The sequence below is a fragment of the Silurus meridionalis genome, chromosome 7 (genome assembly GCF_014805685.1).
Source record: "Silurus meridionalis isolate SWU-2019-XX chromosome 7, ASM1480568v1, whole genome shotgun sequence".
In the NCBI taxonomy this organism is placed as follows: Eukaryota; Metazoa; Chordata; class Actinopteri; order Siluriformes; family Siluridae; genus Silurus; species Silurus meridionalis.
The window spans coordinates 6,018,931-6,091,019 of record NC_060890.1 but is presented as its reverse complement, the minus strand read 5'-3'; the positions used below and the strand labels follow the sequence as shown (position 1 = coordinate 6,091,019).

Below are 72,089 nucleotides of genomic sequence, written 5' to 3'. Positions count from 1 at the left end.
CGGAGTGAGATCTCCCTCGCTGTGAATCAAAGGAACGATCTCCTGCATCCATGTCGTGCCTACAGAGAATTAAAAACCCTCGTGAGAACAATTAGAGCTCACACAAACATGACTAATTCTGTTGTACTAACACCTGCAGTGGCTATGGAAATCTCTCTGGGCATGACAAGCCCTGAGTTCTTCTGGAAACTCAAAGCTTCATCAATCTAATTGATTCCTTTTACTGCACGTCTCAAACTCAAGGCCCGCGGGCCACATCTGGCCCGATGTACAATTACATCTGGCCCACGAGATGATTTTATATAGATCTATTATTATTGTTATTGATGTCCTGGCGATATTAAGCACTGATAACACAAACTACAGATCCCATAATGCAGAGCTTCAGCGCCTTTTAAAACCGATGGGATTCGGAGTAGATGTTTACTGACACTGCCGGTAAACCCGTGTGTCTTCTTTGTGGAGCGAATGTGACTGTAAATAAGAGATTAAATCTAAGACGGAACTACGAGACAAAACATCAGAAGCTGAAAACCTGAATGCAGAGCAGAAGATACAGAAAGTAGAAGAGTTAAAGAAGAATCTGACATTTTAGCAGACGTTTTTCACCAGAGCAAAATCACAAAGTGAAGCTGGTGTGAAAGCAGAGGAGAAATCAGAGTCTCATCAGCCGGTTATTTACCGAGGGAGACTTTCTGAAGAGCTGCATGATGAAGCTGTGAGACGTCTGGTGTTTGACAGGAGATATTTTTATTGAAAGCAAAATATTTTAAGTTATTTAAAGTTTCAGATAATATTTTATAAAATGGCATAAGAGCAAAGAAATCTGATTGTTTTGATTTGTTGTTATTTTAACATTAACTTAAAAGCACAATTTTAATAGATTTTTTCAGGGGTTTTTTTTGCAGCATGTTCATATTTCTAACTTGTATAAATTTGACAGGAGATAAATATTTTAAGTTATTTAGAGTTTAAGTTGATTTAGTCTGGAATAATATTCCTGTCTGTTTATATTCATGTTTATATTAAAAAAACATTTAGTTTTAGTGTGTTCAATAAATGTTTATCCTGTTCGGCTTGCGACCGAAATAGGTTTCAAAGACTATGGAAGGCAATAACATGCAAATAAGAGTAGCATAACAAGTATTTTTGCTTATTTTTGAACGGGATTGCTTAATCCGAGGTTGAGGCAGAGCTTTAGGCTTCTGCGTTTTGGTTAAAAATATATAATTTAATAAAGATGTTCTGTCTATAGGAAGATACAGCTCTACCTCTGCCATGTTAATCTGTATTCTTTGTGACTCAGGACACATCTCGGTCTCTGTAGTGTATGAATGAATGTAGAGAACTCGCATGAGCAATGCGATATACAATATGCAGTATAAATAAATCATTTTTTACCGATGCAAATATGTTAAAACCTTTTATATCCATGCGTCACATTATTAACTTTTATGCTGATACACTCGAGGTCCAAAATTCACTTAATTTCAGTTCAGATTTCTTTTGTCTTGCATTTTTTATTTACAATTTACATTGCAATAAGTATACAAATATGTACAATACATCTTTTTTTCCCAGCAGTAGCAGCTTTGTGGTGCTGGGATTTAAACTTATAACCTTCCTATACAGAGTCCAATGCCTAAACCTGCAACTGCTGTGCAACTGCTGCAAAAAAAATAAGTTTGGGGACTAATCCATATATATATAATATAACACCATACACATGTTAGGATCTGAATTAATGCCTGTTTATCCTGTTGGATTCTGGGATGCTGCATTAAAAACTTATTTTTCTAGGATAAAATCATACTAAAAAGAAAATTACAAAGTGGATAAAAACCCTTACCAGATTTCGGAAAAGTGACGATCAGCACGTCGTCCTGCCGGAAAGTGAAATCTTCATAATATTTCAGACTCTCAGGAGGATGCAGCTGTTTGGGCACATAAACCCCTTTATACTCACAATATAAATCTGCTTCAGTCATTTCAGCAAAGGCAAAAGAGAGACTGCGTGCTGAGCTCCTTTCTTTTGCCTGTGCTTCCACATGAACTATGATCTTTGTACGCTTTGCAGCTCCCACCTGGGAGTATAAAAAAGAAAAAACAAGGAGTCAAATAGATTTGACACGGTTCCAGCAAGAGCCGACTCTTTCAGTGCAGTGAAAGAAGAGTGTCAGGATTTTCCGGTTTTGCGGCGAACTTCCGGTTCTGCGGCACGCCCTTCCGTGACGGCTCCTTCCGGTATTTAAGGACACACACGACTTTAACTCATGGCCAGAATATCTCACCAGCTTTCAAAGTCCCTGAGAATACTTTTGCCACCCTGCTTGCTCTGGATTCTGTACCTGTTCCTGTCCCTGTTCCCTGTCCCTGTACCTGTTCCGTGTACCTGTCTCTGTCCCTGTTCCCTGTACCTGTCTCTGTCCCTGTACCTGTTCCTGTTTTTTTTTTTTTGGACTTTGTTTTTGCCTTTGCTCTATTGCTCAGTTTGCTATTTCATTAAAGCCTGTTTTCTCCATCCCCCTGTCGTATCCTGCATTTGGGTCGTCCCATCCAGTCTCCACTCACCTGCTTTTCTGACAGAGAGAGACATCAGAGATCAGTTTCAGGTTTTCTAATGAAATCTGACTGCAGTTACTAAACTAAACTAAAACTTCGTCCCTGAAACTCTAATGGGAGACATGGAACCGGTCCTTATTTTTCTAAAGCTTTGCCAAATGACATTTTCTCTCTATTTTCCTTTTACTCCTAACATGGCCTATATACACACTGGTGATCAAAATTAGAGAACAATTTATAAACAATTGAACAATTCTGAAATAATGTCATCTTCACTGCTCAACAGTTGAAGGAGTTTTTGTCCTGTCTATACCATGCTACCAGAACACCTTTTCCACAAAATAACTAAGGCATTTAAAAAAAAAAACCAATATTTTGCAGAAAACACACTGATCAAAATTAGAGAACAGTTTCAGATACCTCCCAGTTATTGGTGTTAATCTGGTACCTGGTGCTAATTTCCTTGATTATCTGTCAACCCCTATTTAACTGGCAGCCTAACTTCCAGTTTCACTGACTCTGCAAGATGGTGGGCCGTTCTAAAGTGACTGAAAGCCTCCGGCAGCAGGTTGCCAGATGAAGGCCAAAGGGATGACCCTATCAGCCATAGCAAGACAAGTTGGTCGTTCCAAATCTGTGATTTCAAGAATATTGATTCTTTACAACATCACAAACTCATTCAAGTCCACCAAGAAGGCTGGTCGTCCACGGAAGACAAATACAAGAGAGGACAGGATACTGCATGAATCAATGTGTCATAACAGCTGTTTTGAGCTAGAATTCTCATATTGACGTAGGACCCCTGACAGGAACAAATGGCGATTTGGGAGGACGATGTTTTAGTCTGAGCTTTGACCTATTTGCTTTATTTGGCACTGTAGTATCTGCTCTAAATATCTTAGCATGTGCTAGATTTTCCATTATGCGTGCGCCTATACATAGCATGACATGGGGAAATGAGATGATGAGAGGGAGATTTCGGCCTCATATCAGCTTCATTTGCATTTTCAGCACTATGTAAGATGTAGTGTTGTCATGTCTGCATTCTTGCTCATTTGTTTTAGGGTGTTTTCACAACTAGTTCGTTTTAAAAGAACCAAACCCTGTTCACTTAAAGTGAACCAGAAAGTGATCTAAGCAAATGTGAACTCAGTCCCTTTCGTGTTCACAATAAAAAAGACTCAAAAGAGAACCCAGTTCTCTTTTTGGTCCTCTTCAGTATTGAAGTGATCTCAGACCCTTTCGTGTTCACACCTCAACCTCATAAGAACTCAGAACCCAGAATTGTGTGAAATTTTATCACGTGTGTTTATGTACTTCTGTCGTAGTTTTTTCACTTGTACGTGACATTGTGGTGCTGTTCTGTTGTAGCCCCTTTCCTTCAGTTTTTGAGAAAACAGAAGAAATACTTTTGTTTTTATGTATTGTGAATAGTTGGCGTTTAATGCCATCCTCTTTACAAATATTAATAAGTGCACAGCTCTCTTCATAAGACCACACGACCGCGACCTGCCATGTCAAAAGTTTTGTGTTTCAGCAGTGACGGAACACGGCTGCAGGTATGGCAAGCCTCCAGGGACATTTGGCGAAACGAAATGCAAAGCGGACCGGGACCACATTGCTTTCACATGTCACAAACAAATCGAACCACAAACGGACCCACAAACGAACCGTACTCAGACCACCTCCGGAGGTGGTCTGAGTACGGTTCGCTTCTGGGTCCTTTTAAGGGGTCTGAGATCACTTGGTTTGTTCACATATACACACTGAACCGCTCCGAGAGCGTTTGGAGGGCTCAAACGAACTAGGTGTGAAAACACCCTTAGTCTATTATTTGCCTTCAAATGCCTGCTGACGTGAGAGCAATTGACAGACATGCTGTTCCACCTTCAGGCCTTAAAGGCAAAACCTATTTTTGCAGAATCCTGCAGATGGCACTAGTGGACTTTTCTGCTGCAACAACAGGACAAGCAAAATACTGCCACCTACTGTCCATTACTCACTTTTATCCAATTCAGCTTTAATACATGATTCTTGTGACATGATTTCTTTTATGTAATAATGATTAAAAATAAAGAATTTTAAATCACTGTTTTGAACTCTTTACAATTTATTATTCAGCAGGAAAAATCCGAGCATGTACACTCTATAGACAAAAGTTTGTGGACACCTGACCATAGGATTAGTATGTGCTTTTTAAACATCCCGTCCCACATTTGGTCCCCATTTGCTGTTATAATAACCTCCACTAGATTTTGGAGTATGCTTGTGGAGATTTGTGCTCGTTCAGCTACAAGGATATTAGTAAACTCAGGTACTGATGTAGGTGAGGCGAGGAGGCCTGGGGTGCAGTCAGCATTACAATTCATTCCAAATGTGTTTGACGGGCATAAACCTGATTAAGTAAGCCATGTTCGATAGCAGCAGCTTGTCCCTGAGTCACACAATAAATCTGCAACCAGTTAACAGATGAAATATTCACATACATAATCCCTGTGATCTCCCAGATGAAGGTTAGTTTTAAAGTAACCAACAGTTTGCGAATGACTCATACTGTATATGACATAATAATAATATATAATAATATAATAATAAATATATAATATAATAATGCATCCTAATTCACTTGTTGAATGACAAACAAGTCATTTATAAGCAGATCATAACTGATGGCACCTTTATTTATAGCAGCTAGTTTCTAACTAATGAATTATTTGATTGTTAATCATAAATATAATAATATATTATGTGACAGGCAGTCATTCATGCAATACAAAATCATGATCTTTCTAAACAGCTACGTCAATTACAGTACGATATTGGTCAATCAAACATTTATTTATCAATCGCTGGACGTCTATTTAAGCTGAAATCAAACATTTAAGCATTTCAGCAATTATTAAATGATCAATTTGAAATCTTAGAGGGCACCAATCAGAGGTCACTTTTTGATGATGTCATCATGTAGAACTTTTCACAAAGTAAAGTATTTTAAAACTACAAAAATACAAAACACTTAAATATTGAATCAAAAATATGACACCATTTTCCCTCTCAAATTCAATTTACAAAATACTATTTAATATTTGAAATACGTGTATCATAAATCTGAATATAAATATGTGTGTGTGTGTGTGTGTGTGTGTGTGTGTGTGTGTGTGTGTGTGCGTGTGTGTAAAGTCAGGTACTGCTGTAGGGAGGTGAGGTGAGGAGGCCTGGGATGCAGTCAGTGTTCCAATTGCTGAGATGTCCAACTGCAGTGTGACTGGAATTCCCAAATTGTCAGACACACAATTGTGATTGTTAAATGAAATTTAAATTTTTATGCCTCAATACATTTAAAACTTCTGTTAATGGTTGAATTTATGCATCTAGAAATAATAATAAAAAATAAACTTGAGGAAAGTAGAAGCTCAGTGTTTTTTCTTACCACCAGGTGGCCACTGCTGGGCTCTTGAGCAAGGCCCCTCATTTGCACAGTTTTATAAATTTGACATCTGTCAGGCTTATGTTTGCCAAATGACAGAAACGTAAATGTAAATGAGTTACATTCAGGTTCAAACACATTCTGTAAGGGAGAATGGTTGTTATAAATAGTCTCTAGGTTGCGGGTGAATTCCCGCATCACACCCTCCAGCAACAGAAATGTTAATATTTCTTATGAGCTTCACTTATATTTTTTATAATACATATTTTTACTTGGGTTTTCAGACGGTTAGATGTTCTGTAAGTATATAAGGTTTATGTGAGGCATTTCAATCCGATAGCATGGCGTCAGTGATCAATTTCTCAAGCTAGACTACATTTCTGAGAATTGTGTGTAAGCAATTAGGAAAACGCTGTAATTTACTTAAAGGGGAAAAACAAAACAAACATCCTTTAATTACTCGGTGAATCTAATTGCTATCTACATAATTAGATAATTAGATACAATACTCCTACACTCTTGTTTCTGTGGTTCACGCTTCAGCATACGGACAGAAAAAAGGCAGATTTTCACTATTAGAACTATTTTGTTGTATAAATTATCATGAAGACAAATCCAATGATTTATAGAACTTGAAATAATAAATGTGCAGAGATGAAATCAGACGGATGTTGACAGGGATCAGACTCTCTGTCTGTCTCTCTCTCACACACACACACACACACACACACACACACACACACATAGGGTTTCTGAAGTGTAATAAATGAAGTGTGCTATTGTTATGTAAATTCTGGAGAGTAAAGCATGCACGGCTCGGCGGTGAGGTCCAGCTGGTCGCCGTGGGGTTTCATCCATCAGGTCAGTCAGCCTTGGCGGATCTGACCCTACTTTCACAATACCTCCTAACTAAGGGGCTGCATGAATTACGCCAATTTATGAAGATCTTCAGTGTGCGCATTAGCATCAGACTCTGAATAAGCGTCATTAGTGCCACATCTGGAATTTTATACACGGACAACGACTGCGTATACAGAATAAAGGCATCGAATGACAATATTAAAACAACCTCATCAATCAATCAAGTTTTTTATTCAGTTATTCAGCTTTTTATTTAGGCTTCTACTGCAACTCTATTGGCACCAACCATGAGGATACTATATCTAGAAGAAAATGTGATTAAACACTAATTAAATACATTCAACCATCACAATACTGTTCTATTATTAGGTTTTTAGTATAGAATAAGCACCCAAATGTGGTTAAGTAGCAGTCATGAAAATGGCAGGACAATGAAATGAATGACATTTTAATGTATGCTAAATTGTGTAATGAATCATTTTCCTTTAATCTCATCATCAGTCATCTCAGTCATCTGTCCTATTACTGAGAACAAAGAAACAGAAAAGTAAAAAAATGCATGACTTCTTCCCAGGATCTTTAGGACATTTGTGATGATGCAGGTTTTTGAAAATGTGGAGAAGCTTGAATGAAATGAAATACAGTTTATTGTACCCAAAGGAAATTTCTGTTAGACTCGATGTGTTCACATTAACAAAACCATTAGATCCATAAACAACAAAAAAACACAGAATAGTAAAAAAAAACAAAAACAATGTTAAATGGGTTCATAAAAAAATGCAGATAAGAAATGATGATGTTTATGATGATGATGTCGATGATGAAGGTTGCTTTACATTTGTCTTTTACATTTTACATGACATGCATACACTTTATAAACAAATGTATTGGGACGCCTGATTTGTCCAACCATATGCGTTCCTCCTCAAAATACTTATCGCAGAAATTGGAGGCACACAATGGTATAAAAATGGCTTCGGATACTTAGCATTAAATATTCTCAGCATGATAAATGAGCTCCATTCAGATCTGCTAAACATGGCTTGGAGTAAAAGATTGTGAGCTGCCTGCTATAGATCTCAACCCTAGTGAACACCTTTGGGATTATTTGGAGCGCTGACTGCACCCCAGGCCTCCTCACCTCACCTACATCAGTACCTGACTTTACTAACACCCTTGTTTGTGAATGGACACAAATCTCCACAAGCACACTTTGAAATCTAGTGGAACATCTTCACAGAAGATGGAGGTTTTTATAACAGAAAACCATGGGCACTATTTGTGGAACAAATATATATATATATATATATATATATATATATATATATATATATATATATATATATATATATATATATATTAATGCCATTGGCTTTCACATATACCAGCACTTGTATCAGTATTGCTATTGATATTGATGATATTGTCTTCAAAAGCACTTGGTATTGGATTAAAGCAATAATACGTCGTATCCCTCCTCCCTAGTATATGAGCTTTTGCTCTTCTCTCACACATACAATAAATACACCAATATGACCTTTAACAATGCTCAATGCTCTCTTCTTTAAAGATCCTTACATAGTATAAATTCATATAATCCTTAATATATAGACATTTTCAAAACTCAAACTGGTACCAAGTGCTTTTTCTCGAAGCTTTTTTGATATTCAGTCTGGTGGTCCCGGATAAATAGCCTCTTTAAAAAGTGCTGAGTAGATGATTGTGTGTGTTGCGAGTGATGGAGTTGGGAGGACAGGAATGACAAATGCGCAAACTACCACCCAGGGATGGAGTTTTATCACTGGCAGGGGTTGTGAGAATGTGAGCAGGTTTTTTTTTTTTTTTTTTAATATGTAAGCGCTATACTTATTGACAGTGCTGTGATTTACAGAAGTGATGCTGCATAAAGCCTAATGGTTGCTCTGCTCTGCTCTGGGAATGAAAGCATCCAATTTCAGCCCCTAAATCAAGTGCAGTGGGAGATTACACACCTGCCTGCATGTGCCATCGTGAAGATTGAAACATAGACAATGCTACATTGCTCTAAAACATTTGCAGTTATGAAAAATATTAATAAGCAGATGCTGATGTTGAAGTGTGATGAAAGATTTGTAACTTAATTATAAATCAATGTTATGGATTTCTGTTTCTTCAGTGTCATGTGATTCAATCTCTCACATATTAATAAATCGTGGCAGGACATTATGATATGTATTATGATAGGCCATTACTTTATTATATGTAAACTAACTCAATTTGTGGGAAAATGATTCTAATTAAATGAATTTTATTGATCAAAAAACTAAATAAATACTAATTTGGATCTTCTTATGATGTGTAATTTTTTATTTATAATTTTCTTTCTTTCTTTCTTTCTTTCTTTCTTTCTTTCTTTCTTTCTTTCTTTCTTTCTTTCTTTCTTTCTTTCTTTCTTTCTACCAATCATTTTCTTTCTTTCTTTCATTTTCTGCTGTTAAACCTTGGTTTTATGGAAATGTTCGTTCGTGTCCCTGTGTTTAATACTGCAATTGGTCGAAACGGCAATAAAATGTGATATAGAAATAAATAAATATAATAAAAATTCTTTAAAACCCCTGACATAAAAATGAAATTATGCTTATACACAGGAAACCACTAAAAAACAATAAAAACGGGTAAAAACTTAATTTTGGCCTTATAACATCTCGGTGTATTTCTCCACCAAAACACAAAACATGTCGAAAATGTAATCTGCATTATTCTGGTGTATCTCACACGAGAAACACAATGAGCCCTTGAAGAATTCATTTCCATTATGACAGCAGCTGCTGCGGTTCAACCCGCCGTTATTCTTGCACGTGTCATTAGACTTGTGTTAATGATCGTGCACTAATTACCGTGATTAATTGCCTTAATAAGCCGACATTAAGACCTCGATGACAGGCGGACTAATCGCTCCGTCCGGACAGAAATGATCTACCGCACATCGCCCCACAGAGCCTTAGAAATGATATGTTTCCTCATATGTGCCTTTCATATCAACTTCCAGACAATCAGACGGGTGAATTATGCACAGCTGAAATGCATTGTTTGGATTTTGGCCTCGTTATGAAAAAATATAAATAAGCAGACGCTGTCATTTTATCTATCTATCTATCTATCTATCTATCTATCTATCTATCTATCTATCTATCTATCTATCTATCTATCTATCTATCTATCTATCTATCTATCTATCTATCTATCTATCTATCTATCTATCTATCTATCTGTCTGTCTAGCTAGATAACTAGCTAGCTAGCTAGATAACTAGCTAACAAGTCACCCTGATACCATCTCCCATTTTTCCTCATCCTCACTATCTAATATTTTTCTCACTTTTCTTTCTTTCTATCATTTCTTTCTTTTTCCTTTCTCAAGCCATTATCAAAGAATATCATGATGAACTTTAGCTCGCTCATTTGCTGACAAATAATGTGTTGTATGACAAATAGTATCAAATGGTAAAAACTTTATATTCTACAATTTTTGTTAGGATTATCGATAGGGACTGTAATATTTTGGACATCAATTGATCTTAGTGTAATTAATGCACTATAGGCATAATAAAATAATATAGCTACAGTATCACTCTAATCTTTTCCTGAATATATTCTGTTATCAGACAGACTAAATGTCTGAACAGTCTTCCGGGTTTATTAAGTAAATACTGGAAAAAGCAGGATGAGGCAGAGGGAAATGTACTTATCTTTAAGAACAAATTACTTCAGGAAGAGATCCTTTGTAAATCCGCTGATCGCACAATAAAAGGGATTTGCTTTTATTTTTCACTCCATTAATCCAAGCCAGTATCCGATTGTGGTTATGGCAGGTCAGAGGAGGACAGCTGTATTGTATTGGACTGATGTGTGTGTGTGTGTGTGTGTGTGTGTGTGTGTGTGTGTGTGTGTGTGTGTGTGAGTTTTATAAATGTTGCCAGGCATATCTGGTAAAGAGCCATTCCAGATTTTACTCAGACCTAGATGGCATAATTTCTATTCTTTCTTTCTTTCTTTCTTTCTTTCTTTCTTTCTTTCTTTCTTTCTTTCTTTCTTTCTTTCTTGTCAATTATATTGCCATCATTTTTTAAATAATGATTTGGATCAGAGTTTTTTTGGAGCAAAGAACCCTAAATGGACTTTTTTAATCACCCAAAACTTCGTGTTTTCCCCCCAGATCTATAACCGATGATTATATTGTAGCACATTATCATTGATCTCAGTAACACTTAAGTATTAAATAAGTATGACAAGTTCAATCTTGCAAACTAGGCCATTATTTACAGTGATGCTCATTATTAATATGCAAGTAAATACACTATGGAATCTTTCTTTTATTGTTTTGTTTTTACTGAGTCAAAGTCAATTTTTTCTTTCATTTTTTGTTGAGGAAGTAGTGGAGGTAGAAGCTATCTGTCCATTTTTGTTGTTGAACTACTCAAAGCAGGGTGCCAGGATAACAAGACTAAAATAGCACATACACGTTTCATTTAAATGCTGCTTGATGGATTATGGGTAGTATCCCTTCCAAATCAGCCATTTTCAGAGGATTTTGGCCATAATAATTGTTACAAAAAAAATCGAACATTGAAAGAAATTTACGACTTTCTCTCATGACCCCTCAGACCTAAATCTGGAAGCAGATGCATTTATACTGTATTTTTTACATTTAGCAGACATGTTTATACAGAGCAAATTAATTTATTTTATTCAACTGAGCAGTTGTGGGTTAAGTGCCTTGCATAAAGGCCCAACAATGGCAACTTGGTGATGCTGGGATTTGACCACATGCTCCACACATGCTCCAAACATGCAACATGCCTACCACACACTTCAATCCAAAATCTACAAACCAAACCACCTATTACTTCCAAAAAATAGAAACAAAGACAAAAAAAAAGACAAAAATAAACACTAACACTAAAGTAATAAACCATGGACCAGAAACCCATAAACTGAAGCTAAGCATACAAACAATGTTATACAGTAGAAGGCAATGTGAGCAGTTCTTTAAATTTAATTTTTGATATGTTTTATTGGCCAGAATAAAAGCCAACTATCAGTCTAATGGAAATAATTGTAGCTGTAGATATAGATGTAGACAGGAACGCTAAGCAACAATACAGAAAGCATATTTCAAACAATATCGGACCATCTAGTCTCCACTACCTCAAATAGAGCAATGCTGAAAAATGATTCCACCAATGCAATACTGAGAAATGATAAGAGCAATCACGTTGCTGGAAGGTAATGATGGCACTTATATGAGGCAATTTTCTTCACACGACAAAACACAGAGCTACAGCCACAGACCTAACGGATCACAACCACTCGGCAGCGTCTCCCGAACCAGCGGAGCTCGGCAGCCGTTTCTCAGTGTGCTCAGGGTCGGGATGGGATTAGAATTCCACAATATTGACTTTGTGTAATTAGAGGGGGTCATTAGGTCTCTCGCTATTCAAGGCCTTAAAAAAAAAAGATTCTGCCACCGGAATGCCGGTGCGCTAGCGACTCATTCTCCCCATGCTGAAATTAAATCGGGGCTTTAATGTGAAAAGGGAGGTGTAGCTAATGAAACAGAAGGGGCTTGGGCACAGCCTGGGACTCGGAGTCAGCCAGCCTTATTCTGGCAAAATTAGACTCCTGGAAGACCTCACGGAAATGTTGGCTTGTTCGAGAAAAGCAAAGTGTTTTTGTGTATATCTCATTTTGGATTTATGGCATACAGTATAGAAATGACAGTAATCTTTTTATGGCTTTCTGACTGTACCATTAGCATATAAACATATATATATATATATATATATATATATATATATATATATATATATATATATATATATATATATATATATATATATTTGGTCTTCCAGCCTTCAGGGATATGTGGGGTGTGTGCCCGATGCTTCTACTGACCTCATGAAGAGTGATTGAGCTGCTGACCCTATGATGACCCTCTTATCTATGCTATCATCTGTGCTGGTAAAATAACTCAAACCCAGCCAAACCTGAAGGCCTTTTGACTCCATTTCTAGCACTAGGCTAGAAAGCCAGTCCCGCTTCTTTACTATAATTTGTATTTAAATAAATGCCTAAAAATTATATTTCCTTGCCTGTATACAATGATATATAATCATTCAGTTCCATATTAAATGTTTATTTTGCACATAAATCCAAGGCCTCTCTTCAGGAACAAGGAAGTAAAATTCAGGCTCTGAGTGTGTTTTTATTTTTTGCAAGATGCCACTAAGAATTTGTATTTTTTTTATTCTGTTGGTTATATGCTTACTGTGCTTCAGGAGAGGGGATGTGATTGAGTATGTGTACAAAGTGCAAGTAAAAAAAACCTTTACAGTCAAATCTAAAACAGGTTCTGCTATGCATTAATACAGAAAAATATTCAGCTCAATTCTGCTTTCAGTCTTACCAAAATAAACAGTACACTTCTTTTCGCTTCTGATCATCATCACTGCACCCCGCAACATTGTATATCTGCTATGAATGGACATTCGGTGCAACCCAGATGAGGATGGGTTTCCTCTTGAGTCTGGATCCTCTCAAGGTTTCTTCTTTATGCCATGTCGGGGAGTTTTTCCTTGCCACAGTTGCCACCGGCTCGCTCATCAGGGACAAACTTACTTATAAAGAACATATTAACTTTTATTTACCACATTTTCTGTGTAAAGCTGCTTTGAGACAATGTTCATTGTTAAAAGCACAATACAAATAAAAATTAATTGAATTGAAAAGATAAATAGAACAAATATACATTTTTATTTAAACCAATATAGAACAAATGCTAATTTTCTAATCATAAATTAGTTCCTATAAGTTTATTCCTCATTTTTACACAAGTGGTGACAGTGGCATAGAAAAGATACGATGAGGAAGAAACCTATAGAGGAACCAGGATTGAACCGAAACCAATTTTCATCTGGGTGACACCGAATATCCATTAATTACAGTTCCATCATTGTTGAGGTTATCAACTGTTCCCTGATTGACACTTGAATGCTAAACTATTAAATGGTTTTAAACCATTGCACCAAATACTTTGTATGCATTCTGTAATGGGATGGTGTTTGATATTTCTGGTACCATTGCAGCCAAGATGATAGATTTCTCAGGTCTACAGATTAGGACCTCAAGAACGAAAAACGTAAATATCATTAGACCAATCAACAATGCAGATCTCATTTCAACCCAAGATGGAGTCAAAAGCCGAAAACGCACAATGATGTGACTTCATTGCTCTATACCGATTTGTAATAAATGTATCGCTGTCTCTCTGAGGCTTCAGTAAAGCAACCAGTGCTGTCAGTATAAAGGGAAGGCCTCGTTGGCTTCGATTTATGACCCCAATATCCAGCGAGAAGGCAAACGCGAAGAGATGTATTAAGCTATTAAGAGTCCAATCTTCAGTTTAACGTTCAGTTCAATAAACACTTACGTCTATCTCCATGTGTGACAGCGTACTATATATGAAGCTGTTACAGACCAAAAGTGCCATTTGTTATAGCAAAATGTGCAAAGTCATCTTCAGTGCAAATGCATTCGTTTTCTGAATGTGCACTTGTTGTTGAATGCTTGTTAAAATTTTATTTGTCAGGTTTATGCAGGTTATAGATTATGTCTTTTTTTTTGTATGCAAGCTTCAGCAAGACTATATAGTAAGCTATGTACTTATCAGTTAGTTTACATGAAAACGTCCTCAAATCCACACTGGTATTTATTAGTGGAGATAAACCTAAACCTAAACTCCTCCGTACAAAACTCCAATTCCGTCCAAAGTTGCTTTATGGGGAACGTGTAGAAATGCATATGTTGTATATTGTATATCATTTTCACAATATGCGGTCTTAGTGTTGTCACCTCCCATCACCAGATCCCACCTATCATTCAGCTATTATCCATACATAAAATACATAACACACATGCACACAGAAAACTGTCCTCTCCTGCATTTATGAGAATAAAGACACCCATGATTGGTAAATATTTTTGTACTTGTCAATAAAAAAAAAAAGAGTATAATGTCCGATTTCGCTCTTTTGGTTCTTGACCATCGATGGTTGGGATTCAGATTTTTCCTTTGAAATAGGGTAAACACCTTTCTGTCATGCCACCCAGAAGTCAATGTTTTGTATATTTTTAAGCAAAATACTACTTGTAAAACTTTTCACATACATTATATGGACAAAAGTTTGTGGACACCTGATTGCTATGTTTAAGTATTGGTATTTTTCGAACATCCCATTCTGTATTTATTCCCAATTTACTGCTATAATAACCTCCAGCCTTCTGTAAAGATGTTCCACTACGTTTTAAAGTGCGCTCGTGGAGTTTGTAGGATGATTATAGGGTGAGGAGGCCTGGGGTGCAGTCAGCTTTCCAAAGCATCCCAAAGGTGTTTGGTAGTGTTGATGTTTGAGCTCTATAGATCTTGGGGCCATTAGCACACACTCCAAGCTATGTAAAGCATATTTTTATTGAGCTGACTTTGTGCATAGCTGCAGTGGTGTGCTGAAACAGGTTTGGGTCTCCTAGATGAAGTGAAGGAAACATTGTATACTACCACATCCAAAGACATTCTGTACACCTCTAAGTTTATGGTAAGAGTTTGGGGAAGAACCACATATGGCTGCAAAAGTCAGGTGTCCCAGTGCTTCTGTCTATTTAGTGAATAATAAATATGCAAAATAAAATTCTAAATGTCTGCTTGTAGACCATACATATATAATAATGTTAAATATGTAAAATAAAATAAAAAAGACATTATACAAGCGACATATGTTTTTATTTTAATTGCACTCTATACTAACCACCTTTTATATTTAGATTTGAGATTAAATTCAAAAGTCATTCAAATGGTAAAAATACGTTTTGTATGCAAAGATGGCGTGCCACAAAGAGCTCTCTGACAACACAAACATGACAGACGACCTCACATTCTTTTCAGGATTACTGATCCAGAACTTGTTATGGGTTGGAGCATGAAAAAAACATGATTCAGAAACAGGAGAACAAAAAGATCTTGAACGTGCCCTGGTCTTGCTTAAAGCCCTTAGAATACACTATTGCCTTTCACAAGACTCATGTAGGCTCCTGAAATACTAACAAAATAATCATAGTTACAGCATGAGATTGGGTATTGATCCAAATAAATTGAGAGAGTTCACACTGAAAAAAGATTGTGGAATTTGCAGGATTTGGCCATGATTCTATCATAAAGCAAAGTGATATAAAACATAACACATAAGGGGATGATCAAATAGCTGCTAGAGCTTTTATCAATAGTGTTTGGATAATGGGAAGACGTCAATGTCCATTAGGGTCAGACAGCATATGTCACAGCTCAGTCAGATGGTGCTTTAGTCTCAGAGGGAATATACCATCTACAGCTGGCCTGCACACACATGCTTATAGACTGGAGAAAGGGGTGGACAAGTCAGGGGTATAATGAAGGATGGGGGGGTGATGGTGTTAGCAGGAGTGATTTTAAGACCGAGCAAGGAATGTAATAAATGTACAACTAGGAGTATATCTTGGAAACGAGCACATATAAAAGAGGATGGACATGTTTTAATTAGTAATACAGGTGTCTTTATATGGAAAGAGATTAAACGAACTGAAATGGATAAGGTTAATGGATTTCTTTTCAGTTGTTCATACAGCATTAGGCAGACGACCTCATCCAGAGCTACTTGTATGTATCTCATTTTTTTTTTTTTTACAACTGAGCAGCTATGGGGTTACACGCTTTGCTCAGGGGCCCAGAAGTGGCAGCTTGTTGTGGCAGGGATTTGAACTTACACCCTTCAGATCCAAAGTCCAATGCCTTAACCATTAGCTTCCACCTCCCCAAAATGAAAGGATTGAATAAGTTGAACTCTCAAAAGATGTTTAATCAGCAGAGGTCGCAGTGCGAGGGGGTTCCTCGGCTTTCCATCGATCGAGGCGTGTTTATCTTCAACCGTGTGACCTGGAAGTTGATCACATCCATTAAAAACAAAGAGTCCATTGCCCCTGAGACAGTTTAGAGGAAAAGGGTCATCTGGTTATCTAAATCTATCTGGCCAGAGAACAAGGGCAGAGTAGCACCAATTAAACAAAAGTGACACCTGAATTGGCTTAAATTCCTTTTTTTTGCAGGAATGATCACTTTCACAATGCGAGATATCTACCACTACCACTTAGTTAATCCAACCTTGTAATGAACAGGATTGCATTGTCTTTTTCCACTGTGCTTTATCTCACTAGAGACCACTCGTACATTAGAAATAAGAAAGCTGGTGTTTCGGTTCCCTGATGGCACATCAAGATATTTTGATGGACTACTGCATAGCTGCTAATATTCCCTGACCAGCTCAGGCAATGGCATCATCTCCACTTTGTGGTCAGGGCTAGTGGGGTGTAAATGCACTTGACTCCTGATGAAGTCTGATGTTTGGTACTGCTCTCAGTCTTTTTTTGCTCTATCCTTAAATAGGTTTAATATTTCACCACAAACCAATATTTCCCCTTTTTTTTATTCTTCGCTAAAAGCTAGCGTAAGTGCAGGACCAATTCAGTGAGACGTCGACTCACAGAGACCGAGACTGGCTTGATCCAAGGAACGGGGGTGGACAAAGTACACAAACCAGGTATTTAAAATAGAGATACACTCAGTCAAATTAAAAGTACAAAAGTATTTGCTTTTAAATGTACTTAAGTATATAAAGTACTTATTATTATGGTTATGATGTTTCTATTATCACAAGATATTTGCTTAATCAACTCAGTTTATGTGAAAGACTCTAATGTTGCTCTCAGCACCCCGATCTATTAATGAAATGATAATAATGAGTCAAACACTGATTGATATCTATTGAAATTATCACAAACCAAATTATACCAGTTAAAAATAAAAATTTAACAAATTAGATCATGGTTGTTGTGAAGAGTTCGAGTCAGGAGTTTCTTCCATCATTTATTCCTCTCAAAATGTTCTGCTTGCTGTTGAACTGATGCTGAACTGTATGTTAAGTTTTTATCCTCATAATTAAAAAAGAAAGACTGCTTTCGCAAAAGAAAGTTGGGTGATAAGGAAGACATTTAACTTTGAAATGTAGTGAAGTTAAAATTAAAGTCTCACCAAATAGAAATGCTTTAATAAAGTATAGATACATAAAAAAACTACTTAAGTGCAGTAACAAATTTACTTTGTTACTGTCCACCACTGCCAATGAAGTAGATCTGATCTCTATTTTGCATTTTTGAACCTATAATAAACAATTTACCCGACCAACCATACATGTATTTCACCATAGGCATAATTTATTACCATAGGTATTCCACCAAAGACATAATAGGCCTAGTGATAGTGGTTAAAGTGTTGGACTTCTGATCAGAAGGTCATAAGTTCAAATCCCAGCACCACCAAACTTGGCCCTTGAGCAAGGCCCCTTTACCCTCAACTGCTCAAGTTGTATAAATTAGTTAATTATAAGTTTCTCTGGATAAAGGCGTCTGCCAAATGCCGTGAATGCGTTACTGCAGAATTACATATCGATACTTCCTTCTGTGTTCATTTAAAGGGCAACAGACACTTTATTCACCTCCTCAAGTCCTCAAGTCGATACACGAGACCTACTTGTGGAGTGTGATACCTAGAACTGCAATATAAAGCTGAAAGATTGCTTGAATGAACACGAGGACACAGAAAGTAGTTTCTTCGAACAGGATATTATCCGAATGGAAAACGAATACGAGCTCTTATCTCAAAACTCACTAATCCCAGGAACAAATGTAGGCAGATTTGTCTGGGATTAGCCACATGTTCCACCCCACGGTACCTCTGTAACCCCTTGCTAAAGTGATCCCTAATCCGCACAATTTACAGCGGCCTTATTAAACAGCGATACAAGATGTGCTCAAGCTCGATGGGAATCAGGTCGGCATTTCAGCAGGTAGTAATCTCTGTCTCGCTCTCACTGATCCGACCACATGAACTTGTTTTTTCGTTGCTAAACCCCTTTGGAGCGGTTAGATGGGATGAGAAAACACACTCGCACAAAGGGATTATGATAATTTATAGGACGCGTGTATGTGGAACTGCCTGTGAAGCCTCAAGTCTGAATTCTCATTAAAACCTTCCGGGTGCCTTTTGAGACAAGGTGTAACAGCAGGTTGATTTTTTAAGTGCGATTGTCTCTTCTGATCTGCGTTCGGGGGCTTTAATCGGGTGTACATAACTTAATTACATTTATGGAGAATGGAGATGTCATGTCATGTTGGCGGTACAGCTGATTAGCATCGCCCTAAACAATTAGCCCACCGTCTGGCAGTCATACAAGCAGCAGGAGTACAACACAAAGAACAGGGTCAGAACAAAAGCAATGCGCTTTGACCCGAGGAGCAGAAACAAACGTAGTGTTGCTACAGAAATGCAATAAAATCGATTCATTCACGTTTCCTTGAGCAACAGCTGCGAGAGTCAACTCTGTGTTGTGTTGACTAACCAATGGCTCCCAATTAGTAGTGTAAAGTATTTGTGCCTACTTTCTAGTAGCCAAAGATATAAGGAACTGTTCCTCTCGACTCAAATTTAAGTTATGATTCAACATCTGTGCTTTTTACTGCACTATATAATAAACAACACTTGAACATTACCAATAACATTTTGCATTTCTGTTGAAGATGTCATTAAGGCACATCTGCTGCGTGGGAGTGACTTTTTTTCCCTCATGTCCAGTATAAAAAGAGCGAAAATATTTTCCAAAAACTTTAAGAACCAGCTTCTGTTGAAGTTAAATCAAAATATTGCTCCTCTCTGGATTAAAAGCTGCATCAAATAACAGCCAGTTCTAAATATTTGATTGAACTTTATTGAAGATTATTCACTAAATTTTTTTTGTGCATTGAATATCATGATTCTTCTACTTTGTGACATGATGCTGTCTTTGAATTTGTTAACTGAAGATACCTTTTTGAAAGATTGTTTTTCTACTTCCTCTTTTTTTTCACCGACTTAGTGAACTTTGCTTCATTCTGGCATGTTGACGAGGCTGTTGTGTTGATGGTTATGCGGGTATTGAGGTGTACAATTTGATTTGAATGTTGAAATAAAACCTCAGAAATCAATAGTTTTTTTTGGCTTTTCACTTACATGTGTTGTGGAGGGCCAAGGACTGGAGTTAAATATTCAAGAACTGTTCAAATCAGATTCTCTAAGAATTTTTCTCATGTCATATTTGAATTGGTTGAGTTTTTACTTGTAATGGTGTAAAAATATATATATACAGTGGTACCCTGCTTATCGACCGGCTCGGACATCAACCTTTTCGCCCAGCGAACATTTTTGCGACCGGATTAAGGGGGGATTAAGGGGGGTACCACTGTATTTTTTTCAAGTATAAGTTTCAGGTACTCTTTACATCTCTGCCCAATATGAATGGTGGAAGATATCATTGTCATGAATTTTCATATTTTATAAAAAAAAATACATGTGCTTTAAAAAGGCCCTAAAATACAGCATGGCATGCTGGTACAGGAAAGCAATTAACATAGAGGTGATTATTTATTTTATGAGACCATTTTCATAAAATATCTATTTTATCATTTATATTAGAAGTACAATCATATAATACTCAAGTTAAGATACACTGCAAAGACAAATGTTTGTGGACAAAGTTTGGTATGTGCTTTTGAACATCCCATTCCACATTTTCTCCCTATTTCCTCGTATATTAACCTCCACTCTTCTGGGAAGATGTTCCACTAGATTTTGGATTGTATCTGTGGAGATTTGTGATGATTCAGCTACAAGGGTGTTAGTAAAGTCAGGTACTGATGGAGGTGAGGTGAGGAGGTCTGGGGTGCAATCAGTGTTCCAATTCACCCCAAAGGAGTTCAGTAAGGCCACACAGGATCCTTGACTTCAACCCATACAAAGCATATCTTCATAGAGCCCAGTTTGTGCACATTGGGCCCAATGTTCAAGTGAAGGGAAAATGTAATGCTATCACAAAAGACAAGGAAGAACCACATATGGTTGGAAAAGTCAGGTGTCCCAAGTATTTTTTTTACAGTAAATAGTTTTATATTATAACAGCTGTCGTTTGGAAGTACACTGGAGGATATTGTGTGTTTTTTCACAGCAAAGTACTTTTACAGCATGGCCTCCTTCTGTCTCATAAGATTTAAAGGTATATATCAAGGCAATCTGCCATAGCATAATGAGGGAAATATGAAAAGTAAGTATGATTTATTGCACAGCCCACACGTGTTTAAAACCGGCTGAAAATCCTGACCTGCCTCATTGCCTTCAATTCATATTCAATTTATTAGAATTGCAGAAATATATATAAGTTTAATGAACCCTCTTTTTTTTAATTCATTCATTTTAACTATGAACATTTTCCTGGACAGGATCAGAGTACATTCTTTCTTTCTTTCTTTCTTTCTTTCTTTCTTTCTTTCTTTCTTTCTTTCTTTCTTTCTTTCTTTCTTTCTTTCTTTCTTTCTTTCTTTCTTTCTTTCTTTCTTTCTTTCTTTCTTTCTTTCTTTCTTTCTTTCTTTCTTTCTTTCTTTCTTTAGGTATTTACTATAGATGCATTTATTTATTTGGTTGTTTTTTACTATTTTGCATGTATTTGATTTTTATTTGATTCTTTCTTTCTTTCTTTCTTTCTTTCTTTCTTTCTTTCTTTCTTTCTTTCTTTCTTTCTTTCTTTCTTTCTTTCTTTCTTCTTTCTTTCTTTCTACCCATCATTTTATGCTGTTGAAACAGTTGTTTTACACACACACACACACACACACACACACACACACACACACACACACACACACACTTTACTTTCTAAATATTCCAATAGTAAATATGATACAGATATGCATGTTCTGTATATTTGTAACAATAAAAAACATATTAAGTAAAAGATCACTTAAAACTTTAATATAACGAAGATCGAAGTCTTCTTACGTATGACTTTTTATCAGAATCGTCTTTAGACCTTAGACCAGGGGTGCACACACTTTTCCAGCATGCGAGCTGCTTATAAAATGACCAAGCCAATATGATCTATCTACTATAAAAATGCATAAATAAATAAATATCAATTTTTTTAATGTCATGCGATCTACCTTTGCGATTGACTGGTAGATCGCGATCGACGTATTGGGCACCCCTGCCCTAGACCTTGCTGTCTAAGAATTCTTTTCACTCATGCTCAGACCGAAGAATTGTTGTCATTGTCGCTTTCCAACTCATTGTGAAGTAATTAAGGGGTCATCTGGGCTTGCTCCTAAAGCATTAGCGCAAACTCAAGATCCTGACTAAACATATGGATCAACACTGCACTGCAAGGACAGAAGACACTCAGTAATGTAGCTGTCTAAAATATTCATGAAAAATAGCAGGAAACATGCTTTTCTTTCTAATAGGTTTCATATATTGCATGTTGTCTAATAATACTTGCTGATTATTATTAATTATTTTAAAAAATCTAAACCAGAGATGCCCAAACTAGAGCTCAAAGGTCACCATGGACCCGGGCCAACTTCCATAGTTGGCCCGGCAAAGCAATATATATGAAGAGCTGATAAAATGTAAGTAGAAGTTGCACCCCAATTTGTAAAAACCTTGAAGAATGAGGACCAGCTTCATGTCTATCATTAGAGGTATTTACTGTAGCTGTCTATAAATGTGAATGTTTCTATATTTTCATATTACTATACACCTACCAGGCATAACATTATGACCACCTGCCTAATATTGTGTTGGTCCCCTTTTTGCTGCCAAAACAGTTCTGATCCATCGAGCATTAACAGCATTAACTTCTTCAGCAGTTTGAGCTACAGGAGCTCGTCTGTTGGATCGGACCACATGGTCCAGCCTTCGCTTCCCACTTGCATCAATGAGTTTCGGCCGTCTATGAACCTGTAGCTGGTTCACCACTGTTCTTTCCTTGGACCACTTTTGATAGATACTGACCTCTGCAGACTTGGAAACACCCCACAAGAGCTGCAGTTTTGAAGATGCTCAGACCCAGTCATCTAGCCATCTTGTCAAACTCGCTCAAATCCTTACCCTTGCCAATTTTTCCTGCTTCTAACACGTCAACCTTGACAACAACTTGCTGCCTACTATAACAAAAAATACTAAACTAAAAATATAACACGTCATGTTATAAATAATCGGTGTAGGTTTCAGTGATCTTAAAATATTTTGAAAATCATACTGCATTAGTGACTCATATTACAGAATCATGCTTTGTAATAATTTATTTATTTATTAATTATTTATTTTTCAATAGTAAAAAATCGAATGAGGGAAACCATGGCATCTTCAATTTTAATATAATACAGTTTGCTATAATAATGATTTGGTATCATTTATTTTTCCCTTCATAGGAAAAAGTTTGGGCATCTCTGGAGCAAACTATCATATTTACAAACTCCCGTTGTTTTTAATCTTAAAAGCCTGAGATGAGGCAATGCGTGGCACAAAGCGTGGTGTTCTTCTTTAATAAGAAGACTGCTCGAAGCTAAATGCGTGGGCTGCACACCGAAAGAGTTCTAATTGAAATGTAACACTCGCTGCTCTTTATATTGTCCCGTTGGACAGCCCCATCTTTCACAAGATTAACTATCTGCATCTGTAATCTTGTTGCCTCCTGGTGCATACACCAATCCTGGAAACACAACCTGGGGAAAAAGGAATGCTACCTTGCGTCATGTGTACTGTAGCTGCCACCAAATGAACTCATCAGCAGAAAAGGATGACGGCCGGCTGCTATCTCAAGACACAGAGCGTAGCAGCACAAATAAAGCCTTAGTGCTCATTAGGGTTTCATAATAAACATTGCTTTGACCCCAGTAGGAAATAAATCACCTGTGCCGCTCACTGGCCCTGACCTCAGGGTCACGCTTTTATAGATGGATACTTCATCATTCAACAATCTGCTCTTTCTGAACACAAAAGGCACCCAACTGCTTGGGGTGACCTTGTTCCATGATCCTTGGAAACAACTTTCATTGATAAAACAAACAAGGAAAATTCATTTTTAACGAATTGTAAAAAAAATAAAAAGTGCATTCCAAACCACTGCTGTTCAATCCTTATAACACGTAATTGGTTCTCCTTCATCCCCAAGCATGCCCCTAATCATCATGCTTGGACTTGGAACCATTGATTGTCATGACAACATGCCTAAACCCAGTCATCCTTTGAATTATGTCATAATGATCATTCTTTAGTGCAAACGGATGGTTTCAAAGTACCAAAATATTTATATTAAAAGAAACATCACATATTGTAGCTTGTATCTCTCATCTTAAGTCATTCTCAAAACGCAATGATGTGTTCTTAAAATGTTATTTATAAACTACATATTACATCAAGGCTTCACAAATAAAACGTAATATAATAGTAGAAAACCAATAAAATGCCCAGGTGGGTCTCTGGGTTTAAATAGCACATTTCTGTGCTATTAAGAAGTGGATACATGTGACCTTTTGACCCTGCTCTGGTCACATCTGTTCCCTGACAATGGAAACCAAAGAATAAATCACATTGTACAGCAGGGTATTCAGCACCAGTGGCCATTCAGTGCATTATAGAGATGATATCAAAGATAATATACAATTATAAACTTCATGCCTGAGACAGATAGAAGCAGTAAGTATTTAATATATAGATATTTGTCATTAAGTCCCATGAAGGATGCCATTTCTTTTTAACAAAAAGCAGTGGAGTCTATAAACAGTAGATATTGATGACAACTGTATTTGTTTGAAATACACCACCTAAATCCTGACATTTCACACACAGATATTTCATTCCTATGACCCAATCAACCCATAAATCTAAACTAACCAATCCACCAACCAAGCAAACAACTAATCCACCAACCAACCAACCCACAAACAAACCCACTAACCAACCAACCAACCAACCAACCAACCAACCCACAAACAAACCCACTAACCAATCAACCAACCAACCAACCAACCAAACAACCAACCAAACAACCAACCCACAAACAAACCCACCAACCACCTGACCAACAAACCAGCAACCAACCAACCAACCCACCAACCAACAAACCTGCCAACTAACCAACCCACAGACAAATTCACCATCCAACCAACCAACCAACAAACAAACATCTCTAATAGATTGTGTTAAGTCAGTATTGTGGGTATCAATCAGCGGTGGATAAAATACACAAACCATGTAGTTCAGTTGAAAAAAAGATAAACTCTGTAAAATATCACCACAGTAAAAGTAAAAGTGCTTCCTTTAAACTTTCACTTGAATAAAAGTACAGAAGTGTTTGCCTTCAAATGTACCTAAGTATCCAACGTACTCTGATTTATTATGTCTATAATGTTCCTATTTTTTTTGTTTAATGAACTCAGTTTATGTGAACATTATACTTTTAGCACAACAGTCTATCAAAAGAATGATATAAAAGAGTCAGATACTAATTAAAATGATAAATAAATGATTATGAGCCCAAACCTTCTTTTCAACTCCTTCAACAAAATCGTTCAAATGAGGCCATGGGTGTTGTGGCAAGTTAGAATGAAGAGATTCTTCAATATGTTCTGAACTGTATGTTCATACTAAGTAGATACCACCAAGCAGCAACTGCGTGTTTGACCAGTCAAGTTTTTATTCACTCATAAATAAAAAGGAACGACTGATTTCGCACAAAGTAGTTAAGTAAGAAGTAAGAAATTTGACTTTGAAATGTAATGAAGTTAAAGTGAAAGTCTTCCTAATTGGAAATACTTCAGTAAAGTACAGTAACAAGCTACATTTACTTTGTTACTGTCCACCACTGGTATTAATTCAGGAGTGTAGGTGTTCATTCAGTAGCGTGGATATTAATTTAGTAGTGTAGGTGTTAACTGAGCATTTTTTGTGTTACTTTAGTATAGATGTTAATTTAGTAGTTTATATATTAATTCAGTAGTATGTGTATGTGTCGGTACATGTTAATTCAGTATTGTGCATATTTATTCAGAAGAGTAACTGTTAATGTAGTATTGTTTGTGTTAATTGAGTAGTGTATGTGTTAATTTTGTGGCATACATATTTATTTAGCAATGTAGCTCTTGATTCAGTATTTTCTGTGTTTATTCAGAATAGGTGTCAATTCCCATAACATAGGTGTAAATTCAGTAGCATTGGTATTAGTAGCATAGTCGTTAATTCAGTAGTGTGGGTGATAATTCAGTAGCGTTAGTGTTAATTCAGTAGCATGGGTAATATTTTAATAATGTAGGTGTTAATTCAGTAGTGTAGGTTTTAATTCAGTGTAGGTGTTTAACCACTGAGCAGTGGTGGGCGGTCAGGGAGAGCAAAGCCTTCTCGGGTGGTCTAAACACTATCAGAAGCACTGACCTACATTTACAACATAAATTCTAATATTTGTTCCATGAAATTGTATTAATTTATTCCCAACAGTCTATTCTCTTCATTTTGTATCGTTTCTCTTGGATGTACTGCTTCCAGTACGTGTATGTGGATGTTAGTTTTTATCCAATCAGATTTCAGCCTCAATCAATATAATCTGCCCAAGACCTTCAAAGTCAGTACTGCTGGCCTTTTTACCATAGACAATATTATCAATGAGTCTGTTTCTTTAACTAATCAGATTTTAAATTCGCCTCACAGGGCAGCTAGCTGGCCAAGAATAGCAGAATAACTGTTACAGCCAAGTTCAACTGGCAAAACACATCTGTAGCGCGCTGCACACATTAATACATCAGAGTTAGACTTTTTTATTCCTACAGAGGAAGAAAAATTAATTTGGTCTCGGACATACTTAAAAATCAATTTTCCAGAAAAGCTAGACCTCGTGAAGACCCCAACCCTGAAGCTAGCTAGCTGGTCTCGGCCCGGGAAAGGGTTTGTTCACCGCTTCCACACCAGTAAATACGAGCGGTACCACTGGATTACAGCCTCTGAGGAGCGGTGCAAATTATGATTCTGCATCTCTGGTGAGTAGGTTGTATTTTATTTACATTTTGATGTTTTTGTCATGTTATTAGACAAATATTGATTCTGAACTGCTGCAGATGATGTTGGTTGGCACAGTCGTGGTTGTAGTGTAGAGGTTTGGCGCTTGCTTTAGTAAAATGGTTTTCACCCTCCATATGTAAAATGCCTCTCTCTCTGTAATGCCACGCGTTGTTATGTTGCGTTTTTGTACAGTATTGATGGTTTCTATAATTGCGACGTGATAGTGGTGGTATTAAGAGGTGGATTAAGTCCAGTACATCCCCACTGAAGGCCCAGGTACCAAATGCATGGCCCGCCACTGCCACTGAGTATTGTAAGTATTGTATATGTTAATTCAGCATTGTATGTGTTAGTTCAGAACTATAAGTGTTAATTGAATAGTGTATTTTAGTACTTTGGCATTTATTTAGAACTGTCATTGGTAATTCAGCACCATAAGCATTAAATTCAATATTGTAGGTGTTGCATTGTAACTATTTCATTTTAAATCATCATTTTATGTATTATTTCAGTGTTGTAGGTGTTAATTGAAAACTGTTCAAATTACTTCACTATTGTAGTTGTCAATTCAGTGGTGTTTAGGTTAAACTATTAGTGTTAATTCAGCACTATATGTGTTCATTCAGAATCTTAATTCAGTACCGTAGGTATTAATTAATTCTGTGGATGTTAATTCAATGTTTGTCGGTTTGAATTTATTATGTACCGTATTTTTCGGACTATAAGCCGCTGCTTTTTTCCCACGTTTTGCACGAGAGCTACATTCATTTCTTTTGTAGGTGTTAGTTTAGTATTGTTGGTGTTAATTCAGAACTGTGCATGTTATTTCAGTATTTTATGTCTTAATTTAATTCTGTAGGTGTTATTTAGTTCTGCAGGTGTTCATTCAGTACCGTAGGTGTATTTAGTTCTGCAGATGTTTAGTAGTTCTGTAGGTACTAGTTTTGTATTGTAGGTGTTCATTCAATACTGTAGTTGTTGGTTCAGTACTGTTATTTGTGTAGGTGATAATTCAGTATTGTGGATGTAAATTTAGTTCTGTAAGTGTTAATTGCAGTATTTTATGTGTTAACTTGTAGGTGATATTTCATTACTGCAGGTGTTAGTTTAGTGTTATAGGTGTTGTTTCAGTACTGTGTGTATTAATTCAGTACCATAAGTGTTCTGTGGATGTGTTGATTTACGCTGTAGGTAATAATTGTATTGTGTAGGTGTTATTTCAGTACAGTGGGTGTTAGATTAGTATTGTCAGTGTTATTTCAGTACTGTAGGTGTTAATTCAGAACTATTCATATTCAGAACTGTATGAAGTTATTTCGTTGCTATGGGTAAGTAATGTAGTAAACTTATTTTGTATTCGGATCTTATTTTTGCTGTCCCACACCAGTTCTGTAAACATCTGATTTGTTGATATATTGTGTAAACAACAAACAAAGCTCAGAAAACAACATAAATCACTTTAATTGCATTCCCACCCTGGCTACATGACATTTCCCACACTCAGTGCTTTGGTAGTGAATGTTTGAGCAGAGCTACAGTGGGGATGAAACACGCCTTCAGCTGCGACCCTCCAATCACACGGAGCATCAAGATGCGCTCATGGAGAAGCAGTGCAGCACACGGAGAAGATCTTCCCCTGGGGAAAGTCACCGAGAGGAAGACAGAAACACGGAACATTTATTAGGAGCGCTGGATTTTTCATTTATTGTCATTTAGTCTGTTTTTAATGCAGTTTTTTTGACGCGCAGAGGTACAGACATGAACCTGGAGACTCGTCGCTCACTTTCTCGGCCCTTTAGATTGAACCCAGTAACTTCTTGAACACAATGGTGTCCTTCAGACTCCCTTTAGAGGGATGGCAGGTTCTCGGGGAGCTCCGCCGGAGCATTGGAGACTCGCACCCAGACTTGTAGGCATGCTGTGGCTCGGTGTGGCGTGCGCGTCCCTCCTGTGTCTCTTGCGCTGCTGCGGGTCCGAAGGGACGCAAAGTTTCGGCCTGAGTCGCGCCGAGGCGCCGCTCGGTGAGGGACAATACGGCGGGACGGAGGCGATGGGAGACGCAGACGGGAGGATGATGGTGAGAAGGAGGAGGAGGAGGAAGAAGAGAAGCGCAGGGGACGGCGAGGACGCGGACGCGGATGGCTCGGCCGAGGAAAAGGACTGGCGCGCCGCGCGCCGTCTGCCGCACGCGCTCATCATCGGCGTGAAGAAAGGCGGCACGCGCGCGCTGCTCGAGTTCCTGCGGCTTCACCCGGACGTGCGCGCGCTCGGATCCGAGCCGCACTTTTTCGACCGGCACTACGCGCGCGGCCTCACCTGGTACAGGTAAGTGTGTGGGTGTGTGCGCGCGCGCGCCCGTGCGTGAGTGTGAATATTGACATTTTTGGTCCGACACTGTTAGATGAATAGATCAGATTTTAGACATGGGCAAAAAAGTTTTCGACATGGGCAGATAGAAAATACATGGGGTAGGTTTATAGACATTGGAAGGCAATATTTTAGTCACAAGAAGGGTAAAAAGTTTTTGACATTGGGTAGTTAAAAGGTACAGTAGAAGGTTTTGGACATGGGACAGGTACAGTAGAATGTTTGGGACATTGGGTAGGTAAAAGGGTTTTAGACATGGGGCAGGTGGATGGTTTAAATTGAGTATGTAAAATAGAAAATTTTAGACTTGGGGCAGGTAGACGGTTTGGAGAATGGTTTGTTAAAAGAGAGAGTAGGAGGTTTGGGACATTGGGTAGGTAGAAGTTTTTAGACCTGGGGTATGTAGAAAGATTTTAGACATGGGGTGGGTAAAGTTTTTAGACAATGAGAGAATACATAGAATGTTGAAATATTTGGTCCAATGCTGTTAGATTAATAGAATAATTCTGTAAATGACCAGAGTCACTCATGCAATGGTGACATTTGAATTCATTAAATTCCAGTCCCCAGTTACCCACCTGGTAGGTAGTTAGAAGTTTTCAGACATGGGCAGATGTTGTAGCAGTGGGGTAGGTACAAGGTTTTAGACATAGGGTAGACAGAAAGTATTATTCATGGGGTAGGTAGTTGGATAAAGGGTTTTAGACATGGGGTAGATAGATGTTTTTGGACATGGAGTAGTTAGATGGTTTTAAAAATTGGGTAGGTGCAACATTTTAGTTAGGAGGTGGGTTTATAGACATTGGGACAGTAAAGTTTAGATACATGGAAGGTTTTGGTTAAAACGAGGGTAGAAGGTATTTAGACCCCGGAGAGTGTAAAAGATATTAGTCATGTGGTAGGTACTGTATACGTTTTTAGACATAGGTTTGACATGAGTTTGAGACATTTAACTAATACTTTTTTAAGGTAGTTTTAAAAGTAGGCTAGAAAGTTTCAGACATGGGTTGAAAAAAGAGTTTTAGATATGGGGTAGGTAGAAGGTTTAATTGGGGAGGAGAAGGTTTTAGACATGGGGTAGGTAGAAGGTTTTAGATATGAGGTAGGAAGAAGGTTTAATTGGGGGAGTTAGAGATTTTAGATATGGGGTAGGTAGAAGTTTTATACATGGGATAAGTAGAAAGGTTTAGATATGGGGTATGTAGAAGTTTTTGACATAGGCTGAATAAAGGGTTTTAGACATGGGGTCAGGTGAAGGTTTTTTAGACGTGGGGTAGGTAGAAGTCTTTGACATGGGAAAGATAAAAAGTTTTAAATGGGGTATGTAGAGGGTTTTAGACATGGGCTTGGTAGAAGTTTTTTTAGACATAGGGTAGAAAAAGGTCTTGGACAGGGCATGGGTAGCATGTTTTATACTTAATTAGAGTTTTATTTTCTCAATGTCAGGCAAGTTTCAGTGCTTGTATAAGTCACCTGTAAAATATTTACTAAATAAACCATTAAAAATCTTTGCTCGGTTGCAGGTTCACTGGCATAGACTTGTGTTTTCAGCGTCTTTGCTTCTTATTTAAAGGACAAAAGTTTGTACAAAATTGTACAAAGTTGCTCTTCAGTGCACAACCTAGTAATTCTGGTTACTATGGTTACCCATGCACTATAGCTAGAGCATTTAATTAAGATACAACAAAAAGTCTTTAAAAATATTTTTTTGTTTTATTAAAAGGTAAAATTTGGAGTAAATTGAAATTCAAAAAAAGGGTTTATTATAATATTTTTGCATTAAAGAGAAAAAGGTGACAGATTTGATTGTACAGTGAACACTACAACTATTTCACTATGGGTTACTATGACAGTGTTAGTATGTATTCTTCACTGTAAGTGTTAATTAAACACTGCTGGGGTTTCTTCAGCATTGTGGGTTCTCCTGTGCACAGCAGGCCTGCATGCAGGGCCAAGATCTGACCTTGCATTGGTTAAATAGGAAGACATGACCAGAGACTTGAGTGTGTAGGATAATCTCGGACTCCAGCAGAGTTTGATAATAATCCTGCTCTTACACACCTGATTCTACTTGTCATTTAAATGACCAGGTTTTGGAGGTGTGTACGAGCTTGAATGTGCTGGATGTACAGAGATGCACAAAGTTGATCTCGACTGGTCCACAGTGCAGGATTGACGTGAAACACGAAATAGCATTGCAGCAGTGTCGTTGAGGGAAAGGAACACTGTAATCTCTCCAGACTTAATTCTCATGACTGGATCATTTTTTTTGCACCAATCATCTTTGGGACAGATGTTAGATTAGACCAAGAGTCCGGCTTCTCTAAATCGCATAATACATGTGACTGAGTGAAAATCTAGTTGATAATGTTTGTAAGTCACATTTTTTAAATCTTATCAGAAAAGCTTTTTATTCTGTATATTTTAGGTTGAGTAAATAAAAGGTTCATTTAAATGAAATAAAAAGCAATTGAATATTCAGTCGATAAGCTAAGCCAAAGAATTTTATAGCCTATTTAACACCATCAGTCTCTGGTTGTTCAGAGGTGACAAAACCCTATTATTTACCTTTTAGCTCTTTGACTAATTGCTTTGTCAATTCACACTTGATTAGAATTCAACCCTGGCCCCCATTAGACACACCCAGATGCACAAATCTTTACAATCTTTACACATCCAGTTTACACACCCTCTAATACAGAGCTGCAAACCACTTGTTAATCATTTTTAAGATTTTTTTTCTTTTCTTCATATTACAGAATCAAGAATGGTAAAACAAGACATTCCGATATACAGCATTACACTGAACAAAATTGATCTGGTAAAGGACTTGCTGTTAGATTTTTTTCCCTTTTGCTCCAATATTCAATATGGTCTTAATAACACTGGGGGGGGTTGTGTAGGGGGTGTTTGATGTAGACACAGACACCCTGAGCTTCATACACAGAAGATGTATGAGCAGAGATGGGCCAGATTGTCATCTCCTCAGGAACAGATGGACCCCACAGCATGGCCACACCACTTGACATTCTAGTGAGTCCTGTCAATTGATCTTTAACCCAAGTCACTTTTTCCACTGGCGATAATGATGTGCGCCAGGCACTTCATAAGGTCAGGGGAGCTCGTGGACAAGTCAGCTTGCAATGCTCAAGCAATGGAGCGAAAAGGTCATTAATCATGAAACCAGGAGTAGATTGAAATCTATAGATCCAAAGGGGGAAAAGGTCTTCTGCAAAAAAAAAAAGAAAAAACAAGTTAAATCTCCAAGAAAGTCTTAAACGAGACGGGTTGATAGATGAAGTTCCTGAGCTCATGGCCTGTTTCGGATCGATCGCCCTCGGCGCTTGACCTTGAGCTCGATGCGAGCGGTGAGCTTTGGTCAGCGCAGATTCAGTTACAATTAGCAAGAAGCTCCATCCTGCTGAGGCATAAAACCCACACGCAGGCTACTAGCTCATGTTTCAACATGGTAACACTGTCACTTTCCTGTAAGGAAGCGATTTGCCATAACGCTTTTTTGATCTGTGCACCGCCTGGAAACCTGCAAGCAATTTTGTTTTTGCTACATAGTCGTATTAGCGCTTTCCGAAAAGATGTACAAGAGAGTGAGCATGCTTGAGTGTGTTTTCCCCCCTTTAGCAACATGTTCATGGAATGTCCTTAGAGAGCGTTAAAACACCCATAGGTGTACATTTTCACTTTCCGGCCAATCAATATTATTGATTTTGGCACACCGGAGAGACAGGAGGGTTTAACCTGTAGGACTGGGGAACCTGGTAAGATAAGAGCACATTTATTTTGCAATTTTGCAATTTACAAAAGAGGCTTTTACTTGTCATATGTACAGTGAAGTTATTTTTTCGCATATCCCAGCAATAGGAAGCTGGTGTCAGAGAGCAAAGTCATCCATGATACAGCACCCCTGGAGCATAGAGGAGTTAAGGGCCTCGATCAAAGGCCCAAAAGTGGTAGCATAAAATTAATTCTCATCTGCATGCACATGCGGATTAATTATTTTTCTCAAAATTCTACAAACTATACACCATACTGACAACAAAGCACCTCTGGCATTAATTACAGCCTCAAGCCTTTTTGAGTATGATGCTACGAGCTTGGTACACCTCCTGTATATCTGGTCGGTTTCCCCCATTCTTCTTTGCAGAACCCTCATCCATCAGGTTGGATGGTGAATGTCGGTGCGTGGCTATTTTCAGATTTCTCCAGAGATGTTCAATCGGGTTCAAGTCTGGGCTCTGGCTGGGCCACTCAAGGACATTTACAGAGTTGTCCAAGTTTTTTAATCTTGGCTGTGTGCTTAGGGTCATTGTCCTGTTAAAAGTTGAACCGACGCCCTTGTATGAGGCCTAGTCTCTGGAGAAGGTTTTCATCAAGGATGCCTCTGTACATTGCTGCATTCATCTTTCCCTCAATCCTGACTAGTTTTCCAGTTCCTGGTGCTGAAAAACATCCCCACAGCATGATGCTGCCACCACCATGCTTCACTGCAGGGATGGTATTGGCCAGGTGATGAGCAGTGCCTGGTTTTCTCCAGACATGACACTTGGCATTCAAGAAAAAGAGTTCAATCTTTGTTTCTCATGGTCTAAAAGTATATATGGCATATGCCTTTTACTAAGGAGTGGCTTCTGTTTGGCCACTTTACCATACAGGCTTTATTGGTGAAAGACTGCAGAGATGGCTGTTCTTCTGAAAGGTTCTTCTCTCTCCACAGAGAAACGCTGGAGCTCTTTCAGAGTGACCATCGGTTCTTGGTCACCTTCCTGATTAAGGCCCTTCTCCCCCGATAGCTCAGTTTGACCGGGCAGCCAGCTCTAGGTAGAGTCCTGGTGGTTCCAAACATCTTCCATTTATGGATGATAGAGGCCTTTGTGCTTAATGGGACCTTCAATACTGCAGAAATTTTCTGTACCCTTCCCCAGATCTGTTCTTCGATACAATCCTGTCTTGGAGGTCTACACACAATTCATTGGACATCATAGCATGGTTCTGTGACATGCAATGTTAACTGTGGGACTTTATTTAGACAGGTGTGTGCCTTTCCAAATCATGTCCAATCAACTGATTTTATCATAGGTGGACTCCAAACAAGTTGTAGAAACGTCTCAAGAATGATCAGTGTAAACAGGATGCACCTATATGATAATTAATTTAATCCATTTTGGAATACATCTGTAACAGGGAAAAAGTGAATCGATGTGAATACTTTCCTAATGCACTGTATATCAATAGTCATGATATTATGTACGAGGACACATTTTTCACAGAAATAGAATAACAATCAGATGGTAATTCGGCTTGCTCGGTAAACGAGGACAAACTATGCGACGTTTCTCCATACAATAAGCGAGAGTTATCTCACTCTCCCGCCTCAATCTAGTTTAGTATTTCCTTCATGACTATTTGATAAGTCTGTGCTGGAGGCAAGGCGAATTGTTTGAGATTGCCATGAATTATTGATATTTTCTCCTGATATTACAGCTACAACACTTTTCTACATATTTACATCCAAATGGCTTCAGACCAGTCCTGCAGTAAATGTAATGCATGTGATTTGCATTATGGAACCTTTTAAAGAAAATGTGTTTGTTGGGAAACTCATAGCTGAGCAAAAAATCCGAGTTCAGTTTCAAATGGCATCATTAGAACATGAAATTGAGATAATTCCTGGAATCGTTCATATCCCAGTTCAGCGTTCAAACCTGGAATAAATGCGTCTTGCGTCATAAAGGAGTTCGACTGCCGTATGATATGTTCACTGTATTACTCCAAACAGATCGTTTAATGCAAGGAATAATATCTCCTAAGATGTGTCGCTTGTCTGTACGAGGGGAGCAGGTGTGATTGAAAGCAGGAATATGCGATAGTTCATGAAATCGCCATAAGGCCTTGACACTCAGTTTATAATTCATCTCTCATTAGTTTCCTCACAGTGAGTGTGGGGGATGAGTAGGGGGTTGGGACGGGTGTAATCTGCACCCCTCTATGATGATGGATGTGTATGGGAAGTGGAAAAGGCATAGTTACAATTGACTGGAACATTAATGACTGAATTGGCTGGCTGGGCCAAGCACACACACACACACACACACATAAAAAAACCTCATGAATATATATATATATATATATATATATATATATATATATATATATATATATATATATATATAAAGAGAGAGAGAAAGAGACAGAGAAAGAGAAAGAGAGTGTGTTGCAAAATAATAAACTCCACCAAAAAATCTTTTTCATCACTAAACATTTGTTTTACTGATGTGCCAAGTCTCAAATCAAGCACAATAATCCGCCGTGATAGACACACCCGCCAATTAACACCGTCCGTGTGGAAACATAGCAAAAGTTTTGTTTTTTTGTCCTGTTGATTTACGTATTTACTTTGACATTTACAAGAATATTTTTGTCTTCATGCATTAGAATGATTTAATGTTAATTAGAGTATTAAAAACTTAAAAAATATTAATTCGAGGTACATTTAGAACAGATAAAAATGTGCGATTTAGTTGAAAATCGTGATTAATCACGATTAAATATTTTAATCGATTGACAGCCCTGATATATACATATACGATTATATTAGGGCTGGTAAAATTCATTTGTGCATCGGTTTAAAAAAAGTGGACATCATTTTTAACATATTTGGATCTGTAAAAAACTATTTATTGAAATATATAATCATTAGTAGATGCGCTATACTTTAATTATTTAAATGGTGATCAATTTGTTACCAATATTTTCTATGTAGATTGATTTCTCTTTACTAAACTTTAGTTTATTATGACGTATCACAACACTACGGAGATCGAGGCGTGTTCTGAGAGTCACATAGAATAGAGATTAACATGGCAGAGGTAGAGCTGCATCTTCCTGGAGCAGAACAGCAAAAGAAAGCTGGGTTTTATTTATTTATTTATAAAAAAAATGTTGCACTACAAAGGCCTGTGTGTGTGAAAGGGCGATGCTTTGGAAGACAGAAATCACTGAAGTCAATTTATCATTTGCTGTCTGTTTGAAACAAAGAAATAAAAGTGAACTATCTGTACCATATTGAATTGCATATCGTGTTGAATCAAATGGAAATCAGATCGCACTGCATCGGTGGCTGCTTCAATTGTATCTTCAGTGTATCGTATCGTTGGCTATGCATCGAGATGCGAATTACATCATTATGGAGATGCACATCCCTAATATCCACGGTATCCATGATACTATATTTCCTATTCCAAAGCTTTACTCAATACACTTTTCAATATTTTAAATAGATGTTTTTTTTTTTACCGAAACTTTGTCTCATTGCATATATTACATAATTGGTTTGCATTTAGCTCAGAGATACAACACACAGTTCACAACTTAATGTACACGTGTAGGAGTTCTTTTGTGAGAAAAAAAACAACAACAACAACATATAAAGTAACATATAATCCAATCTGTAAAAAGGAGGAAAATGTGACATGAAAAGAAGACAGCCTAATTGGCTTGTGTGTGTATGTGTGTGTGTGCACAGCAGGCAGCTGATGAGGCTGTGGAATGGCCCATCTACACACTCCACCTGCCCCCCTTTTACCAGCTGAGACCCACATTACCATATACCCCCATCCCGATCAATACCCACGGCACCATTTGGAGAACAGGCCAAAAATGCAGCCTCAATTAGGAGCAACCTATCTGCTCCTCTGAGCTGCTGGGACATCACACAGCATGAAGCTGTACTGCGGTAGACAACGAGGGGAAGCCTCCAAGCTTCTAGTACAAACTGCTATGGGTGACGTGAAGAAGCATCAGCATTTGTGCCAACGTTGTACAAACAATGCGTTACTAATCTTCTGAGATCAGGGTTTACTCTTAGCAGCTTGAGTGAGAGTGAACATGTCAGAACAAATGTATTTATTTTCAAAGACTTGTTACACAATACAAGATTTGACCGCACAGTAATGTACATTACTACTGTGCAAAAGTTTGTGGACACCTTACAATAACATTGGTACCTGCCTTTTAAACATCTTAAGATTTTGTCCCCTTTTGCTCTTATAATAACCTCCATTCTTCTGGAAAGATGCTAGAATTTGGAGTGTCTGTGTGGAAATTTCAAGGTCTGTTAATCAAGTCAGGTACTGGTGTGGGTGAGGTGAAGAGACCTGGGTGGACCATCCCATGATGTTCAGTAGTGTTAAGCTCATCTTCCACTCAAACCCATATAAACCATATCTTGATGGAGCTCACACTGAGGCATCGTCATGCTGGAACAGGTTTGGTTCTCGTCTTCTTCAAGTGAAGAAATTCTGATGCTACAGCGTCCAACTATGTGGTTTGGATAAGAACTAGATATAGCTTGAAACATCAGCTGTCCCAATACTTTTGTCCGATTAGTCTACCATTGAGAGATTAAAGGTCAGGTTTGTGTTCTTTCAAACTCGAGCTTTTAAACAGCAAAAGCCTCAGAAATCAGTGACTTTGTCTTTGGTTAATATTTGTATAGATAAAAGGCAGCTTCAGAGTTCGAATGGCAGCTCGGCTCTTATCTCAGTATTTTTTTCTCTGCTCAGTGTAAACGGATCCTCATGCCCTCCAGCGTTACGGACATGTCCGGTTCGTTCATGTACGCTCCTAATTTTTTTTACGCACGATCATTCGTGTTATCTACAGGAATTGTCAATATAAAGTGATCTGGTGGTACAGGTCAGCGAGTAAATAATTAATGGACTGCTCTAATAGACTTGCTGGCTCCATAATAAGTATAGGCAAAGCTACGAGTGTTTAGGCTAAGTGCTTTCTCAGATGAAGTCATTGATAATGCCGCGTGACTCGAGGCCTGCTGTATCGATAAGAACTCATGCTGCAGCGAGCAGGAACACAGAAAGCATTGTATTTCCGCTCACATACTTAGGTATTTGACTAACCTTTTGCATGATTCCTGTCTTAATTGTTAGGGCTTTGTGTTTTTTTGTTATATACACCTATTAAATCATATCCCTCTGTTATAGAAAAGCGTATGTTAGCTGTAGTTACTTTCTGAAGCAGGTGGACTGCAGGAGGCGCATTAAACCCAGAGGGCCTTTAAGGCACTTCATTCAAATGAGTCCATCTGCTGCCCCAAGTGAGAGACCAAAGTAAGACACAAGCACATGAATGAGATTTTTTTTTTGCCTTATCTGCTTGTAACCCTGAACCGATTGATCCATCAGCTTGTAGCACTTCGTATACACTTTATAGAAGTGAACTCAAAATGCAGTCGGTTTTCGTTCTAGTTTGCAGCCAATAAGTGACACAAGAACCAGTGATCAGCTGCAGGACAATAAGCCTTGTCACATCATTACCTCTCGTTTCTCCAACTCGATCTCGCCAAGTAACACGTAACGAATGCTTTAGGTGTGATGCGATTTATTTGATCAATACTGTTTGGGGGAAATTGAGTCAGGATGTAGAACAGTATAGAGGATCAGAGAAATCGAGTCTGATGTCTCTGCATATGCTGTACACCCGAATGTACATCTACCTAAGTGGCGTTGTGGATGTGCGTGGTATTTGTACCTTTTTTCTTTTCATTTGGGAGCATGGCAGATGCTGAAAAGCAAAGGATTTGTGTGAAATGACGTTTATTTCCTTTGATTACACTGCTGCCAAAGCAGTGATTAGGTTAGAACAAGCTTTTTAAGCCCACCGTGTCCTAATGAGTCTTCAAAATCCCATCAGTTTATATCTCCCATTAAGACAATTTTTTTATTAAATGATTAATCTACAGAAAAAGTTTAGATGCCAAAGCATTTTGGTGTAAAATCGCTGATTAAAAGTCTGTCCAGGAGAAACAAACTCTCCAAACAAATCTTATGTTGAAAAAACACATTCGCTTTGTTCTTAATTTGAGATTTGACCCGGACGTTGTTTTTGTTTTGGTTCTGCAGACGAGCCAGTAGGCGTTGGTTTTGAAAAGATTGCTCTGGTCTGGATTTTTATCAAGCGAAAATAAAAATCGAATTCACACCAATTCTATTGTTTTTTTAATGTCTGGAGTAAAAATAAAAATAAAGAAAAACCTTCTAATTCCTCACAAACTTAGAAAATGCAAGAACCAACATAAAGGATAAAATACCACACACATTAACAAAGTATGATCCCATTCAGGACGCTGAAACAACTGTAAACATTTACTTCCTCAGGGTAAAACATGCATCCACATCGAGTGCATGTGCCACATTCACATTCCAGGAATTCTTTTGGTCCCCTTCTACATTTATGGGACATATTTACATTTATGTCACCTAAAAAGATTTTAGGAAGCTACAGTAGAACACTCCTAGAAATCGAGGGCAGGACGGGGAAAATGTTTTTTTTTTAGTATTGATTAATAACAAAAACAAATAATAACATTATTGAAATGAAAATCTCATGCTTATTAGAATCAATCTCATGCTTAATAAATCTTTGTGTGCTCTTCAGGAGCATGATGCCCAAAGCACTTGATGGCCAAATTGTGATGGAGAAAACACCACGCTACTTTGTGGCAGCGGAGACACCAGCTCGCGTCCATGCCATGTCGAGAGACGTAAAGTTGATCGTGGTGGTGCGTGACCCCGTGACCCGTGCCATCTCCGACTACACCCAGATCGCCTCCAAGACGCCGGGCATCGCCAGCTTTGAAAGCCTGGCTTTTAAGAACAGATCATTAGGTCTGGTGGACTCACTGTGGAGCCCATTGTACATCGGCTTATACGCACAGCACCTGGAGCGCTGGCTCGCTTATTTCCCGCTCTCTCAAATCCACTTCGTCAATGGAGAGCGGCTCATCAGCGATCCGGCTTTTGAACTGGGCCGCGTGCAGGACTTCCTGGGGCTCGAGCGCATTATTACAGACAAGCATTTCTACTTTAACAAGACCAAGGGCTTCCCGTGTCTGAAGAAGGCAGAGGGCAGCGCCGAGCCGCACTGCCTGGGCAAAACCAAGGGCAGGACACATGTATGCGTCGAACCTGAGGTCATTCGCAGCCTCAGGCTTTTTTACCACCCGCACAATCTGAGGTTCTACCAAATGACTGGAATGGACTTTGAGTGGAAGTGATTTTTTTTAATTTATTTACAGCCAAGACAGGAAACTGTGGAGGATAAAATTGCATAGTATAAATCTGATACAGCTAGTACTCAAAGTGAGAGTCCAAATACTTTATGTATCAAGGTTTACACACTATCACCATTGAAAACAGTCCCCTCGCACAGCAATACAGTGCTCCCAGCGTTCCTGCCAATTCTAGAATGTTTCCTGGAAGTCTTCTTTTTGAAGCATGCCAAGCATAAGATTCACCGGAGTGTCAAAACGGCAAACTTTGAACCGGATCTTTATCTTTGGCAAGAGGGCGCAGTCAGGAGCCAATCTGGCGTCTAGGGTGGGTGCGGAAATAAGATTATTTCCGGGAAGAAACTCACGTGTGAGGAGAGCTCGGTGACAGGGAGCGCACGTGGTCAGAATAGCAGACGTGGCACAGAATAGCACCAGCTGCCCACGTCATCTTTTGGCAAAATGACTTATGAAAGTCGGTGCTCCCTGTGACTGCGCGTGCAGCCTTGTGCTGCCATCGGTTGGCGTGTCACAAAACTAGTCTCGAAACTCGTACTTACTGTACATACGAGGTGGTATCAAAAAGAGAGACTAGTTTTGTGACACGCCAACCGATGGCAGCACAAGGCTACACGCGCAGTCACATGGAGCACCACGATCACATTATGATTAAAGGACTGTGTGACATTCGAAATTAGGTTTTATATGATTGGAACCATCAAGTATTACTACTTTCCAGAGATACTCTACTTACTCCAAGTGCTAGCTGAGGTGACCTAAGGTTTTTTTGATCAAATGAGCAAAATGGGCCTTTTCTTTATACTGTTATTAATAAAGTGCAGATTTGTGATAAGGTATATCATAAAGAACAGGGAAATACAAGCGATCACTCTTTTTTTTTCTGCTATTTGATAGTGTACGTTGTCACGCACAGCTTGCAACATGGGACATTGTGTTCATAGATGATGCTAATAGAAAGCGTCATACATTATACATGCACACATTACACATGCGTTCATACATTATGCATCAATCCATAAGTAACGTCGCTCCCTTTGAAATCGGTGGAATCTCAAAAAGGAAGTGGCACATGATCTGTTCTTGCATAATGCACTAAATTCAAGATCAGTACAAGTTTTACGTCTGTAACTCTCTGTGATTGATGGCACGGTAAACACTAGTGACACTTGTGTGTTGCTTGCATGAATTTGCACTAATTGTTGAAAAAGTCTGTTCAGTTATTATTATTATTATTATTATTATTATTATTATTATTATTATTTTATTATTTTTCCAAATGGATGATGGAAAACAATTTCAGAATTGACGTGTGAAAAAATCCTTTTTTTCTTTTTTTTTTGGTTATGAATAGTGTGTGAGGGTAAGCACATTAACACGATCATGATGAGACGAGGCGTCCTGTCATCATTTATTCTTATTCTCAACAAAACACGTGACTCGGAGTGAAAAAGGGGTACTTGTGATATATCAATCGGTGAAATTTAAGATCTAAATAAGAAGTAAATACTATGTCCAAATGGATTCTGTGTAATAATTTATTGCATACAGTCAATAGCCAATGACTTTTTTTTTATTACAGTGCCTCCTTGTGGCCATTCAAGCAATTATTTTTGGTTTAAGGTTTTTCTCAGTTGCTTTGGAGCATTTCTCGAATCATTCTTGATATTTGCAAAAAAAGTATCTGCATTTCTCAAAACAATCTGTACAAATAGCACAACACGTTGGATTTCCTTCAAAAGCCTGTATTTTTCCTCAAAATCCCTAAATAAGTATTTGTGTCAATAATCAAATCATTGCCATCAAGTCCTCATATCAAGTCCTTTTGTCATTGTTTACAAACAAAATGTTTAGTCATGTTGTCAGTATGATGGCACATGGTTTGGGAATTTCCTGATATAAACTACAGTTTGGATTACAATGATTTGAAGGCTGAATTTCTTCTGTTTGTCATCAATGAATTTCAACAGCACAAATGTACACATTACTGTACAGGTATTTTAATTGCATGAGACTGGACAGGAGGACGGCTTGGAGAAGCCGAAAGTAAGTACTGTACTGTACTAGTGTTTGTTCGTTTCCTGTTTTTTCATCCATTTTTAGAAATTGTTATTCTTTGTTTTGCCGTCTGTATGCGCTCGAGGGTTAACGAGATTCACATTTGACCTATTTTAGAGAACTATAGTTGATCATTGGTTGATCTTGATGTCTACACTCTGATTCATTAGTGACGATCAAGATTCATCCACATCAATTACAAAAGAAATTGACAGATTATCACAACTGGTTTAACCATTTTGCATTCAATGACTTATGCAACGAACTGATGCTGAGATGTTTTGGGGGTTGAGACCATTCAGGTGGGAACCAGTATAATATATTTTAATCAGCATGACAAACAATTGATAAAGCTGGAAACAACAGACGATTGTACACAATCGATTAAATGATTTTCCCAAAGCATTCACCGTTTGATCAAAGCAACTGGAAATTGTTTTTATGATGTGTGACTCTGATGTGGAGGTTGAACAAGTAGTTGTGAGAATTTCAGTTCTGATCTGCGAAACTCTCCATAGCAACTCAGAAAACCTAGAAAAACCCTATGCTGAAGGAAACGTGAGTAACAAGTATTATAAAAGATATAGGAGCCAATATTCAACAACTGGCCACTTTGTTAGTAACGTCTGCTGTACACGTCTGCAATTATCCAGTGAGTCATGCGGATCCAGGTCAAGAGCTTCAGTTCAAGTTCACATCCAACATCAAAATGAAAACAAAATGTTATCTAAGTGATGTTTGGCCTGGTTGTCAGCATTTTTAGAAACCACTCTGGGAATTTTCATGCTACAGTGAACACCTGTGAACACAATGAATGCAATTCTGCAACATAGGAAAAAATTGTAAGAATTAAAAGATCAATATTTACATCCAGGGTGTGCAGAACAGCATTTCAGAATGATCAACACATCAAACCTCTATGGAGATGGGATACAACAGCAGAAGACCACATCGGGGTCTATTCCTGTTAGGGATAACACGGGTAGATGGACAGTTGAAGATGGGAAGAACATCAACTGGTTTTGAATGAATGTGCAGGCGTACAGGTGTTCCTAATAAAATACACTATATGGACAAAAGTTTGTAGACACCCGACCATAAGATTGGTGTGTGCTTTTTAAACCATCTCAAAGGTGTTTAGTAGATCTGAGGTCAGAGCTTTACAGCAGGCCACTCAAGATCATGATGTTCTGATTTGTGGTGAGAGTAGGGAGCAGGTTGAGAAGAGCCTGGAGAGGTGGAGATATGTGCTGGAGAGAAGAGGAATGAAAGTCAGTAGGAGTAAGACAGAGTACATGTGTGTGAATGAGAGGGAGGGCAGTGGAGTGGTGTGGTTGCAGGGAGAAGAGGTTGAGAAGGTGGAGGAGTTCAGGTACCTGGGATCAACAGTGCAAAGTAATGGAGAGTGTGTTAGAGAAGTGAAGAAAAGAGTGCAGGCAGGGTGGAGTGGGTGGAGAAGAGTGACAGGAGTGATTTGTGATAGAAGAATATCTGCGAGAGTGAAAGGGAAAGTTTATAGGACTGTGGTGAGACCTGCGATGTTGTATGGATTAGAGACAGTGGCATTGAGTAAAAGACAGGAGGTAGAGCTGGAGGTAGCAGAGCTGAAGATGTTGAGGTTTTCATGACAGGATTAGAAATGAGTTTATTAGAGGAACAGCGTAGGACGTTTTGGAGACAAGGTGAGGGAGGTAAGATTGAGATGGTTTGGACATGTGCAGAGGAGGGACATGGAGTATATCAGTAGAAGAATGCTGAGGATGGATCCACCAGGAAGGAGGAAAAGTGGAAGACCAAGGAGGAGGTTTATGGATGTGGTGAGGGAAGACATGCAGGTTTAAAAGAGGCAGATGTAGAGAACAGAGTAATATGGAGACGGATTATCCGATGTGGCGCCCCCTAATGGAATGCAGCGCTTGTTGCTTTCTATCTAATTTATTTCAGGTGTCTTTACATGGTCACCTAAACAGGATAACAGTGTTAGCACTGTGGAAAAACCTCAAGTAAAGTTGAACTTAATTAATTAATTTTTTTAGTTAAATCCTTATCACAAGCTGTTGAACCACACTGTCCATCAGGCCAAACACGTGCAAGCTGTGATGCGTAAGCAATAAGTGACTTTCTTTGGCTCCAAAAAGGTTTTCATATGGTACATTTGACCACATTTTTATTCACCACATCAAGTTATTCATTTATCAGAAATCAAGCACATGACAGATCCTGACAGGAGAAGTTGAAGGCCTATACGTGCTTCCTGTGAGACCCAAGCTGGCCAAAGCATCTTTTTTGAACTGCTGCCCATGCTACTTTACAGCACAGCATAACACTCTTCATCATGCATGAGCTCACAGCTCCTTTACACACTCCTGCACTCCTTTACACATTCCTACAGTACCTTATACAGTACTCCACTACCTTTCACAATCAAACGCTCTCTTATACATTCCTTTACTCTTGTATACATTCCTACATACTCTTATACAATCCTACACTTCCTTATACACTTACAGTCTCGCTTATACACTCATTATACTCTCAAACACTTCCTTATACACTTACAGTCTCGCTTATACACTCATTATACTCTCAAACACTTCCTTATACACTTACAGTCTCGCTTATACACTCATTATACTCTCAAACACTTCCTTATACACTTACAGTCTCGCTTATACACTCATTATACTCATACACTTCCTTATACACTTACAGTCTCGCTTATACACTCATTATACTCTTATACACTTCCTTATACACTTACAGTCTCGCTTATACACTCATTATACTCTTATACACTTCCTTATACACTTACAGTCTCGCTTATACACTCATTATACTCTTATACACTTCCTTATACACTTACAGTCTAGCTTATACACTCATTATACTCTCAAACACTTCCTTATACACTTACAGTCTCGCTTATACACTCATTATACTCTTATACACTTCCTTATACACTTACAGTCTCGCTTATACACTCATTATACTCTCAAACACTTCCTTATACACTTACAGTCTCGCTTATACACTCATTATACTCTCATACACTTCCTTATACACTTACAGTCTCGCTTATAAATCGCTTATAAATACACTCTGTTATACATTTATACACTCCTTATACAATCCATCTCTCTCTTATACACTCCTACACTTCGTTATACATTTATACACTCACTTATACACTCCTTATACAGTCCATCTCTCTCTTATACACTCTTACACTATCTTACAAACTCATCCACTCTCAAATACACTTCCTTATACAGTCCATCTGTCTCTCATACACTTCTACACTCCCTAATACAACAGTACACTCTCGTATACACTCCCTTACACACTCCTTACTGTCCTAAATTTTCCTATACACTCCCTTAAACACCCATACACTTCTTTTTACACTCCTGCACTCACGTATACCCTTTTTTTTTTAGTTTCTCCAAACACAGAAAGCACGACTATGTAATATTCTTCTATAAAAACTTTGCAGACTCATACATTGAAACAGATGTACTAATATAAATACAAATATATATCTACAATCCACAGCCATTAAAAAAAATTGCCATAACACGCATATGATGCCCGTATTGCTGTAAAATGACCCACATTGGAGGAAACAACAGTCCTGTACATGTCTACTCAGTTTGAAGCATGCTTTAGTGGAACTGAATAGTGATCAAGATGATTGTGATTAACAAATGCGCTCTGTGCCTTTGTAGAGATGCAAATCAGAGACAGAAAATACAAGGAAAACATATCCCAATAGACGACACAATACAGCCAATGGTAAACCTGTTTCACACAAAATTAGCCTTTCGTTGTCTTATTATACATGATACAGACGTAAACATATAGACTGGAAACAGTAAAAGGAAAATTTGAAATGGAGTGAAGTGTGAGTACAAATCAATACTCCAGACTCATCATCTTTGTCCTAGCGTGTAACATTTCTATCTAGTACAGGTGGTCTTTAGTTCATGATGACCTCGTCCCTATCTCCACATTAAAATTTCTGACTAAATGATCTGACGAGTGTGAAAATGATCACCGTATTTTCGGACTATAAGCTGCTAATTTTTCCCCACGCTTTGAACTCCGCGGCTTAAACACTGAAGCGGCTAATATATGGATTTTTCCTGGGTTTTTCCCGGGGTGCTGAACGGGTTCAGGTAACCCAAAGAAACTTTTTATATTAAATCAGATGCTCTCCCACTGAATCGGGCATCATAAATATGGATGAGGTTCCTCTGACGTTTGACCTGCCGCTCACTCGGACTGTCTACAGGAAATGCGAATCATTCGTCATGCTGAAAAACAACCGGGCATGAAAAACACACTTCACCTGTGTTCTGAGCTGCACGGCATCGGGAGAAAAGCTTCACCGATGGTGATTTTTAAACGCACGACGATGCCAAAAGATAAACTCCCAAGAGAAATAGTTGTAAAAAGGAGGAAGGCAGTGAACAATGACTTTCTTGGTAGGCTGCTGTTTAGATACAAGCCGTAACAGACACTGTCTTTCGTTAAAGCCTGCGTAAAGTACATTAGTTTCAGTGTAGACACCTGCGGCTTATAGACAGGTGCGGCGTATTTATGTTCAAAATAAAAATCTTTGTCAAATTCAGTGGGTGCGGCTTATATTTGGGTGCATTTAATAGTCCGGAAATTACGGTATATACGATCTTAAATCTCATTCTAAATAAACAGATTGACTGATATGTCCTAAAAAAAATCCAATCAGTCTCTACCACCGTTATCAAAAACCGCAGTTGAGGCTTTTCATCTCTTGAGAACTGTTCCAGAAAATATGTAGAATCAGAATCAAGTTTTCCGAGGCTTAACACGTTACTAAATCACTTTGACTTTATTTATTTCCTTGAATTTATCACTTATCGGTATACAACATCGATACATAAATATATAAAAATTAATAACCACGATACAACACTGGACATAAAAACCATTTATACAGTCATTGATGAAACTCTGTAGCATAGCCAGATAAAAGTCCATTCCTGGCTCGAAGACCTCACTGTAATCTGAGGCTAGATTTAGTCCATTAAGGGCACGTGGCAGTGCCAAGCAGCAGTGGGTAATACAATACACCAGGGAGGTTTGCTTTTGAAAACTCAAGGCCTGTCCTGGAGCCTCATTTATAAACAGCACTAGCGTACTAAATCACCAGTAGGCAAAAGATTCCTTAGCTGGAGGAGATGCTTTATATATTACTGAGGAGTGTCTGTGACTCTTGGCCTCGATTATAATTTGTACTGGAGAGAATGAAAGCTAAGAAATGGTGACACTGGCGAATAAGCTTTTTGTGCCCAATGTTAAGGCATTAAACCTTGCAGACAAATTGTATTGTATCATCCTCCTGTCAGTGAGATTTACTGTGACGTACCGAGAGTCATGCTTTCTAATGAGATGCTAAGAAAAAAAAGATCTATTTACAGTGTGGTCGACTATCAGATTTTGTAGCAGCTCGATAAAAAGAAAAATACCTACAAATACCTCACAATATATCACAAGTTACAAGAAAACGAGCCGAAAGATTTTTCAAAGCAGTACCGCTCTAAAGAGGGAAGTGGTAGCTCAGTGAATACGACTTTAGATCAGTAGGTCATGGGTTCAAGCATGAATCCTAATTGCTCAGCTGTATAACCGAGATAACTGTACGTCGCTCTGGATAAGGGCGTCTGCCATAGATGTAAATGTAAAAATGATATGAATGTTGTCCCGCCAGCAGGACAGCAAACCAATACTGTGATCCTCAGTGCCATTTGCAAATGTATTGCCAACCAACATGACACATTTGCAAGAGCACTTAGCATTCAGCACAGTTTAGAAGACGAGGCCCCAGGCTAGCCTCAGCAGTACTCCTCTCCCTGCTGATCGCTCATGTCATGGTTGGAAATCTTACGGCTCGGACTGGACAGCTCCAACAGCTCCTCGGCTGTGCTGGGTACTGAGCTGATATACATGTCCCACATCTGCTCAGGGCAATCCAGCTCGAGGAGCTGCTGCTTGATCTTCAGGTTCTTCTCCATATTTCTCCGCTTGTGCTTGAACTCCAGGATGGTCTTTGTGTATTGGTTGATGGTGGTCACCGAGGACGCCATGCATGCTGTGAAAGATCCCCAGGCCAACCTGCGGAAAGGAACACACACACACACACACACACACACACACACACACACACTTTTGTGCAGCCGGGAAGCAAACAAGAGAGAAATCAGTGCAGATAAAAAACACTAAAGATGCTTACATGTAAGACCAGCTGTAATCCCAGCTTTGGGGTTTCCAGTCTTCAGGGCCCAGACTTACAGTGAGCTGAAAGGCTGTTGTGTACATCATGTGCGCTACCATGCCAAGAAGACCTGCAGGTACAACATCCAAAACACATTTTTCAGGGCACGAAAAAATAAATAAAAGCAGGATATAGTCATATATAGCGCTAGAGTAAGCGCAGTGTCACTGTGGCCACTCACTTCGTACTGGAAATAAGATTTGTTTTGCGCATTCTTGAAGGCACTAAAAGATACATAGCACTAGCTTTAGCTGCTAACCAGGAAGTGGCTAGTGGCGTAGATGCTATGGATATCCAGTTTCAAGTTTTTTCTCTTGGAAATAAATAAATCTGGGGTACATGTTCTTGCAATGTATACAGTATGTATTCATTATTTGAATCTGTCATCACAAAATGGACAAAAGTGGACAAAAGTGTATTCTATCATGTTTTTTGACAAATCATAGGACGTGCGCCATGTTGCATGATGCTTTTATTTCACAGACAAAGTCTTTTTGTGACAAAACATACAGCCTTTAAGGGTTCTAGCTGGCTGAACGTCTTCTACCTCTACCATCATTCGTTCTATCTTTCTGATAGAACCTTCTCTTTTATGGTTTTGATAAAACCTCAGAGGTTCACCCAGAAGAAGATCCAATCAACCTTTAGCTATTCATGATATGTACATGATAAAGCATTAAATATTATTAATGTAAAATAAAGGCAATTTGAATTGAGTGTTTAGTCTAAGATGTAGATTTTATGAAGTACATATTGAATATATATTATTATTGCTGTCATAAACTTATGCTAACTATAGTAATGTAGCAGTAATGTTTTTGTTGGGACATGTAGGACATTTTGGAGACAAGATGAAGGAGGTAAGATTGAGATGGTTTGGACATGTGCGGAGGAGAGACATGAGGTATATCAGGAGGAAGGAGGAAAAGAGGAAGGCCAAGGAGGGGGTTTATGGATATTGTGAGGGAAAACATGTAGGTAGTTGGTTTGAAAGAGGCAGATGTTAAGGGCAGGGGGTATGGAGATGGATGATCTGCTGTGGTGACCCCTAATGGGAGGAGCTAAAAGAAGAAGCAGAAGTATTGTAGTAAATACTAGCAACCACAAACATTTATAAACGTCTATGAGTTTTCCAGTGACACATGTATGACCTGCTTTTTTTCATTAGTAAACAATTCTTCACGCTGTAGAAATACTTACACATAAAGACACATCAATACAGAAACACATGTTTGGAGATGGCCTTATAACCCTTTGTAGCTTGATGAGCAGCAACAGCTGCTGAACTGAGTCCAGGGCTTGGCATGATATAGCTTCTGCTTGGCATGATATAAACACACCTCAATGCTCTACAACAAACTGCCAATGTGTGTGTGTGTGTGTGTGTGTGTGTGTGTTTGTGTGTGTGTGTGTGTGTGTGTGTGTGTGTGTACAGTGATTGTAATGTGTAAATGTGAAAACACCTAATCTTGAATCTTTTTTAAGAGGCAGGCATGTTCATTTTGTTTATATGCAACAAATATTGAATCCACAGTCCAGATGGAATTGCACATGAAATATTTGTTGCATATAAACAAACTAAACATGCATGCATTTAAAAAAAAATCATACAAGATTAGGCGTTTTCAAACTTTTGACAATCACTATATACATACAGTGCCCTCCACAATTATTGGCACCCCTGTTTAAGATGTGGTTGTGGACTTCAAAAAATTCTCCTTTTTTTTTTTAAACAACAAGATGGGTCGTCATTGGGTCTTTCAGCAGGATAATGATCCAAAACATGTGGCAAAATCTACACAAAAGTGGTTCAGCAGTCACAAACTCAAGGTCCTCCCATGGCCATCTCAGTCCCCAGACCTCAACCCAATCGAAAACCTGTGGGGCGAGCTAAAGAGAAGAGTGCATAAGAGAGGACCCAGGACACTGGATGATCTAGAAAGATTGTGCAAAGAAGAATGGTCAAAAATCCCTCTCTCTGTGTTCTCCAATCTTGTGAAATGTTATAGGAGGAGATTAAGTGCTGTCTTGTTGGCAAAAGGAGGTTGTACAAAGTATTAACATCAGGGGTGGCAATAATTGTGGCACACATGATTTCAAGTTTTTTTTTTTTCTAAATGTGTGATTTTTTTACCACCAAAGTAATGTACTTAAATAAAAGGTTGGATTTTTCTCTTTTTTTGCATTTGGGTTCTATGTTGTTTAAAAAAAAAAGGAGAATTTTTTGAAGTCCACGACCACATCACATGATCCCCATATATATATATATATATATATATAGTGATTGTCAAAAGTTTGAAAATTTCAGACTAGGCTCTTCCATGTTGACATAACTGCATCTTGCCATTAGGGGGCAGTGTTACACCACAAAAAGACAAACCCTATTTGAGGATACACTGATGTCATGGCTCTTCCAGAGTCCCCTGTCAATGAGACAGCTCTTCTCCTTTCCTTTAACTACATATTTAAACAATGTAGATGTCCACATAACTAAAAGTGCTCTAATGTTTATACCTCAACTTGAAGTGATTATTAAAAGCTCTTTCACTTAAAGGACACTAGGGGACTATAAAGGTATAAAATTGTTTGCATGAAGAGAATTGTTTATTTCAGATGTCATTTGTGATAATACTAATATAGTATTTGTGATAGTACAGATGAGTATATCTAATAGTGATTTTGCTAACACTTATTATAAGGTCCACTATGTGGCCAAGTGTTTCCAGCTAACTGATAATCACACCCATATGTGGGTTTTTCCAAATTTCTTTTCCTTCGATTTTCCTTACATAGTTATCTCCTGCACAGAGCCCTGACTTTAACCGCCTCAATTTTTGAAAGGAGCTGGAACACTGACTGAACCCCAGGCTTCTTCACCCTTCATCAAGTGCACTAAATCTATTGTGAATGAATCAGCAAAAACCTAGTGAAATATCTCCTCAGGAGGTTGTAAGAACAGCCTATATATATATATATATATATATATATATATATATATATATATATATATATATCAGGGCTGTCAATCGATTAAAATATTTAAGCACGGTTAATTAACTTAATCTCACATTTTTATCTGTTCTAAATGTACCTAAAATTAATACTTTTGCAGGTTTTTAATACACTAATTGTTACAGATGTTACAAATATATACATTTGACTCAAAATCTCTCCCTTTGTTATTCATTATTAATTATTATTAATTTATTGATTGGTTTTGAGATGTCATGTTCTATAACTATATAATTCATTCATTTTTTTATTCTTTTTTTCTTAAGAATTATTTCCCGGCTCTGGTTGCTTTCCCTTAGTAAAGAGAGGACATCGTGAATTAACCTGTGTTGCGTTGAAGGTTTCAGAGTCTCCTCTATTTAAATTGATTTATTAATATTTTTTTCAAAAAATTTTAAAAAAGCTAGCTGTAGTAATCAGACGTTAATAAATGAGTTATAAACATCCCATTTTACATTACGTCCCTTTTTAAATCTTTCATAGCTTATGCAGCCACAAAGTTGTTCGTAAAGTCAAAGTGAGATGAGGAGGTCTGGAGTGCAGTCACTGTTCACATTTATTCCCAAGGCATTCAATCAGGGTTGAGGTCAGAGCTCTATAGCAGGCCACTCAAGATCTTCCATTCTAACCCATGTAAAGCATATGTTCATAGAGATGGCTTTGCACACAGGGGCATTGTCATGCTGGAACAGGTTTGGGTCTCTAGTTCAAGTGAAGTCCTATAAAATTGTGTGCCTCCATCTTTTTTGCTAACAGATTGTGGAAGAACCACATATGGCTGAAAAAGTCAGGTGTCTCAATAATAACAGGAACTGCGTTCTTTTGCAGATATTCCATAATCAACAAGATATCAACAAGATGCTTGGAAAGAACAGCAACATTTGGAAAAAGGTAGATCCACTCAAGCACACAATAAGAACTGTGGCTGTTAATATTTGATAATTATAATAATTTTTAAGACTTTCCACTCCGTTGCATCTTTTTTGCTGCTGTGTGCTAGCTGGTGAAGATAAAGTGCAGCATTTCAGGCTGGAAAAAAAAATCAGATTCTGATACCTAGTAATACACATTGCAAAGAAAACTCTAATCTCAAAAGCTCTTCCTGCAATATTTTCATCCATATGTATGAACCTTACTGTCTACTGTCCTTTCAAGCTCTTTTATTTGCTTTCTCTCTTTCAGCCCAGAGTGTCTTATTGATTGATGTATAAATCTGTCCTTCTCGCATGGCTGTAAAATCTCGGCGGCGTGCATTTCATCACACCGGAGCAATAAATAAAAAATGGATCCGACCGCCCGCTTAATTCATATAAGGGAAGTCAGCGAAACAGACCACATGCAGCTGAACAAAACATAATTGAACCTATTTGAACAGAAATGCAGTAACTGATACTGCGGTCATCACAAACAAATCGAAAAGCAGTACTATTTTCATAGATCTACTGTAGCTGAACCAGCAATCAATGAATATAATATTGATTTTTATTGAATAATATTGATTCATTTAGAGCATGAAAAAAATATGTTTTCAGATTCAAAAAATTCATCTCTGTAAGTTATGCTTAATTGTCTGATGTCAGGATGCCAATAGTTTTGGAACAAATTGTATATCATATAATATATTTCATAATAATGAACAACATTCAAGATATGGTTACTGTCGATATGTAAGGAGTAAAACATTACAGGGTGTTAAAAGGAAAAATAATTCATGAAAGCCTGGTGAGATGTTTGAGGGTTTTTTGGGGACGTGGCGTATTTTTCAAATCTAAGCTTTTACTGTACCTTAAACAGACTCAATTCGAATACATTTTATTTGTATAGCACTTTGAACAATGGACATTCTCCCAAAGCAGCTTTATAGAGATATGTAGGTTATTAAATCAAAATGTATATTTTAGTGCCTCTACTGTACGTTTCTCCCGACTGGGCAAGAAAAAACTCCCTGAGATGGTCTGAGGTATAAACGTTGAGAGAAACCAGAGTCAGAAGCGAACTTATGCTCATTTGTGTAACACAGAATGTCCATTTATTACAGTTTATCATTGTTTTTATGTATCACAATTGTTTTTTTAAACTAGTAGCTTTTATTCGAAAACATTTGGGCGGTTTGGGAACTTGGAAGTGTTTTGCCTCTGTCATAAAGCTGCTTCATTGGTGAGCAATAGTTAATCTGAAATACTGTTAAAAGTGTTAAAGCTATATATACACACTATATGGACATTTATTTGTGGACACCACCTTTTTGAACATTCCATTACACATTTAGTCCTCATTTGCTGTTATAATAATTTCCACTCTTGTGTTCCACTAGATTTTGGAGTGTGCTTGTCGAGATTTGTACTCATTCAGAAGTCTAAATTCTACGAGGTCTTTAGTAAAGCCAGGTATTGATGTTGGTGAGGTGAGGCGGCCTGGGATGCAGCCAGCATTCCAATTCATCCCAAAGGTGTTCAATAAGGCACCTGGTACCTGGGCCTTCAATGGGACGTACCAGACTTAATCCACCTCTTAATACCACCACAATCACGTCACAATTATAGAAACCATTAATACAATACAAAAACGCAATATAACAACGAGTGGCTTTACAGAGAGAGAGGCATTTCACATATGGAGGGTGAATACCATTTTACTAAAGCAAGAAACCCAGTTAAGACTCCAGACCTCTACACTACAACCACAACTGTGCACCAACATTATCTGGAGCAGTTCAGAACCAATATTTGACTAATAACATGACAAAAACATCAAAATGTAAATAAAATACAACCTACTCACCAGAGATGCAGACTTATAATTTGCACTGTTCCTCAGAGGCTGTAATCCAGTGGTACTGCTTGTATTCACTGGTCTGGAAGTGGTGAACAAACCCTTTACCAGGCTGAGACAAGCTAGCTAGCTTCGGGGTTGGCTGACCTCCTCACGATGTCTAGCTTTTCCTCAAACTGTTTTTTTAAATATGTCCGAGACCAAATCAGTCTAACTCAGATGTATTTATGTGTGCAGAGCGCTACACACGTGTTTTGCCAGTCAAACTTGGCTGTAACAGTTTCCCTCTGACCAACCAATCAGAGGGCTAGCTAGCTAGCCTTGTGAGGCAAATATGAAATCTGATTGGTTAAACAAACAGAGCAATTTATTAAGGAGACTATGGTTAAAAAAGGCCAGCAGAACAGACTTTGAAGGTTTTGGGCAGATTAGATTGGCATGGCAGCACTTAAGGCTGAAATCTGATTGGACAAAAAAATCTAACATCCACATACACGTACTGGAAGCAGTGCAGCCAAGAGAAACGCTACAAAATGAAGAGAATAAACCGTTCGCAATAAATGAATACAATTTCATGGAACAAATATTAGAATTTAGGTTGTAAATGTAGGTCAGATACAAGATGCTTCTGATACTGTTTAGACCAGCAGAGAAGGCCACTGCAATAAGGTTAAGCTTTGTGCACGGGGCATAGTCATGCTGGAACAGAAAAAGTTCTCCAATAAAAATGTCATATGGTTGTGATCCTCCAAACATTTTGTCAAATCTATCTGAAAGCATTTCAAACCAAAAGAGAAGATGTGGACTTAGTATTTAGAAAATGTTCCCCCGCAAAACTTTCCATTAAAAGAACTGACTGCTGCACCAGTTATTATTCTTGTATATATCTTTTATACTATAAAATATATATAGAGGAATAAAACAGAAAGAGATGGATATGGATATGGCATAGATATTAATAGTAGTCCAGATTTAAAGTGTCCCACTGTAATTGCCACTAAATTGTTCAAGTAGTATATCTAAAAATAGAACTTACAGTTGACCTTATATTCACTATAAGGTCAACTATACGGCTAAATGTTTGGAAAGTTTGGAGCATTACGTCCATATGTAGGCCTTAAATCGTTGAATGCTATAGCAATACAATATCCCCTTCACTGCAACTAAGTTGCCCAATCCTGTCCCAGCATGAAAGTGCTCTGAGCTCTGTGAAGACATAGTTCACTCCTGCACAGAGCTCTGACCTCAACCCCACTGAACACCTATGGAATGAATTGGAACACTGACTAAACCCCAGGACTCTTCACCTTGCGTCAGTACCTGACCTTTTGAAATATGTTATGTCTGAATCAGCACAAATATGGTGGAAAGCCTTCCAAAAAGTGTGGAGGTTATCGTAACAGCACACTAGGACTAATTTTTGTTTCAGAATGGTTCAAAAACACATCTATCCACATTAATACCAAACTTCTGTTTTTATAATGTATATATAATAAGATACTTTTTATAAGAAGAACCTCATACTAATATGCTAGTCATACTAGTATACTGTATGTACATACACACACACACACTTCTGCACACACTTGTAGATAATTATAACTTTCTTGTGCCTTATTATTACTTTTTTCATCTTCTTTTTACTGTTTAATCATTAATTGTTTGATATTTGCTGTAGTTTGCCTGTAGCCTCACTTAAGCATTTAATTGTACAAACTGTTACAGACATTACAAATAAAACTTGAAACTTAATGTTGATTAAATATGTAAATACAATCAATAAAAATGCTATATACTGTAAAAAAAATAACAATAACCAATCACCAAGGATGTAACACAACCTTTCTTGTTGGTTGCCAGTTCCATATGTATTAAATCCAAAAAATGTATAAAAATTAAATAAACATCCTCTATAATCAGGTGCATCCAGATTTGGACTGATAATGTATATATTTAAGGTAAAATATTTAATTTCTGAAGATGAACTGAGTATTTTTCCAAGTCGAATAGCACATTAGTACTAAAGAATAATATTAATTACATTAGTTTCATTCAATAATCTTTCATGTTCTTTTTTTTCTTTTTCTTTTTCCATGTTTAACATGCCACTGTGACACAACACTGTGTTAATCTGTGTTCTGTATTTCAGTTCTGTCACTTCTTCGCATGATCTTCTGCTTATTTCAATGAGGAATCTGATTACGACTTGTAATTTGTGTACATTGAAAGTTTTCCTATCGAGCATTCATTCTGTTCAATAAAGCTTTAAATTGCCATGTTTCAAACGCATAGAGATTGGCGAAGGATTGTATAACGTGAGTCTCACCGAGATTCTTGACTCTGGTCATTGATATTCTCTGTGAATGCAGGATCACGAGTCAGATGACTGGTCTACAGGAAAAGCAAAGGCCAGCCTGCTGCGGCACAAACAGCTGAAACTGTCACTCTCATCACACCATAACCAACACCATCCTCTGAGAGAAGTGCCAGTGACGTGGCTGAAGTTCCGTCATGACATCCGAACAGCCTTGCTGCTCCCACTCATGCGTGTCTATACACCCAACCACACCAATAGACGTCGGTGCGATCACAGAGATATGCAAAATGTGACATTGCGTTTAAATGGTGATGAGCAAAGTTCTGACACGTGATACGTGAGTAAAAAGTTTTCTTGTGATCGCACCGATAAATCAACCAGATCAAAGCGGTGTACCTGACAAGACGGTGAATATGGCAGCGAAGGCATTGAGTTTCAGTCCGTCGATGACGTTTCCTAACTGGCAGACCTCGATCGACATGAGGATTCCACCAGTGGACAGGAGGAGGATGTACAGACATTCTGCAACAATGCACAGCCACAAGACTCCTGGAGAAGAAAGGGTGATAAAACATCATTTTGACAAAACTCATTTTATAATGCAAGTGGTCCAACATTTTGTCAGTTCCCCCAAACACAAGTTTACTTCTTACCAGACATTATATCCTATCCTGTCATACACAACCTTTTAAACCTAATACAAAACGGTTTAGAGACTAATCGGTTTGTTTGAAAGGAAGTAGGAGTGCCTCTATTGAACATGCATAGCTAATGCTAGTTTGCTTGCTTTGTTGTTCTGACAAAGATGCTACTACAAATCCTAACGCCAATAAAACAACTCATTTCCCAAACCGATAAGAGCCGATTACAGTATGTTTGTGTTGAAATATTTACCCTTGGAAGCAATTACATTTCGGCTACTATTGTTTCCGTCCTGAATTAAATCAAATGCTTGTAAATGCCGGTCACTAAACATCCACAACAGACAGGGACGCACGCTGCTTGCAAATGTGTAGTATGTGCGTCTGCATAATTTTGTACTCCCCTAGAGGACTTATCAATTTTTCCTTTAAACAAATGCTGAAAAAGATCAACGGAATGTTTTTCCAAGTCAAAGCAGTACATTAGTAAGAGTTTTATGTAAAAATATTTCTTCTTGCTCATTTTTATTTTCATTGGTTGCATTTTTCAGTTTTGTCACTTTGAATATTGTTCTGCTTGTAGGAAAGTACAGATTCTGTACTAAATAATCAAATGAACCAAGAGGAATGTGATCTTGGTATATGTTTTCTGGAAGCCATGCTACACAATACTTTATGTCATTAAGTCTAGTGTAACCAAATGCATTTCAAAATGCTAAAAAGGCTTGTACTACACACACCCAAAGGTCAAATCAAGGACAACCGATGCGATCTTATTCTGAATAATCAATTCGCATGGAGTGTTGAATGAATTCTCTTAAACCTCATTTCAAAGGTGAGATCATATGAATTAATGGACTAAAAGTAAAAGCAATGATTACAGTCATAGACTAAAAAAATGGTTGTTGAATCACAAAGAGCTATAGAAAGTAAACATTCAGGACTCACCTCTCTCATTTGGAGGAGGAATATTTATGAAGCTTCTGCAGTTTTCACCTGTTAACAGAGACAGCATAGATTTAAGAGACAGTAATTATAAAATCATTAGTGCAGACATTTCACTACATTGGAGACTGCATGTGTTAACTTTGAATAATAGAGGAACATCAATGATATTCAATTAGTAAAGAACACCCACCCACCCAGAGATACAGCCCAAATCATTTTAGTATTGTGATTGATATTTGCACAGTGGCTTAATCAGTAATATGGAACTGCTAATGGTACTGAAACACCAAATTTATGTAAACTCTATTTTCTTGAGCCTACTGTTCACAACAACCAATCACTGATTGCCATTGTTCCTACTAACCAATCACTAATCACTAATGTTCCCAGCAACCAGTCACTAATCTTCATTTTACCTAACAAATATTTCCTGACCTACATTGTCCCAACAAGCAAAACTAATCTCCATTGTTCCTACCAACTAATAAATGATCGCCATTGTTCAAAACAACAAATCACTTATCTTTACTGTTCCTAACAACCAATCACTTATCTTTACTGTTTCTGACAACCAATCACTTATCTTTACTGCTCCTAACAACCAATCACTTATCTTCTATGCTTTTAACAACCAATCATTTATCTTTACTGCTCCCAACAACCAATCACTGACATTTAGTACTTCCAACAATCAATCACTTATCTTTACTGCTCCCAACAACCAATCACTGACATTTAGTACTCCCAACAACCAATCACTTATCTTTACTGCTCAAAACAACCAATCACTGACATTTAGTGCTCCCAACAACCAATCACTAATCTTTACTGCTCCCAACAACCAATCACTTATCTTTACTGCTCCCAACAACCAATCACTGACATTTAGTACTCCCAACAACCAATCACTTATCTTTACTGCTCAAAACAACCAATCACTGACATTTAGTACTCCCAACAACCAATCACTAATCTTTATTGCTCCTAAGAACCAGTCATTGATCTTTATTGCTCCCAATAGTAAATCACTGATTTGTATTGCTCTAAACAATTAATCACTAATTTGTATTGCCCCAACAATCACTGATTTGTCAAAACAGCCAATCACTGATTTGTATTTTTCAAAACAGCCAATCACTGATTTGAATTGCTCCTCAAAGCAATTACTGATATCCTTAATTGCAAACAACCAATCCCTAATATACAAATACACTTATATATTGTTTCCATTGATTTTTATTGTTCCCAACAACCAGTCACTGATCTTCATTGTTTTAATGAACCAATCACTAATATCCATTGTTTCTAACAACCATTTCTAGAACTCTACTGTTCAAAACAAACTACTCATTTTACTATTCACAACAACCAATAACTGTTTGTAATTGTTCCTAACAATCAATAACGTCTATTGTTTCCAACAAGCATTTATCTATCACTGTCGTTTCTAAACACCAAAGATTTTTTTCCATTTTTCACATTAATCATTGCTGTCTATTGTTCCCAAACAACCAACCACTGACCTTTTTTGTCCCAAACATCAATCACTGTTCTCCATTGTCCTCAACAACCAATCACTGACCTTCATTGTCCTCAGAACTAATAACTAATTTCTATTGTTCCTAAAAACAAATCACTGATCTCTATTGCTCCTAACACCCAATAACTGATTACAATTTTTCCTAACAACCAATCACTAATCACTGCAGTTTATTTCATCCACAAACTTCTCCTTAAAATGTTCTACTTGTTAAACGTTTTTTCATGGCTATAACTGCAATTAATAAAAGCACATTATCCCATCCAAAACCTTTCATAGTTCCAAGCCTAGTTCTCGACAACCACTGTTTATTTTTTTTTTAACTTGTAGCTAAATAATTGCTCTGCCCCTATTTCCACTTGTGGTTTAATGACTATACAGTTGCTTTAATAAAAGCTTAATTTATCAATAGTAATTTCAAAAAATATCACAATGTGCAATGTTCATGGACAGTTTAAATGCAATACTACAAATAGCATTCCATTGTTGATCTTCTAGCTGCAGGGTTACATCTAATACTGTCCTCTGTGGAAAGGCTGTTCTATGAACCACAGGTTAATTAACTTGTCCATTAGTGGTGTAGAAAAAAAGGGCGAAAAATATAAATAAATAAATAAATAAACAAATAAATAAATAAATGTGGTGTAATATCTGTCTGAGTGAAGTTGAGTCATTCACCAGAGGTGCTTCCAATGACAGATTTTTTTAAAAGGGTACTCAATGGTACCAGTCCTTGTCATTGGGGTGAACATTTCTGTATCTTTTTATGGTACCTTTCTGGATCTTTCAAATCTGTATCTTGTGAATTTGGATTCTATTGTACCATTAGAAATTAATTGAAGTAGACTTGGGCAAAGGAAATCCTACTCATGCTATAAAAAAATCTGAGGGCACCTGATCGGAGACAAGGTACTAATACGATACCCTGTAGCCTAGAAATCAACAAGCATGCAAACAAACAACCAAATAAACAAATAAACAAAATGAGCTAAAAGAAGAAGTCAGAAGTGCAAAGATAAAAGTGTCTTGAATGCAATCAGAGATTGATGGAAGGTTTGGAAGATGTGGGACGAAGACAAGGACAAGCTCATTCTCACCGCTCAGGTCGATGTTCTGCTCGCAGGACAGCCAGATGCCGCTGTGGAACTTCCTGAGGACGAACTTGTCCTCTCCGGTCTCCCAGATGTACTGCACCTGGCGGCTGTGGTTGGCGTTCGAGCCGTTGTAGCGGATGCAGTGCGTGTCGCGGTGCGCGAGCGGCGGTTTCGGCGGCGGTTTCGGCGGCGGGCCGGTGCAGAACGGCTTCAGCACTTTCCGGCTTCCGGCGCACCAGTGGCTGGTGCCAAGCGCGCACGCGGCCAGCAGTAGCGCCGCCAAGTTGAGCGCGAGCGCGAAGGACGCCCGACGCCGCCGCTCCATAACGCGCACGGGGTCCCGGGGTCGAAGCTGAACGTGGTGGCAAAAAAAAGGAGGAGGAAGAGGTGGGCTAATAATTTTTGCACGGTGGTACGAATATCAACCTGGATGGAGGGCAAAAAAATCTCCTAAACCGTGTCCTAGAGGTTATTGTGTGAGACGCGTGACATCCTCCTGCTGTCCATGGTCCTGAAGTGAAGAAACGCTGTCAGGAGTGAGGGAGGGAGAAAAAGAAAGAACGAGAGAGAGAGATAGAGAGAGAGAGAGAGAGAGAGAGAGAGAGAACGAGAGCGAGAGAGAGGGAGAGAGAGAGAGAGAGAGAGAGATAGAGACAGCTTCATGCACTTTCGGCTCCCTCCCATTTCACTCCAATGGCTGCGTCCTAAACCGTGCACTACCTCCACAACACGCCCTTTTGACTTGTTCTTTCTGGTGCACTCATCTTACAAATGGTTTCACAAGGACACAACAGCACAAACAAACAAACAAACAAACAAACAAACAGACAAATAATTCAACCCAGAAGTTTGCTTGATCTAAGCCAAATACCCAACTTGCACTGGTGTCACTTTTTTGGCCACTAAAAAATACTTGGAAAAAATAGGATGCTCGGGTAATAACAGATGGTGGAAAATGCACCAGGTGGCACAGTGGTGTAGTCAGTCGTGCTGCTGCTTGACGACTCTTGGGTCAGTCCTGAGCTGAGTTTTGTGCTAGTTTCTTTCCACCTGTCACAAACATGCAAGGAGGTGGTCTGGAGCTCTATGTTTCTACATGTATGTTAGAGTGTGAGTGTGTTTAAGAGATGCCCTTGTGTTCAGTCTTTCTTGGAAAGGCTCTGTAAAAGAAAAGCCACATTATAATAAAACATCACAGTCCACACTATTTTCACTCATTTTACACCAGAAATCTCTTTTCTATCACAAATTATGCAGTGTAGTATTGTCTATTTACAGTTTCAGCATTCATGGTTCGACCAAGCTCTGAATGCTGTTCCTGTGTCTCTATGGGTTTGTCCTAAAGTCTTGGAAAAAACATCTTGCTTGGTGGACCAGCAATGCAAAATTACCCTTAGTTGTGAACATAAGCATGCATTGTTCCCTGTGGTGCAGGTTTTCCTGGAATTGTTTCCATCTTGACTGCAACTTTGACCAGGATAAAATGCAGGAATGTAGTGAGTCAACCTTTTAGCTGTTTGGTATTATAAACTTAGAGGTAAAGAAGATGCTACTGTTCAACCTATCTGTAGGATGCCGCATGGGATGTAGGAAATCGCATGCAATATAAAACTAAAACGGTGCAGACACAATTACCTTTAACTATCATTTGGGTAGAGTTGTGAGTTCACATCCCCTGAACACGACATAAAAAACACTGTCCATTTCATGTCCAGTACTAGTCTCTGTTCATCAAATAGAACAGTCCATCATGAGCATTTACAGCACTTACTGCATTACCTTTGAGTGTTAAAAGCACTGGATACATGGTGGTTAAGAACCAGCAATGATTAATATTGGTAAAAATCATGTAAAAAATATCATCAGGAGGCTCTGGATATCGAAATTTGGCAACCTAGCAACCGGATAGTGATGGGGACGATGGACATTTGCAGCTTGAGTAAAAGGTGAGTTTCTTCACTTTCTCTCCTCATATCTTTTTCATTGTCTGATCCGGTAAATAATTCAGCATCCAGAATCCAGATGGAGCAAATGGAAACAAGCGAATGAAACAAATTGCCAATAAAATCAATGCAATTCAATCAATTAAAGCCATTATCGAGTCACTTAGTGCTAATATATAGTGGAACCAATGAATCAATTACTAATTTAAACCATTTTAACAGGATGCCCATCTTAACATTCCTGTCAGACAGTTAATACACTTAGATAAAGGACAATTACAATAATAAAAAAATTAAATAAATGGATGTTTTTCCTTTAACATGTTGGTTTAAGATGAATAAAACAGAAAGCCTTTAGTGGTCTCAGCCTACTTCTGAGCCAGTCACAGCGCCGAATCAATCAAGACGTCCTCAAACTGTAAATCATTTTTGGCGTCAGTGGTATTGGACACTTCTGCTGGATAATTTATCTCTTGCTCCGGCATGTGGGTCAGCCTTGTCAATATCAACGACCCTGTTGTGTGTACTGGAATTTCAAAAGCCTTCGTCCTTGTGTAGGTACCTCAAAGTCAGCCTCACATCTCCTGGGTTTATGTGTCTATGTCTACCTGCCTGGGGATGGACATATTTCCTTTAAGGATTTCCATACATTTTAGACCGAAAGCAATTTGCACACATGCAACCATAAAACAAATTCAGAGGCATATAAAGCACACACAGGGATGTTGATTAAAGGCACACTTTCATTAGCCACATATACCCACACAGAGGCATCTTCATTAGCCACGAAAATACACTCTTACACACAACAAGCACTTTTATTTGATGGTCCCAGCCTGGGTGTTAATGTCTGTAATGAATGCAAGCCTGCTCCACATCACATCTTTGCATTTCTATTAGCTAATTCGACTCCAAATTACAGTTTGCCATTGAAGTCCCAGGACAGACTGTATGACATTGTATATTGTATATTATTATATATACCATATATCATTACCTACTGCACCTCCTGTATATTAATCACCCTCATCCCTGTATATGTGGACCTCATACCTTATTTATCTACTGTTATTTATTGTAAATAAGCCACTTATGCACTTCTGGTTAGATGCTAACTGCATTTCATTGACTCTGTACATGAACCTTGCACAATGACAAAAAGTTGAATCTAATCTAATCTAATTTTATAAAGTTTTCTTTTTCTTATAGGGTGCCATAGTACAATGAGAATATTAATTGCTGGGAGGCCAACAGTTTGAGGATGTTGAGCTATGATGACTCCCTCTAGGATTTAACTTTGTGACAATTGTTTAAAAACAATCTTTTTAAAACTAAAATTTGCTGATTATAACCGTTAATTATAACTGGGATTTGCTGGTTTTCCTGCTCATCAATACCTTTTTCAATGGAATTCTATTCAACATTCACATTTATTTATGCAAATGAGTAATAACAAATGATAATAACATTATCTATTTAAAAGGTCAAATTGTAATACTCTAAATATATACTTATATATACTAATATACAGACTTTAATGTGCATGTAGGGCATGTAGGTGAAGGGAACAGAGGTGATGAGGAGGTGATGTATAAGATGTATAAGAGTGGAGGAAGGTGCACACAGTTGGACTATGTTCTATGTAGGAGATGAAACCTGAAGGAGATTGGAGACTGTAAGGTGTTGGCCTGGGACAGTGTAGCTAGACAGCATCAGAAGGTGGTCTGTAGGATGGTTTTGGAGGTGAAAAAGAAGAAGAGGAGGAGAGTGAGGACTGAAAGAAAAAGAAGATGGTGGAAACTGAAGGAGGAAGACAGTAGTGTGAGATTCAGGGAAGAGGACAGACATGGGCTTGGTGGTGGTGAAGAGGTGATTGGACAACTACTGCAGAAGTAATAAGGGAGACAGCTAGAAAGGTACTTGGTGTGACATTTGGAAATAGAAAGGAAGACAAAGAGACATGGTGGTAGAATGAGGAAGTGCAGGAAAGCATAAGGAGAAAGAGGTTGGCAAAACAGAATTGGGATCGACAGAGTGAAAAGTAGGCAGGAAAACAAGGAGATGTGGCAGCAGGTGAAGAGGGATGTGGCGAAAACCAAAGAAAAGGCATATGAGGAGCTGTATGAGAAGTTGGACACTGGAGGGAGTATGAAGGGAGTATTTTGAGCAGCTGATGAGCGAGCAAGATAAGAGAGAAAGAAGTTTGGATGGTGTGGAAATGGTAAAGCAGGAACTGGATAGGATTAGTAAGGAGGAAGTGAGAGCAGCGATTAAGAGGATGAATTGGAAAGTTGGTAGGACCAAACGACAAGGGCTATGTGCTAAGAGAGGAGTTTGTGTCAGGTGTGTCAGAGAAGTATGTGAGGGTGGTGCAGGACATGTATAAGGACAGTGTTACAGCAGTGAAGTGTGCAGTAGGAACAACAGACTGGTTCAAGGTGGAGGTTGGACAGCATCAAGGATCGGCTCTGAGCCCTTTTTGTTAATTTTTTTTTTTTTCCCTGTTTGCAGTCGTGATGGACAGGTTGACGGACGAGGTCAGACAGAAGTCTCTATGGACTATGATGATGTTTGCAGATGATATTGTGATTTGTGGTGAGAGTAGGGAGCAGGCTGAAGAAAACAGTGCAGGCAGGGTGGAGTGGGTGGAGAAAAGTGGCAGGAGTGATTTGTGATAGAAGGGAATCTGCAAGAGTGACATGGGGACTAAATGTGGAATGGGATGTTTAAAAAAGCACATACAAATCTTATGGTGAGGTGTCCACAAACTTTTGTTTTTATACCATAAGTAAATTTGCATGTTTGTATTGAAATGTTTATTACATCGTGATGCCACTCTCTTGACAAAGTGTTTCGTAGATGAAAGCAGATGAGCATGCTGAACAATAACAGAAGACCACATCAGGTTTTCCTCCAGTCAACTGACAACTTAAATCTGATGATGAATTCTGTTAACATTAATTCATGGACTCGACCTGCATTGTCCAGGCTGGTGGAGGTGTTGTAATGGTGTGAGGAATGCAGAAATTGGCTCCATGACCATTACAATAGGTTTGGTTTACAGCAGTAGCCTTCACAGTCAACAGATCTAAATGGGATCGCTGTTGGGATGTGGTACAACAGGAGATTCACAGCATGAGGGTAAAGCTGCAGGATTCTTTTTATGTGATGCAACATGAGCTCTCAGCATGGCTCTAAGAGCAAAGAGGTCTGTGTGTGTGTGTGTGTGTAAATGTGGAGTATATATATATATATATATATATATATATATATATATATATATATATATATATATATATATATATATATATATATATATATATATATATATACGGTGGAACCTCGGGTTACGAACGCCCCGGCATACGTATAATTCAGGTTCTGAATCACAGTTCATAAAAATGTTGCCTCTAGTTACGAGAAATTTTTAGGATACGGCGTTGCGCACGGAAAAATCGCAGGCAGGTTAGTTTTTACGTATCGCCACGTGCTCTCGCTGCGCCTCGCAGCACATACACATCCGCCGTCGCCTAACAGTGTGGAATTACTGAACTTTAAATACTGTACGTATTCCTATCACCATGCCGCCAACAAAGTAGCCTGATGGAAATTCTCCTTCCAAACAATAACTCTCCCTCCTCCCGCTTCTACGGACGTCGTCTCCATCATGCACGCAGCGAGACTTCTTAAAGGTAAGGTACCATTTAAAGATTTATTTTTTATATGTTTATATGTTTTTATATGATACGATTTCAATATAACATGTTAAAAGTAAATAATATTAGTGAATATTGGCGTTATTTTTTTTTTAAGAAACACTTTTTGGGTGTCCAGAACGAATTACCGAAGTTTCTATTCATTCTTATGGGAAAATTTGTATCGGGATACGAGCTTTTCAGGTTAAGAGTAAAGTGATGGAACCAATTAAACTCGTAACCTGAGGTTCCACTGTATACGTATTATCATAACATATTTCATAACTTGTTTTTAACATTTGACCTATGTGCGATCTCTGGACTATACATAATATGTTTATGTGTAGACTTCATGCTCTGCCCACTTTGCACAATTTAATGTATATATTAATGGAAATGTAGGCTTATATATATGTACAATTCCCCTTTAAAAAGTAACCATCTTTTGTGAGACTTCAAAAACTTTTTTCTACTCGCTAGGGGTCATAGGACGTAACCCCCACGAGTATCGAGGTTGCACCGTATATATAGACATTTATATTTATTTATCATAATATACATGCAGAAATCTCAAAAGCTAAATTGTTGTTACTGTATTTACTGTCCTGCCTTAGGAGTAAGGACACTGACATCCTTTCTGGATCCTTAATTACATAATATTTAAATCATAGTATGATCTTCACAGTGTATCAGAGAGTTTGCCCGATCTCTACACTTGGCTTATATTGCATCACTTGTTTTTAACTTTTGGCCTATGTGCTATCTCTGGACTATATATTTTTTTTCTGAGAAGACCTAAGAGAAAATATTAGTAATTTTCTCCCTAATATGTTACCTTGCAGCATTCAGTGTGCATAGTGGCACCAAAGCTTGTGAAAATAGGTGCAAAAAATTAGTGACATTGAGGTTAATGTTTTTCTTGCCCTCTGTGCTCTGGGGAAGGTGAGCTGAGTTTGAGTGGCATGCTCTGTATCAATGAATGCTGGAGTTAGGATTAGCATTTGTCTCTTTGCAGAACACAGAAGACAGTTTTAAATGGTTAGTGATAACTGTTGAATAATTTACAAAAAAAAATGCTATTGATAAAATTTTCGGAAAAAATAAAATAATCTTTTGGTACCAGTTCAACCCCTTGCTGGTTGGTTCAAATATTCTAATCATGTATGAGTGCTGATGTGATGGAAGTATTAATAAGTTCTCATATTGTTAGATTTAATTAAGTTTACACTTAGCTGGGTTCTTTATTTTTTAAATAAACAATGTTTTTTTTTATATAATTGACCTGCTAACAGTTATTAAAGTTCCCTTTCAGGAACCTAAGCTGCATCTAAAACGCTTTGGGAACGTTTCACGTTGTTCAAGCTCTGAATCACATGTAAAATCTGGCCAATAAGCAGTTGTGACGTCATTGGCGGGCGACGTCGCGCAAACCTGAAGAGAAAACCCTGGAGGATATTGGGTCCTTCCATTTGGCCTAGCACTCTCACCCCGCACCTTTACCTAGTTCATAAATGCGTCTCTAGCCCTGATACGGCTTCAGGGCATCCGCATTCTAAACTATACAGACAATTGGTTGGTATTAGCTTGATCAAAGCTTCAGGTGGCCTGGCATCCAGATGTCATTCTCACCCACATGAAGGAGTTGGGGTTAAGACTAAACGCAAAGAAGAGTGTGCTTTCTCCAGTACAAAGAACTACCTTCTTGAGCGTAGTGTGGGACATGACCGTGTCGCGGGCACAATTGTCTCCTGCCCGGATGTCATCTTTACTGCAGTAAAGAGAGTAAAATTAGGCCAGTCAGTGACTGTGAGGCAGTTCCAGAGGCTGCATGGTCTCATGGCAGCAGCGGCCGGTGTGATCCCACTTGGCCTTCTCCATTTGAGACCCCTCCAGTGGTGGCTCAGAGGCAGGGGGTTCTCCCGAAAGAGCAATCCGTTCTGTACTATCAAGGTCTCACGGCGAGCCCTTAGAAGTATGGAGAGAACCTACCTTCCTGTCTCAAGGCCCCAACTTGGGAGCTCCTTGTCATCGAATAACGCTAATGACAGACGCATCCCTCACAGGGTGGGGAGCAGTCATAAGTGGGACAAGTCAAATTTTTCATGGCACATAAACTGCCTGAAGATGATGGCCGTGTTCTTGGCACTGGAACACTTTCACTGAGACCTGAGAGTTCGCCACGTGTTGGTCTGTACGGACAACATGTTGGGGTCTCATACATCAACTGCCAGGGGGGTCTCCGGTCTCACCCCCTGTAAAGGCTGGTGTGGCAGATCCTCCTATGGTTCCAGGGGAAGTTCTCCTCATTAAGAGCAGTTTACATCCCGGGCCGGTTGAACTGGAGAGCAGGCGCTCTTTCTAGGCAAGGTCCGAGGCCCTTTCTCCTGGCAATCTCCTCCCTTAAGAGGATTGGGGACCTACAGGCTCTTTCCGTGGCCCTGTCTCTCCTGGAGTTTGCCCCTGGCATGGCCAGTGCTATTCTTTACCCCAAACCGGGGTATGTGCCTAAGGTGACTGCAGCTCTCTCGTGACCCGTCGTTTTGCCGGCATTCTGCCCTCTTCCTTTCCTAGTCCCTAACTAGGAAAAGCAAAATGCGAGCACTGGACACATACCTCCACAGGACGAGTCCGTGAAGGAAATCCGAGCAGCTGTTTGTCTGCTATGGCCCTTAGAGGTAAGGTTTCCCGGCTAATAAGCAGACGCTCAGTAGATGGATTGTGTATGCCATTTGTCTGTGTTATGAGTCTTCTGGTCTTTCCACTACTTTTGGAGTTAAGGCTCATTCCACCTGGGGTATGGCGGTCTCTACGGCCTAGTCCGCCGGAGTGTTGCTCCAGGACGTTTGTAACGCTGCGGGTTGGTCCACCCTGTCCTGCATGCAGGTTGTGCTCAGACACACTAGGCAGGGACTGGTCAGTATGGCATGATTAGACATTAATTCCCAAAGTGTTTTCGCCGCAGAGAAACAGAGAAAGAGAATGTCACTAGGTTACATAGGTAACTCTAGGTTCCTGAGGGAAAGAGAGCTGCGTCAACGGGCCATACTCCCTGCATCCCTGTATCCATACCTTCTCCTTTTCCAGAAGCTGATGTCGATCCCATCGCGCTGCCATTTTGTAGCTTCCTGGTTTGCTTGACGTCGCCTGCCAATGATGCCACGACTGCCTATTGGCCAGATTTTACACGTGATTCAGAACGTAAACAACGCGAGGCGTTCCCAAACCATTTTCGATGCAGCTCTATATTCCCTCAGGGAACTAGGGTTACCTACGTTACCTTGTGACTTTATAACCCGGTCATGAATTTTATTCAAACATATAAACATGCATGAAATGAATAAAAGTCAAATCAGGCCTGATATGTATGCTACATGTAATCTGTCATTCTGTACCATATATGGGTAGAAAACTGATATACAAATGATCTCGATGTGTGATCTTTTTATCCAGGCCTCTTGATCTTTCTCTCTTTTCCCCCCAAAGCCGATTTCATGTTATTGCATGCTCACATGAAAGGGAAATAGTGCTGAGACTTGGGAGGATGACAGAAAAACAGCCGTTGTCAGATCCTACATTTCTGTATGCAATATGCCGTTAATTAACTTATACATTTTTGGTGAATGTTGCAATACACGCAGAGGCTTATTAGAATTAAATAATGAATTACCAGATAAGCATATCAAGCTCTGCTATCCATGCATGGTTTTTCACTGAGAGATCCTTAATGATTCTTGTTGAAGCCAGGAAAAAAAGGGAAAAAAACATGGTGAAAGCATGGCGATGCATTGCTGCCTCACAGCTCCAGGGTCTTCAGTTGGATCTTGATCTACTTGAGATACTGTCTGTATAAAGTTACCCTTGTTCTCCTTCTGGCAGCTTGGGTTTTCCTTGGGTTCTCCAGTGTTTTTTAAACTTCCCTTGACATGCTAGTAGGTGGAATAGCCCTAGCTATAAATGTGTGTCAACTTTCTATTTGTATCTTTATTCAAAATCCTTAAAGTGGGCATGACCTAAACATATTTACTTTCAGAAACACTGGAAATCACCCCTAGAAGTTGAAATGCCAGCAACGTCAGCCTGTTGTAAATAAATGTCGTAAATCTATCATGCACTGTGGTCTTTATGTGTCCCACAGGCATCTTATCTGTGTGCTCCCATATGCCCTCACATGAAAGTAAACACTGTTGTCATATTCTGCATGAATCTCAGTCGTACACACACTTTAGTCTTATATAAATACCTTTCGAACCTCTCCCGAAAACATACCGTGTACTCCCATTCATATCTGCATTTCTGTCTGATTTCAACATATCAGCTTTATCGTCCAAATAATTAAATTCAATTTATTTATATTGGTATAGGACCTTTAAACAATGGACATTGTTTAAAATGTAGCTGTTGTAGCATTGTTTAAAAAGCATCTTTACAGAGATTGTTTTTAAGTGATTATAAAAGTATGTATACTTTTGTTTCTTGTAATTGTAAAGCCAGTAACGACTGGCATACTGAGATGACATAAAAAAGAAATCATTAAAGAGGAACCACACACAAAAGGGAACCCATCCTCAACATCGAATGTCCATTCATTATAGTTTCATAGGTGATTATAGGCAATTAATTGCAATTTGTGGTCCTGAGTCATTATAGTAGACTGTTGATATTAATTACAGTCTAAATCCATCCTCAAAGGATCTTTAGGATGTTGTTATGGAACCATCCCCAGAAGGGAATGGTCCCCAGATGGGAATTACATCCAGATGTATGAAACAGATAGCTCTGAAGAGAAGAAAGGGACTGGTCACTGGAACCTCAGGAGCATAAACTCCTGAACTTAAAAGGGAGAGAGAGAGAAAAAGAGAAGAGGGGTTACATGGAGAGAGAAATAAGGATTTTTTTGCATGCTCAGTGTTTGATAAATGTTTAAAGGCACTGTATGTTGTTATTAGAGTTCAGTTAGGGACTCTGGCAAAGACTCGCTATGGCAGGTTAACTAAACTGGAATAATACATCTATATTTGGTTAAATCCATTGTCAGTGTGCTACCCAGAGGTGGACTGTTTTACCATCCAGGCTTTATACCTCCTCGTTTTTTTCCAGAGTGAAAAGATGACCCCAAAGCTGTTCAGTGTGTGTGTGTGTGTGTGTGTGTGTGTGTGTGTGTGTGTGTGTGTGTGTGTCTCTCTCGCTCTAGCCATTTCTATTATCCCGACTGGACTGATAAACAACCAATTACCGAAGATGATCACCATTTCCCATTAATGGAATATGCCTCCTATAATGGCTCCATGTTTGTCAAATTAATTTCACCATACCTCCTTTGCGCAAGGGCAAAGTTAACATTTGGGCGATTTCCTCAAGAGGGATATTTTGCGCATGAAATATCGGCCGTCACAAAACAGAAATTGCT

The 72,089-nt window shown here is 38.4% G+C and overlaps 3 protein-coding genes and 1 long non-coding RNA gene across 4 annotated transcripts in view; 1 reads left to right on the top strand and 3 right to left on the bottom strand.

The window, feature by feature from the left end:
• LOC124389449 (sulfotransferase 2B1-like) overlaps nt 1–2,216 on the bottom strand; it is a 7,201-nt gene extending 4,985 nt beyond the window's left edge. The window contains exons 1-2 of the mRNA XM_046854908.1: nt 1,850–2,216; nt 1–59 (exon numbers count right to left, since the gene is read on the bottom strand). The exon at nt 1–59 is cut by the window's left edge and continues 153 nt beyond it. Coding sequence (XP_046710864.1) covers nt 1–59; nt 1,850–1,988 — 198 coding nt within the window. The 5' untranslated portion in view covers nt 1,989–2,216. The remainder of the gene's footprint in view (nt 60–1,849) is intronic.
• Nucleotides 2,217–28,318: 26,102 nt separating this feature from the next.
• LOC124388449 lies at nt 28,319–28,779 on the bottom strand. Its single transcript, XR_006926417.1, has 2 exons — nt 28,640–28,779; nt 28,319–28,517 (listed from the first exon to the last, which is right to left on the bottom strand). It is a non-coding gene; the product is annotated as an uncharacterized LOC124388449 (long non-coding RNA).
• hs3st3l (heparan sulfate (glucosamine) 3-O-sulfotransferase 3-like) lies at nt 28,514–42,257 on the top strand. The gene is made up of 2 exons (XM_046853065.1): nt 28,514–29,206; nt 39,719–42,257. The coding sequence occupies exons 1-2, from the start codon at nt 28,737–28,739 to the stop codon at nt 40,335–40,337; spliced, it is 1,089 nt and encodes a 362-aa protein (XP_046709021.1). The 5' UTR covers nt 28,514–28,736; the 3' UTR covers nt 40,338–42,257.
• Nucleotides 42,258–47,127: 4,870 nt separating this feature from the next.
• gsg1l2b (gsg1-like 2b) lies at nt 47,128–61,574 on the bottom strand. The gene is made up of 5 exons (XM_046854211.1): nt 61,048–61,574; nt 58,411–58,458; nt 57,218–57,370; nt 48,679–48,790; nt 47,128–48,560 (listed from the first exon to the last, which is right to left on the bottom strand). Exons 1-5 carry the CDS (start codon nt 61,367–61,369, stop codon nt 48,281–48,283), a joined length of 915 nt encoding a protein of 304 aa, XP_046710167.1. The 5' UTR covers nt 61,370–61,574; the 3' UTR covers nt 47,128–48,280.
• Between the last annotated feature and the right edge of the window lie 10,515 nt (nt 61,575–72,089).

Bases quoted from the DNA above. Each gene is read 5' to 3' on its own strand.
- hs3st3l (XM_046853065.1), top strand. From the start codon at position 28,737: ATGGCAGGTTCTCGGGGAGCTCCGCCGGAGCATTGGAGACTCGCACCC. The intron at 29,207-39,718 runs GTAAGTGTGTGG...TGTGCTCTTCAG, and splicing joins CGCGGCCTCACCTGGTACAG to GAGCATGATGCCCAAAGCAC.
- gsg1l2b (XM_046854211.1), bottom strand. From the start codon at position 61,369: ATGGAGCGGCGGCGTCGGGCGTCCTTCGCGCTCGCGCTCAACTTGGCG. The intron at 57,371-58,410 runs GTGAGTCCTGAA...TTTCTTCTCCAG, and splicing joins TCCTCCTCCAAATGAGAGAG to GAGTCTTGTGGCTGTGCATT. The intron at 48,561-48,678 runs GTAAGCATCTTT...TCCTTTCCGCAG, and splicing joins GATTACAGCTGGTCTTACAT to GTTGGCCTGGGGATCTTTCA.